We start from the raw sequence: 72,089 nt of genomic DNA on the forward strand, positions 1-72,089 counted from the left end.
CACCTTATTGGGACGCGGCTGAGGTGATCTAGATAAAAAATCTACATAAAAAGGACACGATAGAAAAATATATAAGATTACTAAAAAAGCTTTTGATCCAGAGAGGCAAATACCAACAATTTACTCACCAACAAAAAAAGGATACAACCCCCGCAACCTGCTTCATATCCATCACGAGCAAATTTCCTTTGGAAACCCCTGATACAACCATCCAGTTAAAAACATAAGTGCACCAGTCATACTCATCCACCTCGTCGTAAACCAACAACGACGGTACAAGCTTCACCCCAAGGTAGCTTGTGTTTGCCGTAGCACACAGTATGCAGTCCAGAGCTGCTATGAGAAAGGCTATCTTGAAATCAACATTCTCGTCATCCGACAACGACAACACATTACCTTCCTCATCCTATCTAATTAGTGCCTCCAAAGCAGATACTAATGAAATGTGTTCCTTTTTTCCAAACTTCTCCAAGATTCCGCGATGCTCTACCTGCTTATCCTCAGGAATCCTACACGGTAATTCCCCCGAACCCATGGGAATCCCAAGTACGTACTCAACCTGCACAGGACTCAAAGGAAGAACACACTCTTCTCCATAAGTTATGGAACCATCAGCCATCACCCTTGTCAATAACAAGTACACAAACTTCCAGGGTACATAAGTTAGGGGAATACTTAATAACCCTCCAAAACCCATTTCAAGGACCACCTTCTTCGTAGAATCATCAAACTTATTCACTGCAGTTGCAAAAGCTTTCACACCATGAAAATTTGGGGCCTACAACAATACATTCAAACAAGGCAAATGACTGATTAAATTCCTACTTAGTTACTCAAAATTCTTCAATTCCATTTTAGCTAGGCTCAATTTTTTACACTTCGAACCACATTACAACAACCAAAACGGAATTTAAAATCCCATTCAAACTACTTACGAAGTTGCGAATATCGTAGTCCAACGGAATTTAACCTTACTTACGGACTCACATTAGTCATACTTAACTTGCAACTCAACTAAAATTTACAATTAATCTTTAGTAATCAAGTTTAATTACTAAACAACCAAACAACCCCCTTCACTAACCAAATGCCCAACCACAGAACTCAGAACTCACCAGACATTTCCGTGTCATGGATTTCAACAAATACAGTTCAGAGAGTACCTTTTGCGTACTTCTTGATTGGGTTTTAACGACAACCCCTTTCTCCTTCACCACGTCTCCCTTCGTCTTCTCGACCTACACATGACATTGCACATTTCATTTCTCCATCCAAGTGTAACACAGTCAATAAGCTTTCACTAATTCCATCCAACATGACATACCTTTATCTTGCCCCTTTTTGTTGTCCGTTTCTCAAAATGACCTCGCTTGCGCTTCCCTTTGTCTACCTTTTCCTACCATAACTTGATCAGGAGATCCTGGTAGCTCACTTTGTCTTGTTCTGGTTCGGCCTCACTACCTTGACCATCGTAGTCCGCATCCTCATCTTCCTCATAATTAGCAGATGAGGAATCAACATCATCAGAAAGAGCTTTATCAGAAATTGATTCAGTGTTACCACGATCATCATAGCCCGGTTCATCAGAGTCCTGTAAATACTCTTCCTTAAAAACAGGATTTGATTTCTGTTTCTTCTTCCCTTTACTAGCTGCTTTCTTACTTGGCTCCGCTTCGTTCCCGTTAGACCGCCCCTACACAAGGAAATAAAAAAATTTGCCACCTTAATTCAACTACAACACACAACCGGTGCTACCAAAATCCAGCAAACATAGAATCGTTAATATCAACAAACAATAACTCACCATTTGTGATCCATTGGTCCTCCTTCGCGACATTATTTCCTCCTGCCAAGTTCAAATTAATGATCAGAAATGGGACTTCCCAACTACAAAAAAACCCGATCAACAAACGCTTACATACCTCGCCATTTCACATTAAAGTCATGATATCTTTAATGTAAAAGTATTACTTATTCATAACTGAATACGTCTTCCACATGGAACACACAATTAATCAGTCATTTAGGTTACTAAAAAATTAAAAACTTTCAGTCAACACTCCTACCTCTCATACATTAAAAAAAATGGAATTGGTGATTAGAATTACACTAAAAAGGGTAACATATTCAACGATCGTGTATCACATCCTCAAATTAATTCCAATTATAAAATTGATCAGCAAAGGAAATCTTGTTTCGCTAATTTCACTGGATAATCAGATTAATTAAAACATAATAAAAACAAATGCATTCCAACTAAGGTTTTTGTTAACTTTGTGTTCAGGTATAAAATTTCTTAAAATGCAACAATTGAGTCCGTAGAAAAAAATTTAGACAAAGGAATCAACGACTGTCGGAAGCAACGACTTCCGGAAAACAATTCCGGTCCATACCTTCATTTAAGACAAAGGAAGCGACGACTGCCGGAAAACAACTACCGACGAACAAAAATTCCTTTTTAGCTCCGGCAGAAATCGTTGTCTTAGTCTCTTCGGGGCACAGTAACTACGGCAGCAACCACTGTGATAGTCTCTTCTTCGAAGCACAGTGAATACGGCAACAACCACCGTCTTAGTCTCTTCTTTGGAATAGAGCACAGTAACTGCAGGGAAAGGGGAGATGAATAGGGATAAACTAATTTTGGATCTAAAATGAAACTGAAAGTAAAACCCCTTAATATAAAAAATGACAGAAACGGGCATCCGTAACAGTTCAAACAACAACAGGGTGACGTGCACCTCACCATCAGTCAAGGATTGTATATTAGGGTGTCAATGTGTTATAGTCCCGATGTATTTACAAAGCATACGGAAGGGCAAGAAGGTAAATTCGACAAGTTTATGGACAGAAACTGACTCTACGGTGGTACAATATAACATACCATTACGTACTATTATGCAATTATAATGTACAATTAACCTAGAAGTTGTCTTGAAAGTATTTTTTTGAGTAATATTTTGCCCGGTAGTGTTACTTACTTTCCAGCATCATATTAGTTGAATAATTACCCCTAACATAGTTCACCTGTCATTTACTAGTCATAATATGAATAACTAATTAGTAGTCAAGTGACTAATAACTAACAACTAGTCAAGTTACTAATAACTAATTAGTAGTGAAGTTAATAATTACTAATTACTAGTCAAGTTACTAATACCTAAGTCACAGTACACTAGAATCTTAGTGATTTGAAAATCAGAACGTTCGGATAATTACGATGACCGTATAGCGCAGTTGGAAACTATTGAATGGCAGTTTGCGGGTTTAATACCAATTTATCCCGCAACACCTACATGTATCAATATTATATTTCTCTGTATTGACTGTATATCGCATTCCCGGAATGATGTCTTTTACTCGACGTAGGTTGTTAAACCATTTTACCAATGAAACGTGTCGTGTTTCTAGTACACTAGCTCATGTGATCAAGGGTACCACTATGACAACTTTGGTAGCGGGTTCAATGCCAATTTATCCCGCAACACCTACATGTATCAATACTAGATTTTTCTGTAGTGACTATATATCGCATTCCCGGAATGATGTCTTTGACTCGACGTAGGTTGTTAAACCATTTTACCAATGAAATGTGTCGTGTTTCTAGTACACTGGCTCATGTGATCAAGGGTACCACTATGACAACTTTGGTAACACTAAAGTCAGGTACGACTAGTTATGAATAACAAATTAGTAGTCCAGTGACAAATAACTATTTATTAGTCAACTTACTTATAACTAAGTAGTAAAGTGACTAATAACTAGTTAGTAGTCAAGTGACTAATAACTAGTTAGTAGTCAAGTGGCTAATAACTAGTTACTAGTCAAGTTACTAATAACTAATTAGTAGGCAAGTGAGTAATAACTAGTTACTAGTCAAGTAACTTATAACTAATTAGTAGGCAAGTGACCAACAACTAATTAGTAGTCAAGTTACTAATACCTAATTATGACTAGTTACTAGTCAAGTTACTGATAACTAAGTGACAGTACTCTAGAATATTCGTGATTTGCAAATCAAAACGTTCGGATATATGACCATAGAGCACAGTTGGAAACTATTCAACAGGCAATGAGCGGGTGCAATAGTAGAGTTCTCTTTGGTGACTATGTATTGTAGGGTTTCGTAGTGACCCGACACTACGCGGAAGGAAACCCCCTAAGACTCGCCCCTTAATTAAAGCAATTAACAAGCATAATAAACTTAATAAAGCAAGACTAAGAACAAGAATTATACCTTTGTTGCGTGCTTCGCTCCCGAAGAGCTCTTACTTCAAAATCCCGAAACTACGAGATCTCCGACGGATCGTACCCTCGACCCAACCCGAGCATCCCAAGTCATGAAGGTTAGTCAAGACCCGAACAAAACAAAACTATGAGTTTTACGAATCAAAAGTTTACTCTAATTACAAGAGTTGCCTTTTTAATTCCACTCAAGGTTGTGTGTTTCCCAATACCATGCCTTTGGTATTTATAGGGAAATGCACCCTTGATTTCCAATCTCCCATCAATGTGGGAGAGTTGGTAAAAATCAACAATTTATTTAATTCTAAATTAAATAAATAATCAACTTAATCACATTGCGACAAGTGGCACAATCACATGCTTGAGTGATGGCCAAGGCTAGGAGGGGGGGGACCATTTGCCTTGCTCCCTAAGGCCCTTGATTTGGTCCCCACAAGTAAGCATTAAACCGGCATTAGGAGGGGCTGGCTGGATGCCAGCTAGCACCAGCCAGCAGCTTTGCATCCCCAGCCAGGCAGTGCTTGCTTGGTGCTGGGCGATGCTTGGCGCTGGTGCGTGCTGGTGCTAGGCGCTGATGCGTGCTTGTGCTAGGAACTGCTAGCACATTTTGTTGGCGCTGGCCCTAGCACTCCCACGCACTGCCTCGCACACACACACTCCCACACTACGCGCACCCACGCATCCAGTCCCCATGCACGCAAGGCCTAGCATTTCGTGCTGCTAGCGAGCCACGCATGCTAGGCTTGGTGCTGCTTGCTAGCTCTTCCTCGCATACACTCGCACAGCCACACGCACCAGCCTCGGCCATGCACCACGCACTATGCATGCACCAGCCTCGGCCATGCACCACACACTATGCATGCGCCAATGCCTAGCACTAGCTGTGCTTGGTGCGTGTGGTCCTGCCATGCGCGCCCAACATTGTGCTAGGGTTGCGACGACACCCAGCCATCCTAGGGCACGCATGGTGCGCCTAGAGATGCTGCCTGACCTGCGATGGTGCCCAACCATCCTAGGGCACACATGGTTCGCCTAGAGATGCTCTTTGGGCTGCGATGGTGCCCAGCCATGCTAGGTGCATGCTAGCTTGAACTAGCCTAGCATCCACATGGTTAGACCATTGTGGTGCTACGGCTACGCTCGTACTTGTCGCTTGTGATTTTGTGACCCTCGGCCTCGATGCCTAGGCTCGATATCCGACGTCTGTATTCGTAAAACTCTAACGACTCATTAAATCCTTTCGGATTAATTCTTCGTCTCGGATCGGTGATACGATTGGGTTCGACCCAAAGGGTTCAGTTAAGATTAAGCTATAATATCAATTGTACCTGGATATTACTGATCGGAAGCGGCCTCCACCTAGGCATTCCGATCACTTGATCTTACTGAAGAATTAACTCTGTAATAATTCTGAACCCTCTATCGGAAGAATACACTTTTTGGAAGGACACCATTCCTTTCAATCTCCCACTTGTCCTTCCAGACAAGTGTGCATATAGTGTATATCCCATTTCCTATGTCTCTTAATGTTTCTTCATGTACTATAAGGTAAGATTCATCGTCATCCTTATTACGTTCAGAAGTGTTTCTCGATCTCCGAGTTCGACTATCAATAAGTAGATGATTTCTAAAATTCATCTGAGCACGACCATGCATTTTCACAGTCTCGCTCTTCGAGCGGCCTTGTAAACAACAAAACATTTTCCTTATTGTTAATAGGAGACAATCCCAGTCTTGCATTGTAAGTTCCTCTTACTAAGAGGACTTAGTCTCCCGAGTGTTCCCGTTATGATCCCCAGTTATAGCAGATGTTAGGAAACATCAAAGAGTCTAGTACTCAAACAAGAAAACTTCACAATACTCATGGTCGGAGGAAATAGGTTCCGATAGTCATAATGAGAAATATACTTATGACAGTTTTGAAATTTCTTATAGAACTCTCATAGGTCTTGTCCAGTACAGTTCCAAACTGTACCTGTGCAAATGATTTATGTCTGTCACGTCCTCGCAGCACAAGAAACGGTGCTGTAAATCATACTACACACTAATCTATGGCGGTCATCAATCGTCCATTTGTTAGATGACCTCGATTAGGGACAATTTTCGATTTAAATATTTAATGTTCACTTAACAGGTGTTTCTTTATCCAAGACATGGTCTTGATACCCTGTTTTGTATATTTCCGTAAATCGAATGGACTCATTATTTAATTCTAAACCACAATTAAATAGTAATGGAGTGAATGATAATTTTGCACAAAATTAATTACTCCATAAATGAATGGTTTCATTACAGTGTCTTACATTAAACATCCTATTTAATTAAAACACATGTACAGGGAATTTCAAAGCCAGTCTCCAACATGCTTGATTCCCATCGCCTCAATGTGCTTGTTGTGTTTCATCTGAGGCAGCGGTTTAGTGAAAGGATCGGCTACATTATCATCTGTGCTAATCTTACAAATTCTGATTTCATCTTCGGATTTTCATTCCCTTATCATGTGCAATCGCCTTTGCACGTGTTTGACCTTATGGTGTTCTCTCGGCTCCCTAGCCTAAGCGATAGCTCCATTGTTATCACAATAGAGGTCTATCGACCCCTTGATTGAGGGTACATCACCAAGTTTGCTGATGAACATGCGAATCCAAACAGCTTCCTTGGCATCTTCTCAAGCGGCCAAGTACTCGGCTTTAGTTGTAGAGTCTGCAGTGGTGCTCTGCTTGGCACTCTTCCAGCTAAACGCTCCTCCATTTAGGCAAATTATGTACCCTAACTATGACTTGAAGTCGTCTCTGTTAGTTTGGAAGCTAGCGTCGGTGTAACCTTCAACAACCAGTTCTTTGTGGCGTCCATACACCAGGAGTTTATCCTTGTTCCTTTTCAGGTACTTTAGGATATTCTTGGCCGCAGTCCAATGCGCCTCTCCTGGGTTCGATTGGTATCGGCTCGTTGCACTCAGGGCATACGATACATCTGGCCTTGTGCATATCATGGCATACATGATCGATCCGATCAGTGAAGCATATGGGATCTGATTCATTCTTTCTCGCTCAACAGGTGTCTGTGGACACTGTTTCTTGCTGAGAGTTATGCCATGGGACATGGGTAAATGCCCTCTCTTGGCATTCTCCATGTTGAAATCGAGCGAGTACCTTATCAATGTAAGTACTCTGTCTTAATCCAATCATCCTTTTAGATCTATCTCTGTAGATCTTGATTCCCAATATATACTGTGCCTCTCCTAAGTCCTTCATTGAGAAGGACTTTCCCAACCAGCCCTTTACGGACTCCAGTAATTTTGTGCTGTTTCCAATGAGAAGTATGTCATCGACATACAGGACTACGAATGCTATATCACTCCCACTGACCTTCTTGTATACACTAGATTCATCTGGATTCTTAATAAAACCAAACTTGCTAATGGCTTCATCAAATCGCAGATTCCGACTTCTGCTGGCTTGCTTCAGTCCATAAATGGACTTCTTCAGCTTGCAGACCTTTCAAGCGTTGCCTAAATCGACAAAACCTTCTGGTTGTGTCATATACACAGTTTCTTCCAAAATTCCATTTAGGAAGGCGGTTTTGACATCCATCTGCCATATTTCATAATCGTAATATGCAACAATCGCTAGGATGATCCGGACAGATTTTAGCATTGCAACTGGTGAAAAAGTTTCATCATAGTCAATCCCGTGGATTTGTCTAACCTTTTGCCACCAGTCTAGCTTTGTATATCGATACATTTCCATCCTTGTCTGTCTTCACTTTGAAGATCCATTTGGAACCAATGGGTGTATAACCCTCGGGCAAATTCACCAAGTCCTAGACTTGGTTTTCAAACATGGAGTCCATCTAGGATTTCATGGCCTCTTGCCATTTTGCAGAGTCGGGGCTCGTCATAGCTTGCTTGTATGTCGCTGGCTCATCACCATCCATGACTAGGATGTCTTGATCATCGGTTAAGACGATACCGAGGTATCTGTCTGGTTGAGATCTTTGCTGTTGCGACCTACGAAGGGTAATCGGTTGAGCATTTTCATTGTCAGTTTGATTCTAACCAATCTTCTTAGATGCTTCCAAAGCATCTAGATTGCCAGTTTTATCAGGTTGACATTGTTGCTCGTCCTCTCGAACTTCGTCGAGTTCAATTTTTCTCCCACTTGTCATTTTGGAAAGGTGATCTTTCTCCAAAAAGACACCATCACGAGCAACAAAAACGTTTTTCTCGGATTTATTGTAGAAGTAATACCCTTTGGTTTCTTTTGGATATCCCACAAAGAAACACTTATCCGATATGGGGTGAAGTTTGTCCGAAATTAATCGCTTGACGTATGCTTCGCATCCCCAAGTCTTGAGAAAAGACAACCTAGGAGGTTTCTTAGTCCATAATTCATATGGAGTCTTTTCAACATCTTTTGACGGAGCTCTATTTAGTATTAGTGCTGCAGTTTGTAGCGCATGTCCCTGGAAAGAGATAGGGAGTTCACTAAGACCCATCATTGATCAAACCATGTCTAACACGGTTCGATTCCTCAATTCGGACATTCCGTTCCATTGAGGAGTTCCGGGAGGTGTCAACTCTGAAAGAATACCATTTTCTTTCAAGTGATCGTCGAATTCATGGCTCAAATATTCACCACCTCGATCCGATCGAAGTGCCTTAATTTTATTGCCAAGTTGATTTTTAACTTCTTTCTGAAATTCTTTGAATTTCTCAAAGGATTCAGATTTATTCGACATTAAGTAGATATAGCCATATCTGCTAAAATCGTCGGTGAAAGTGATGAAATATCGGTAACCTTGTCTTGCGGGTGTACTCATTGGTCCACATACATCCGTGTGTATTAGACCTAATAAGTCACTTGCCCTTTCTCCCAACTTGGAGAATGGCTGTTTTATCATCTTGCCTAATAAACATCCTTCGCAATTTTCAAATGACTCTAAGTCGAATGAGTCAAGAACATCGTCTTGAAGAAGTTTCTTGATGCGTTTGATGTTAATATGGCCAAGACGATAATGCCACAAGTAGGTTTGATTTGACTCGATGGTCTTAGTTCATTTGGTATCAATCCTATTGTCTTTGTGTAAAGCATGCAATTTAATTTGAACATATGTTTGCAAGACAATTTTGAAACAACTATTGTCAAAATTTTACAAGCAAAATAACTAGGTGTTCAATACCATGGATCAAAATATTGTTCAAAAGGCATGATAAAATTAGGATTAGTTTTAATTACATCTCAAAGACAAAATAGTGCATGCAAGCACGACCGAAAAAAACCATCTTCGTCGTCCACTTGTCCATGCACCAACACTTGATAAGCTTTCTCACTTGGTCCCTGAAAAGGCAACATAAAGTGAGTCATACTTGGTATCCAATACCTATGATAAGCTTAATTCACAAGTGTTTAGGAAGATACCTGAGGTATTCAGAATGTTCCTCTCTTCCTTTAACAACATGCATTCTCTCTTGTAGTGGCCTTGCATGCCACAATGGAAGCATCTCATCTTTGCCTTGACCTTCTTGAACTCCTTCTTCTTAGCTCTCAAGGGCCTTTTGGTCATTCCAGAGGCGGTGGCTTGGCTAAGAAGTTGCACCACCTCCTTGAGGGAGTGTGTCTCCTTTCCCGCAGCTATATGCACTCTAAGTGCATCATAGCCCGAGTGGAGTGAAGCAAGCAAGATATGCCCCGCCATCTCATCTTCCAATGGGATTCCGAGAAGCTGCATGTGTTTGAAGAGTCTAGTCATTCCAAGCACATGAGGTCGGAGAGGCATGCCGGGTCTCAATTTGGCATTGTAGACCTTTGTCCAAAGCCGTCGCCTTTCCTTAGCAACACATCCCACGTTTAGTGGCTTTATCCTCATGTTTGAGAGCGACCTAGTCAAGTAAAACACGAGGCCATCAAAGTTGCCATTGTCACTCTTGGTGACTCTTACATTGACAACGTCCTCAAGTGCTTTGAGGAACATGTCCGGGAGATAGGAGGTAAGACTTTCCTTCCAATCTTCCTGGATGGAATTTTCCATAAGTCGTGAGACCTTTTTGCAATTGGAAGACCATTCTTCATGAGCCTCATCAGTCATGATTCCTTTGCCAAAGAAGCTTAGAATGGGAGTATCCAGAGTATACTCCAAGGAACAATTCTGGAGAGTTCTCCTGAGTTCCTCCTCCCATTCCATGAAATTGACCAAGTTTAAGGAAAAGGCCAACTTCTCGGGGAGTTCCAGGCACATATGGTTGTTGTTTGAGTTACTTGCAGACATTGTTCTACAATTAAAAGAATTTGAAATGAAAAACCATTCGTAAATCAATAGGTTGAAATTTAAAACGTTCATGCATATTTTCAATCTTATTGAGCATTTTATCCACGCATTTATAAAATTGTCCCTTTTAGGCGTGAATAAAATGATTCCGAGATCCCAAAGATCAAGAAATGGTTAAGCATGCTTTGGCTTGTCTTAATTATTAAATATTTTAAGGTAAGCAATCCAATTGCTAATAGCTCCAAGCTACTCTCTGTTTGATAAAATGTCGCATCTAATGCATTCTTGACATTTTATCTCTTTTGCCACGACATCTAAAGACTCCTTACTGATATCGTTGAGCTTAACCAAGACAACTCGTATACCTAGTATACCTTACGTTCCTAGGGAAGTAGTGATGTCTCGCTTTGGCGTAGTCCATCACGTACGCGCATTAGTTCGGTAAGTGTTGTTCTTGAAACGGCAAATTTTAGCTCAATATTATTAAGGTACCTAAGGTTTTTGTGTTGGTTGATTTAAGTGAACTTAACTAATCGTCGCAACATATAGAAATCCTAGACATGCATCTAGCAATCATATATAATAAAAAAAAATATATATATATAAAGCATAGAATGATGCATTTGGCAACTAGCATGACCCCTTGAAATCTTCAATTTCCATGGGTCTTCATCTTGGCTCGTCTTCCTCGAAACGCCGTCTTGAGACTTCTTGGCAAAAATAAAAGAAGCTAGCTAGAACGACTAAGATTAATCTAAATAGTACAAAAATACTTAACGGTTCGCAGACCGTATTTAGATTTACAAAAATACATAACGGAACGCAGTCCGTATTTTCTATCTTAGTCGGGCCCCACTAGTTGCCATTTTCAAACAACCTGTTTTGAAAGCAATTTTTCATTCACTTGTGAACGGCCCATGCAATTTTACGAAATACATAATTAAACACGCAAAACTAGTAACTAACTTAGGTCGTTAATCCAATTAACGCGCCTAATTAAAACTAGTCAAAGTGGTTTAATCCATTATTTCTAAACGCAAAATGCTAACGCAATTAATTAAGCTCCCATTAAATCCGCATCCGTACTTAATTAATCCGATTAATTAAGTCGGCATAACCCATAATTTGTCAAAATTTTGCAAAATCGAAAATCGAGGTATTTAGCCTCGTTAAAATAATTAATTAAAAAATTATTAATACGGGAAAAATCGCAAAATCATAGCTCAACGTTAAGCAAAATCACCCAACAAAGCCCTTGGTGGGTGCGCACCATGGCTGCTAGGCAGCCCATGGCATGGCGCCATGGTGCGTGGTTGAGGCCTGCTGTGCCTAGCAGCGCCTCAAGACCAGCTGACTGCTAGCATGCTTTGCATGCCTGCTAGCACGCTGGTGCCTACGAGCATCTGGCCTGCTGCCCAGCAGCATGCTTCGCAAGCCAGCCCAGCCACCCCATGCACCCCTGCCATGCATCCTAGCCACACACATAGCGCATAGCAGCATCAAGCCTCGCCCTTGTGCGCACCATAGGCAGCCACATGTGGGCTGCTAGGCAGCCCGACTAGCCTTGGTGGCACTTGTGTGTGTTGCCTTGATTTGCGTGCTATGACTCGGGATTTTAATCCCGATTTACGTGTGACATGAAGTAATTCTAAATTATATTTTAGAATTAATTTTAGGGAAAATAAAATAAAACACCCATTAAGTCTAACTTAAACAAATTTTATTTTAATTGGTGCACAAGCCTATATTTATCCAAAATTTCAATTTTAAACAAAATTAGGTCAAACATTATGCTTAAAATAAAATGAGCTATGTCCAAAATTAATCTTGCCAATATGCAAATTAATCATGGATTTGACAAAAGGGAGTTGGAAAAATAAATTAATCATCCAATGATAAAAATTTTCCAACTTGCATACTTGTGTAAAATACCAAGATTACATCTTCCAATATGAAGATTAATCAAATTTTACTCACAAGTAATTGAACTTAATGGATCTTAATCAACCAAAACATGAAAAAATCCAAACTTTGTTCAACATGGAATTTAGGGTTAGGGTTCCAATCATTTAAACACTTATAGATTAGAACTTTAACAATACTTGGGAACTTAAAATACAAAATCACAACAAGTTTTCACACCTTATTGCAATTTATTTGCAAAATTGTGAAAAACAAGTTTATGTGATAACTTGGTATATCAACTTAAGGACTAATAAACACTCCATTATTATGCTCAAGGATATTTTAAAACCAGTAGATTAGTGATGCAAATGTGCATTTAATCTAACCTTTTAATGCTTGCATTAATCAAGGCTTAAAAAGAATTAAAACTTTCGTTGAAAAACGAAAAACCCAAGAAAAATTGGGTTTCTGGTTCGAATTTGGCTTCTGGACAATCCTAAAAGGGATGAAACAGTTCCAGAATGTCGTTTCAACCCAAAAATTACTATTTTTGCGCCAAAATCTAGGTTCGACAGCCAAATCTATAATAAAATCGAGTTTTAAAATTAATTAAAACGAGCATCTAATCTAATTAGATGAACATGAACCAGAAAAATAAATTCTTTAAAACACCTTAATTAAACAATAATTGCAAAAACTTAAAAGGAGCGTGGCTCCGATACCGCTGTAGGGTTTCGTAGTGACCCGACACTACGCGGAAGGAAACCCACCAAGACCCGCCCCTTAATTAAAGCAATTAAACAAGCATAATAAACTTAATCAAACAAGATTAAGGACAAGAATTATACCTTTGACGCGTGCTTCGCTCCCAAAGAGCTATTACTTCAAAATCCCGAAAAGACGAGATCTCCGACGGATCGTACCCTCGACCTGACCCAAGCGTCCTAAGTCTTGAAGGTTAGTCAAGACCCGGACAAAATAACTATGAGTTTTACGAATCAAAGGTTTACTCTTTTCAAGATTTGCCTTTTTAATTACACTTAAGGTTGTCTCAAATCCCAATACCAAGATTAGTATTTATAGGGAAATGATCCCTTGATTTTTCATCCTCCACCAATGTGGGAGAATGCATTTTTGCTAATTAATTTATTTCTAAAATAAATTATGAAACAAAACTAATCACAATGCAACAAGTGTCAAATAGAGAGAGAAGGTTAGGTGAGGACCATGAATGGGTTGGGGGGACCATTGTCTTGCTCCTCAAGGCCTTGCCCAAGATTGGTCCCCACCCCTTCACCTAAACCGCCATCACATGGGCATCTGGGCTGGCAGCCTGCCTTGGTTGCCAAGGCTGCCAGCTGGCGCCTAGCACCAAGGCTGGGCAGCCAGCCAGCTTGGTATGCTAGCAGGCAGTGCTAGCACGCACTGGCCTAACACGCATCAGCCCTAGCACGCTGCGAGCTGCTGGGCGCTGATGCTGCTGCCTAGCACTCTCTCGCATCCCATCGCTAGCACAACCAGTGCTAGCAGGGCATCGCTAGCGCTGGCCTCGCATGCCACGCATTGGCTGGTCGCACAAACATCACGCACCAGCCATGCGCCACGCTCCTACGCACACACATCGCTGGCCCACACGCATCACGCACACACACATTGCTAGTCAGTGCCTAGCACTGCTTGTGCTTAGTGCGAGACAAGCGCACACGCACACGCACATGCATGCGTGGCGCTGCTGCCTAGCACCTAGCCAGCCATTCCACGCACACGCACCAGCCCACACACATTAGCGCGGCTGCTGTGCGAGGCCAGTGTGTGAGGCTGCGAGGCACACACGTACACACACGCATGCCCTCTGCAGAGCGATTGTGTATGTGCGTGGTGCCAGGCCTTGCGATGGTGCCTAGCAAGGCCTGTGCGTTGTGATAGGGCACCACATGCACCCAGGCACCACGCTAGCATGCTGCTAGCTGCTATGGGCGGCCTGGTGCCTGTGTGGCCTGCGATGGCTGCCATGCGCACCTAGGCACCCATGCTAGCATGCTGCTAGCTTGCGATGGGCTGCCAAGGTGCACCTAGGCTGCGATGGTGCCTAGCACACCATGGTGCGCCTAGCACACACATGGTGCACCTAGGCATGCTACGAGCTAGCCTAGCCTAGCTACGGCTACGCTCATACTTATTGCTTGTGATTTTGCGACGCTCTGTATCGACGCCCTAGGCTCGATTTCCGACGTTTGTATTCGTAAAACTTTGTCGACTTATTAAATCCTTTCGGATTAATTCAACGTCTCGGATCGGAGATTCGATTGGGTTCGACCCGAAGGGTTCAGTTAAGATTAAGCTGTAATATCAATTGTACGTTGATATTACTGATCGGAAGCGGCCTCCACCTAGGCATTCCGATCACTTGACCTTACTGAAAAATTAACTCTGTAATAATTCTGAACCCTCTATCGGAATAATACACTTGTTGGATGGACACCATTCCTTTCACTACTTCACCGAGCCAACTTATTTGGGGCAACCAAAAGACCATCAAGAAGGAGGGATTTCAAGGTTAAGGCAAAGATGTGTTGCTTCTATTGTGGTGGGCAAGGCCACTACAAGAGAGAATGCAAGCTCTTTCGAGAACAGGAAGAGAGTAATAGAGCATCTGCCTCAGGTATCCTCCTAAACACTTGTAAATTAAGCTTATCATAGGTATTAGATACCATGTATGACCCACTTTATGTTGCCTTTTCAGGGACCAAGTGAGAAGCTTATCAAGTGTTGGTGCATGAACAAGTAGACGACGAATATGGTTTTTCGGTCATGCTTGCATGCACTATTTGGTTTGTGACATGTAATTAAACTAATCTTAGTTTTTCATCATGCTTTTGAACATAATATGATCTATGGTGTTGGACACCTAGTTATTTTGCATATAAGACTTTGACAATAGTTGTTTCAAAATTGTCTTGCAAATATATGATCAATGGAAATTGCATGTTTTATATATGATTAGACAAAAGTTGATACCGCTACTTAAACTAAGACAACTAAGAATTCAACTTCGTTAACAAACATTAGTAGATATGGCTATATCTACTTAATGTCGAATAAATCTAAATGCTTTGAGAAATTCAAAGAATTTCAGAAAGAAGTTGAAAATCATCTTAGCAAGAAAATTAAAGCACTTCGATCGGATCGAGGTGGCGAATATTTCAGCCATGAATTCGACGATCACTTGAAAGAAAATGGTATTCATTCAGAGTTGACACCTCCCGGAACTCCTCAACGGAACGGAGTATCCGAACGGAGGAATCGAACCTTGTTAGACATGGTTCGATCAATGATGGGTCTTAGTGAACTTCCTATCTCTTTCTGGGGACATGCGCTACAAACCGCGGCACTAACATTGAACCGAGCTCCGTCAAAAGCTGTTGAAAAGACTCCATATGAATTATGGACTAAGAAACCTCCTAGGTTGTCTTTTTTCAAGATTTGGGGATGCGAAGCATATGTCAAACGATTAATTTCGGACAAACTTCACCCCAAATCGGATAAGTGTTTCTTTGTGGGATATCCAAAAAAAACCAAAGGGTATTACTTCTACAATAAATCCGAAAACAAAGTGTTTGTTGCTCGTGATGGTGTCTTTTTGGAGAAGGAACACCTTTCCAAAATGACAAGTAGGAGGAAAATCGAACTCGACGAAGTTCGAGAGGATGAGTAACAATGTTAACCTGATAAAACTGACAATCTAAGTGCTTTGGAAGCAGCTGAGAAGATTGGTCAGAATCAAACAGACAATGTAAATGCTCAACCTATTAACCTTCGTAGGTTGCAACGCAAAGATCTCAACCAGACAGATACCTTGGTATTATCTTTACCGATGATCAAGACATCCTAGTTATGGATGGAGATGAGCCAGCGACATACAAGCAAGCTATGACGAGCCCCGACACTACTAAATAGCAAGAGGCTATGAAATCCGAGATGGACTCCATGTCTGAAAATCAAGTCTAAGACTTGGTGAATTTGCCCGACAGTTACACACCCATTGGTTGTAAATGGATCTTCAAATTGAAGATAGACAAGGATGGAAATGTATCTATATACAAGGCTAGACTGGTGGCAAAAGGTTATAGACAAATCCACGGGATTGACTATGACGAAACCTTTTCACCAGTTGCAATGCTAAAGTCTGTTCGGATTATTCTAGCGATTGCTGCATATTACGATTATGAAATATGGCAGATGGAAGTCAAAACCGCCTTCTTAAATGGGATTTTGGAAGAAACTGTGTACATGACACAGCCAGAAAGTTTTGTTGATCCGAGCAACGCAGGAAAGGTTTGCAAGCTTAAGAAGTCCATTTATGGACTAAAGCAAGCCAGCAGGAGTTGGAATCTGCGATTTGATGAAGCCATCAGCAAGTTTGGTTTTATCAGGAATCCAGATGAGTCTTGTGTATACAAGAAGGTCAGTGGGAGTGATATTGCATTCCTAGTCCTGTATGTCGATGACATACTGCTCATTGGAAACAACACAAAATTATTAGAGTCCGTAAAGGGCTGGTTGGGAAAGTGCTTTTCAATGAAAGACTTAGGAGAGGCACAATACATATTGGGCATCAAGATCTACAGGGATAGATCTAAGAGGATGATTGGATTGAGCTAGAGTACTTACAATGATAAAGTACTAGCACGATTCAACATGGAGAATGCCAAGAGAGGGCATCTACCCATGTCCCATGGCGTAACTCTCAGCAAGAAACAGTGTTTATTCCATATGCCTCGCTAATTTGGTCGATCATGTATGCCATGATATGTACTAGGCCAGATTTCTCGTATGCCTTGACTGCTACGAGCCGATACCAATCAAACCCAGGAGAGGTGCATTGGACTGCGGCCAAGAATATCCTGAAGTACCTGAAAAGGAACAAGGATAAATTCCTGGTTTATGGTGGCCATAAAGACTTTGTTGTTGAATGTTACACTGACGCTAGCTTCCAGACTAACAGAGACGACTTCAAGTCACAGTCAGGATACATATTTAGTCCGAATGGAGGAGCGTTTAGCTAGAAGAGTGCCAAGCAGAGCACAATTGCAGACTCTACAACTGAAGCTGAATACTTGGCTGCTTCAGAAGCTGCTAAGGAGGCTGCTTGGATTCGCAAGTTCATCTGTGAACTTGGTGTTGTACCCTCCATCAAGGGTCCGATTGATCTGTAATGTAATAACAATGGAGCTATCGCTCAGGCTAGAGAGCCAAGAGAGCACCAGAAGGTCAAACATGTCCAAAGGCGATTTCACATGACAAGGGAATGGAAATCCGAAGGTGAAATTAGAATTTGCAAGATCGACACGGATGATAATGTGGCCGATCCTTTGACTAAACCTTTTCCTCATGTGAAACACAACAAGCACATTGAGGCAATGGGAATCAAGCACATCGGAGACTGGCTTTGAAATTCCCTGTACATATGTTTTAATTAAACTGTTTGTTTTAATGTAAGACACTGTATTGAAACCATTCATTAATGGAGTAATTAATTTTGCGCAAAATTATCATTCGCACCATTACTATTTAATTGTGGTTTAGAATTAAATAATGATTCCATTTGATTTATGGAAATATTCAAAACAGGGTATCAAGACCATGTCTTGGATAAAGAAACGCCTGTTAAGTGAACATTGAATATTTAAATCGAAACTTATCCCTAATCGAGGTCATCTAACTGATGGACGATTGATGACCACCAGAGATTAGTGTGTAGTATGGTTTACAACACCGTTTCATGTGTTGCAAGGACATGATGATCATAAATCATTTGCACAGGTGCCAGTTTGGAACTGCACTGGATCGACCTATGAGAGTACTTTAAGGAATTCAAAATTGTCATAAGTAAATTTCTCATTATAGCTAACGGAACTCGTTTCCTCGACCATGAGTGTTGTGAAGTTTTCTTGTTTGAGAACTAGTCTCTTTTATGTTGCCTAACGTCTGTCGTAACTAGGATCATACCGGGAACACTCGGGAGATTAGGTCCTCTTAGTAAGAGAAACATATAGTACAAGACTGGGAATGTCCCCCTATCAACAATAGGGAATATGTCTTTGTTGTATAAAAGGCCGCTCGAAGAGCGAGACTGTGAAAATTCATGGCCGTGCTCAGATGGATTTTAGAAATCATCTGCTTATTGACAGTCGAACTCGGAGATTGAGAAACACTTCTGAACGTAATAAGGATGGCGATGAATCTTACCTTATAGTTCACGAAGAGACATTAAGCGACATAGGAAATGGGCTATACACTATATGCACACTTGTCTGGAAGGACAAGTGGGAGATTGAAAGGAATGGTGTCCATCCAACAAGTGTATTATTCTGATAGAGGGTTCAAAATTATTACAAAGCTAATTCTTCAGTAAGATCAAGTGATCGAAATGCCTAGGTGGAGGCCGCTTCCGATCAGTAATATTTAGGTATAATTAATATTACAGCTTAATCTTAACGGAACCCTTCGGGTCGAACCCAATCGAACAACCGATCTGAGACGACGAATCAATCCGAAGGATTTAATGAGTCGTCGGATTTTTACGAACAAAGACGTCGGATATCGAGCCTAGGGCGTCCAGGCCGAGCGTCGTAAAATCACAAGCAATAAGTACGAGCATTGCCGTAGCTAGGCTAGGCTAGCTCATCGCAAGCCTAGGCGCACCATGGTGTGTTAGGGGCGCCATGCGTGCTAGACGCACTAGGCTGCCCATCGCAGCACCATGTGCGTGTGTGTGCGTGCCTTCGCGTGGCACAGTAGCACCGCAGCATGCGTGAATGGGTGCCTAGGCACTATCGCAGCCCATCGCTAGAACTAGGTGCACCAGGGGCACTAGGTAGCCCATCACAGCACAGCAGCGTGCTTGCCTGGATGCCTAGGCGCCATGGCAGACCACACGCACCAAGCACAACCATTGCACTGCTGGGCACTTGCGTGTGTGCGTGTGCGTGTGTGTCTCGCACCATCGCAACAGCAGCCTCGCACAGCAGCACCATGTCAGGCATCCTTGCGTGTGTACGTGTGTGTAGGCACCATCGCAGGCCATGCACCAAGCACAGCACACCTATGTGTGTGCGTTTGCGAGTGCTAGTGCATGCTGGCCTAACTGTGCGTAACTATGTGAGAGGCGATGCCCAGCATGCGTGGCTCGCTAGCAGCACGCATGCTGGGTAGGCGTATGCGTGTGCATGCGAAGGGGAGAGCTAGGCAGCCAGCAGCCCCTAGCGCCTAGCTAGCCGCAGCATGGGCACCACCCAGCACAGCAGCATGCAGCGCGCATGGCTGGCTGGGCTGATGCTTGTTGCGTTGTGCTGGCAAGCAGGGCTAGCTGGCAGTGCTAGCTGGAAGCAGCCCAGCAGCCCCTTGATGCCGGTTTTGTGAGGGGTGAGGACCAAGGCAATGGTCCCCCCCACCTATTCATGGTCCTCACCTAACCCTCTCTCTCCCCTTGACACTTGTTGCATTGTGATTGCATTTAATTAATTATTTAATTTAGAATTAAATAAATTAATGATTTTGCACATGATCCCACATTGATCATGAAATGGGATTCAAGTTCCCATTCTCTATAAATACCCACTTGGTTGGGATTTTGAGAACAACACTTGAGTGGAAAAGTAAAGGCAACTCTGTTGTAGAGTATACCTTGAAATTCGTAAAACTCCAAGTTTATATTTTGTCCGGGCCTCGACTAACCTTCGAGGCTTAGGGCGCTCGGGTCGGGTTCGAGGGTACGATCCCGTCGGAGGCCTCGTGTTTTCGAGGTTCAAGTAAGAGCTCATATTTGAGCGAAGCACGCGTCAATGGTATAATCTTTTATCCTTTATTATGCTTTTAATTATGTTTTGCTTGTTAATTGCATTTATTATGGGCCCGGGTCTTTGCGGGTTTCATTCCGTGTAGTGTGGGTCACTACGAAACCCTACAGCGGTATCGCAGCCACGCTCCTTTTAATTTTGCAATTATTGATTAATTAAGGTGTTTTAAAGTAAGATTTAAAGGGGGATAGAGGCTAACCCCGAGAAGGTACAGGCGGTCATAGACATGCAGTCGCCCCGCACTGTCCGAGAAGTTCAAATGTTTACGGGTTGCCTGGCGGCATTGGGGAGATTCCTCAGCTGGTCGGGGGACAGGTGTCTCTACTTTTTCCATGCTATCAAGAAGAGGACCTAGTTTGAGTGGGGGCCGGATGCAGAGGCTGCCTTCCAGAGATTCAAACAACAATTGCACTCCTTGCCAAGGCTGGTCAGCCCTCTGCCCAAGGAAGTGTTGTACATGTATTTAGCGGTCTCTGACCATGCTCTTAGTGTCGTCCTTCTTGCTGAAAGGGATGGCTGCCAGCTCCCGGTCTACTTCATCAGTCACGTCCTGTAGAACGCCGAGTTATGGTAACCTATGGTTGAGAAATTTGGCCTTGCCCTCTTCATGGCAGTTAAAAAATTGAAGCCTTACTTTCTGGCACATCCGGTTGTGGTCTACACCGACCAACCAATCAAGCGGCCACTGAAAACCATGGAGTCGTCAAGCCAAATGATCAAATGGGCCATCGAGATCTCAAGTCTAGAGATCACTTTTGAGCCAAGGAAAGCAGTGAAAGAGCAAGCATTCGCTGACTTCATAGTGGAATTAACCAGGCCGACTGATCTTGAGAACTTTGAGTTGGTCTGGAAAGTCTATGTGGACGGGAGCTCCACAATGAACGGTTGTGGTGCAGGCGTCATATGTCAGTCTCCTGAAGGGGACAGGTATGAGTATGAAGCCCTATTGGCTGGCATCCGCATGTGTAAGGCGGCCGGGGTAAGGAAGATGGTAAAGCAGGAGGCCGGGACACTTGAAGAGTTTCACCTAAATCAAGTGCCCGGGTTTGAGAATAACCAGGCGGACACCCTCTCTAAACTGGCATCATCAGCCTCTTGTGACACACCTAGGATGGTTATCTGGGAAGTGATGGATAAAAGAATCATCGAGGAGGACCCTATTGGGATCCTAGACAGAAGCTCAACCTGGATGGATGACATCCGGGCATACCTAACAGATGACACCTTGCCGGATACTCACTCAGAGGCGGTCCTACTGAAAAAACGGGCGTCCAACTTTGAAATGTATAAAGGGGAACTCGTCAAGAAAGGCTATCTCCAACCTCTCTTCAAATGCGTCACACTAGAAAACGGGCGAGAGTTCTTAGAAGACTTACACTCAGGATTCTGAGCCTCTCATATAGGCGGTAGGGTTACTTCTAGCCTACCCTAGAAGCGGACGCCATGGAAATAGTGAAAAAATGTGACAAGTGTAAGAGGTTTGGCAAGCTAATCCATCATCCGGCCACTGATCTGACGGCCATACATAGCCCCCTACCATTTGCCAAGTGCGGCATGGACGTCCTGGGTCCGTATACACCTACAATAGGCGGATGGAGATATATCTTGGTAGCGGTTGACTACTTTACCAAATGGGTAGAGGCCGAAGCTGTCAAAGGTATCAACACCAAGGACGTTATCTCATTCATCTGGAGAAACGTCATTACACGATTTGGGGTGCCTATGTCTATGGTGTTTGATAATGGCCCTCAGTTCGAGACACCTGTTCTCAAGAACAGGCTGGGGGACCAAGGAATTTCGTACAACTTTGCATCAGTCGGTCGACCCCAAGCAAACGGCCAGGTAGAAGCTTTTAACAAGATTATCTCTAATGGTATCAAGAAAAAGATTGAAAAAACAGGCGGCCTATGGGCAGACGAACTACCACATGTTCTCTAGGCCATAAGGATGACAGAAAAAGGGGCGACTAGGGACCCCATTCCTCTTGACCTATGGGGCAGAAGATGTTCTACCCATTGAGCATTATGAGCCGACTCTTCGTGTCATGCTGTATGACGAGGAGGCTAATTGGGAATCCATGTGCCTAGCATTGGACTCACTCCCCGAGCGTAGGGGCAACACAGCCCTACGCCATGAGATCTACTGTTTGAGAATGACAATAACTTATAAAAAGAGAGTACACAGGCGTCCATTGAAAATGGGGGACTTTATACTACGAAAAATGGAAGCAGTCGGTAGGGCTAATGAGTTGGGAAAGCTAACTCCTAATTGGGAAGGACCCTACCGGATTCATGACAAGGTTAGAGACGGCACCTATCGCCTGGAAACACCAGACGGCCGGCCTCTACCTAGAACATGGAATGTAGATAATTTGAAGAAGTATTACTTCTGAATAATGTGATTGAACAAGAGTTATTAATAAAACTTGCAATTATTTTAATAATTTGTACTTTCATCAGAAGGGCATGTCGCCTGTACATTTGCAGTCGACTACTCTGCAATGTGTATTCTACTCTTATCATTAGAGGGGTATGCCGTCTGAACATATAGTCGGCTATTCTCCATAGAAGAGGGTCGTCTGAACCCAAAATAGTCGGCTACTCTCCTATAATTTAAGTCTAAGGTAACTTAGCACCTACGTTCACCATTAACTAAACGAGGCTTATGGTCGGATGATCAACCCAGGCACCAGGCCAACTGATCCTACCTTAAAAATAAACTAATACGACCTGTCCCAACATCGTAGCAGGCGTCCAGCGACATCCCTCCCGATGAGATTCGTCGCAGAGAGCAGCTCCCTTTTGGGTGGAATAATGCTCTATAAACCATAAACAAACGGACCCGAACGACTGTCCCCAAGGTGTTGGGTTTCGTAGTGACCCTCACTACGCGGACAAAAACCCCCTAAGACCCGCCACTTTTCCACTCAAGTGCGTTCTTTCCCAAATACCCATGCCTTGGTATTTATAGGGAAATGAACCCTTGATTTTCATTCCCCAACCAATGTGGGAGAATGAGTAATTTTTGATAATTAATTTAATTCTAAATTAAATTAATAATCAAATCAATCACAATGCAACAAGTGTCAAGGGGAGAGAGAGAGTTAAGTGAGGGCCAAGAGAAAGTGGGGGGGACCATTGCCTTGCTCCCCAAGGCTTTCCCCAAGCCTTGGTCCCCGCCGCTCACAAAACCGGTACAAGGGGCTGCTGGGCTGGCAACAAGCTAGCACAAGCCCAGCCAGCAAAAGCATGATGCGTGTGGCTGTGCTCGGCAGTGCCTACAATGCCGCTGCTTGCTAGGCGCTGGGTGCTGCTAGCAAGCAGCTGGCCCCTGCCTCCCTCGCCATCGCACACGCACACACAGGGCCCTCGCACTCCCAGCATGCGTGCTGCTAGCGAGCCACGCATGCTAGGCATCGCCTCGCCAGCCACACGCACAAGCATGCGATGCTTGGTGCTATGCTAGCGATGCTGTGATGGCTTGAACCATGCGCACACACGCTAGGAGAGCCTAGAGCTGCTGCTGCGATGCCCTACACGCACACGCACATACGCACTGGCCTAGCCATGCGATAGTGCTGTGATGCGATGGTGCGTTGGTGGGTTGTGCGTAGGCTGCGATGGTGTCTAGGCACCCATGCATGCACGCTGCGGTGCTACTGTGCCATGCGAAGGCACGCACACACACAGGCATGCTGTTGCGATGGGCTGCCTTGTGCGCCTAGCCATGCTAGGTGCATACTAGCTCGTGCTAGCCTAGCATCCACATGGCTAAACTAATGTGGTGTTACGTCTATGCTCGTACTTGTTGCTTGTGATTTTGCGATGCTCGGCCTCGACGCCCTTGGCATGACATCCGACGTCTGTGTTCGTAAAACTCCGACGACTCATTAAATCCTTCGGATTAATTCGTCGTATCGGATCGGTTGTTCGATTAGGTTCGACCCGAAAGGTTCAGTTAAGATTAAGCTGTAATATCAATTATACCTTAATATTACTGATCGGAAGCGGCCTCCACCTAGGCATTCCGATCACTTGACCTTACTGAAGAATTAGCTCTGTAATAATTATGAACCCTCTATCAGAATAATACACTTGTTGGAAGGACACCATTTTTTTCAATCTCCCACTTGTCTTTCCGGACAAGTGTGCATACAGTGTATAGCCCATTTCCTATGTCGCTTAATGTCTCTTCGTGAACTATAGGGTAAGATTCATCGCCATCCTTATTACGTTCAAAAGTGTTTCTTGATCTCCGAGTTCGACTGTCAATAAGCACATGATTTCTAAAATCCATCTGAGCACGGCCATGCATTTTCACAGTCTCGCTCTTCGAGCGGCCTTGTAAACAACAAAGACATGTTCCCTATTGTTAATAGGGGGACATTCCCAGTCTTGCATTGTAAGTTTCTCTTACTAAGAGGACCTAATCTCTTGAGTTTTCCCGTTATGATCCCCAGTTACGTCAGACATTAGGCAACATCAAAGAGACATTAGGCAAAATCAAAGAGACATTAGGCAAGTGTGGTGCTAGGGCTATGTTCGTACTTGTCGCTTTGTGATTTTGCGACGCTCGGTCTCGACGCCCTAGGCTCGATTTCTGACGTCTGTATTCATAAAACTTTGTCGACTCATTAAATCCTTTCGGATTAATTCGTCGTCTCGGATCGGTGATTCGATTGGGTTCGACCCAAAGGGTTCAGTTAAGATCAAGCTGTAATATCAATTGTACCTCGATATTACCGATCGGAAGCGGCCTCCACCTAGGCATTCCGATCACTTGACCTTACTGAAGAATTAGCTCCGTAATAATTTTGAACCCTCTATCGGAAGAATACACTTGTTGGAAGGACACCATTCCTTTCAATCTCCCACTTGTCCTTCCGGACAAGTGTGCATACAGTGTATAACTCATTTCCTATGTCACTTAATGTTTCTTCGTGAACTATAAGGTAAGATTCTTTGTTATCCTTATTACGTTCAGAAGTGTTTCTCGATCTCTGAGTTCGACTGTCAATAAGCAGATGATTTATAAAATCCATCTGAGCACGGCTATGCATTTTCACAGTCTCGCTCTTCGAGCGGCCTTGTAAACAACAAAACATTTTCCCTATTGTTAGTAAGGGGACAATCCCAGTCTTGTATTGTAAGTTCTTCTTACTAAGAGGACAAAGTCTCCTGAGTGTTCCCGTTATGATCCCCAATTACGGCAGACGTTTGGAAACATCAAAGAGCCCAGTACTCAAACAAGTTCCGATAGTCATAATGAGAAATGTACTTATGACAAAATTTAAATTTTCTTAAAGTACTCTCATAGGTCTTATCCAGTACAGTTCCAAACCGTACCTGTGCAAATGATTTATGACCGTCACGTCCTCGCAGCACAAGAAACGGTGCTGTAAATCATACTACACACTAATCTATGGCGGTCATCAATTGTCCATCTATTAGATGACCTCGATTAGGGACACTTTTCGATTTTATATTCAATGTTCACTTAACACGTGTTTCTTTATCCAAGACATGGTCTTGATACCCTGTTTTGAATATTTTCGTAAATCGAATGGACTCATTATTTAATTCTAAACCACAATTAAATAGTCATGGAGTGAATGATAATTTTGCACAAAAAATTAATTACTCCATTAATGAATGGTTTTAATACATTGTCTTACATTAAATATCCAATTTAATTAAAACACATGTACAAGGAATTTCAAAGCCAGTCTCCAACATGCTTGATTCCCATTGCCTCAATGTGCTTGTTTTGTTTCAATTGAGGCAAAGGTTTAGTCAAAGGATCGGCTACATTATCATCCGTGCCGATCTTACAAATTCTGATTTCACCTTCAGATTTCCATTCCCTTATCATGTGAAATCGCCTTTGCACGTGTTTGACCTTCTGGTGTTCTCTCGGCTCCCTAGCCTGAGCGATAGCTCCATTGTTATCACAATAGAGGTCTATCGGCCCCTTGATTGAGGGTACAACACCAAGTTTGCTAATGAACTTGCGAATCCAAAAAGCTTCCTTGGCAGCTTCTGAAGCGGCCAAGTACTCGGCTTCAGTTGTAGAGTCTGCAGTGGTGCTCTTCTTGGCACTCTTCCAGCTAAACGCTCCTCCATTCAGACAGAATATGTACCCCGACTGTGACTTGAAGTCGTCTCTGTCAGCCTGGAAGCTAGCGTCGGTGTAACCTTCAACAACCAGTTCTTTGTGGCCTCCATACACCAGGAATTTATCATTGTTCCTTTTCAGGTACTTAAGGATGTTCTTGGCCGCAGTCCAATGCGCCTCTCCTGGGTTCGATTGGTATAGACTCGTTGCACTCAGGGCATACGATACATATGGCCTTGTACATATCATGGCATACATGATCGATCCGATCAGCGAAGCCTATGGGATCTGATTCATTCTTTCTCGCTCAACAGGTGTCTGCGGACACTGTTCCTTGCTGAGAGTTACGCCATGGGACATGGGTAAATGCCAAAAGAGGGCATTTTCCATGTTGAACCAAGCCAGTACCTTATCAATGTAAGTACTCTTGCTTAATCCAATCATCCTCTTAGATCTATCCCTGTAGATCTTGATGCCCAATATGTATTGTGCCTCTCCTAAGTCCTTCATTGAAAAGCACTTTCCCAACCAGCCCTTTACGGACTCCAATAATTTTGTGTTGTTTCCAATGAGCAGTATGTCATCGACATACATGACTAGTTTACACAAGACTCATCTGGATTCTTGATAAAACCAAACTTGCTAATGGCTTCTTCAAATAGAAAGGTTGCCTGGATCGACAAAACCTTCTGGCTGTGTCATATACACAGTTTCTTGCAAAATTCCATTAAGGAAGGCGGTTTTGACATCCATTTCCCATATTTCGAATCGTAATATGCAACAATCACTAGGATGAACTGGACGAATTTTAGCATTGCAACTGGTGAAAAAGTTTCTTCATAGTCAATCCCGTGGACTTGTCTATAACCTTTTTCCACCAGTCTAGCTTTGTATATTGATACATTTCCATCCTTGTCTGTCTTCACTTTGAAGATCCATTTGCAACCAATGGGTGTATAACCCTCGAGCAAATTCACCAACTCCCAGACTTGATTTTCAGACATGGAGTCCATCTCGGATTTCATGGCCTTTTGCCATTTTGCAGAGTTGGGGCTCGTCATAGCTTGCTTGTATGTCGCCGGCTCATCACCATCCATGACTAGGATGTCCTAATCATCGGTTAAGACGATACCGAGGTATCTGTCTGGTTGAGATCTTTGTCGTTGCGACCTACATAGGGTAATCGGTTGAGCATTTACATTGTCTGTTTGATTCTGACCAATCTTCTTAGATGCTTCCAAAGTATCTAGATTGTCAGTTTTGTTAGGTTGACATTGTTGCTCGTCCTCTCGAACTTCGTCGAGTTCGATTTTCCTCCCACTTGTCATTTTAGAAAGGTGATCCTTCTCCAAAAAGATACCGTCACGAGCAACAAAAACTTTGTTCTCGGATTTATTGTAGAAGTAATACCCTTTGGTTTCTTTTAGATATCCCACAAAGAAACACTTATCCGATTTGGGGTGAAGTTTGTCCGAAATTAATCGCTTGACATATAGTTCGCATCCCCATATCTTGAGAAAAGACAACTTAGGAGGTTTCTTAGTCCATAATTCATATGGAGTCTTTTCAACAGCTTTTGACGGAGCTCTATTTAGTGTTAGTGCTGCTGTTTGTAGCGCATGTCCCCAGAAAGAGATAGGGAGTTCACTAAGACAAATCATTGATCGAACCATGTATAACAAGGTCCGATTCCTCCGTTCGGACACATCGTTCCATTGAGGAGTTCCGGGAGGTGTCAACTCTGAAAGAATGCCATTTTCTTTCAAGTGATCGTCGAATTCATGGCTCAAATATTCGCCACCTCGATCCGATCGAAGTGCTTTAATTTTCTTGCCAAGTTGATTTTCAACTTCTTTATGAAATTCTTTGAATTTCTCAAAGGATTCAGATTTATTCGACATTAAGTAGACATAGCCATATCTACTACAAACGTCGGTGAAAGTGATGAAATATCGATAACCTTGCCTTGCGGGTGTGCTCATTGGTCCACATACATCCGTGTGTATTAGACCTAATAAGTCACTTGCCCTTTCTCCTAACTTGGAGAATGGTTGTTTTATCATCTTGCCTAATAAGCATCCTTCGCAATTTTCAAACGACTCTAAGTCGAATGAGTCAAGAACACCTTCTTGAAGAGGTTTCTTGATGCGTTTGATGTTGATATGGCCAAGACGACAATGCCACAAGTAGGTTTGATTCGACTCGATGGTCTTAGCCCTTTTGGCAGTATTCTCGATGTTATAGACCTGTTTGTTTAGTGAAAGCACATAAAGACCATTTTCTGAATGTGCCTTACAATATAAAACATTATCAAAATATATAAAACAACTATTGTTTTTGATTCGAAATTCGAATCCTTTGGCGTCCAACGCCGATATTGAAATAATGTTTTTGGTCACTCTAGGAACATTATAACAGTTTTCAAGTTCTAGAACAAGCCTTGTGGGCAAAGACAAACTGAGAGTTCCAACGGAGACGGCAGACATCCTTGCTCCATTGCCGACCCGAAGCTCGACATCTCCCTTCTTTAGCCTCCTACTTATCCTTGGTCCCTGAGCATTGGAACAAAGGTGTGAGCCACATCTGGTATCTAATACCCATGATGTTTTGCTAGCGAAGTTTAAGTCTATAACGAAAATACCTGATAAAGAAGCAACGTTGCCGTTCTTCTTATCTTCCTTGAATTTGAGGCAGTCCCGTTTCCAATGTCCCTTCTTCTTGCAGTAGAAACATTCGGAATCAGATTTAGAAGAAGCTGCCTTCTTGTCCTTGCTGCCCTTGGCAGATTTTGACTTAGGCGAGAACTTCTTCTTTTTCCCTTTAAAGCTCTTCTTTTTTCCCGCACGTTTGAATGGCTTTCCCTTCCTCACCATGAGCATGTCATGCTTGCCCTCATCCTTGAGGGTTTGCTCACCTTGCTTCAACCTACCATGAAGCTCGGTGAGGGTTTTCTCCATACTATGCATATTATAGTTCAACTTGAACTGATCATAGCCTTTGTGAAGGGAGTGGAGAATGATGTCAATTGCCATTTCGGTTGAATACCCAGCATCAAGCCTTTCCATGTTTTCAAATAATCCAATCATTTTGAGAACATGCGGGCTGGCTAGCTCTCCTTTCTTGAGCTTGCTCTCAAGGATCTGCCTGTGGGTTTCGAACCTTTCAGTTCGGGCCTGCTCTTGGAACATATTCTGAAGCTCAGAAATGATCTCAAAAGCTTTCTCCTTTTCAAAGAAAGTCTTTTGAAGATCCGGAGACATTGTGGCCAACATGATGCATTTGACATCCCGATTGGCACTTTGCCATCGGTTAAGGCCAGCCTGAGTGACCTCCTCCTCATTGGGAGCGTCGGGCATTTCCTCATCAAGGACGTATTCCTTTTTCTCCTACATTAGTACAATGCGGAGATTTCTTTGCCAATCAAGAAACTTTGGCCTGCTTAACTTCTCCTTGTCGAGAATTGAGCGCAAAGAGAATTGGTTGTTGTTTGAGTTACTTGCAGACATTGTTCTATAATTGAAAGAATTTGAAGTGAAAAACCATTCATACATCAATAAGTTGAAATTTAAAACGTTCATGCATATATTCAAACTTATTGAGCATTTTATACACGCGTTTTTAAGATTGTCCCTTATGGGCGAGAATAAAATGATTCCGAGATCCCAAAGATCAAGAAATGGTTAAGCATGCTTTGGCTTGTCTTAACCATTAAATATCTTAAGATAAGCAATCCAATTGCTAATACCTCCAAGCTACTCCCAGTTTGATAAAATGTCGCATCTAATGCATTCTTGATGTTTTATCTCTTTTGCCACGACATCTAAGGACTCGTTACTGATATCGTTGAGCTTAACCAAGACAACTTGTATACTTAGTATACCTTACGTTCCTAGGGAAGTAGTGATGCCTCGCTTTGGCGTAATCCATCACGTACGTGCATTAGTTCGGTAAGTGTTGTTCTTGAACGGCAAATTTTAGCTCAATATTATTAAGGGACCTAGGGTTTCTATGTTGGTTGATTTAAGTGAACTTAACTAATCGTCGCAACATAATAGAAATCCTAGACATGCATCTAGCAATCATATATAATAACAATATATAAGGCATAAAAATAGATGCATTTGGCAACTAGCATGACCCCTTGAAATCTTCAATTTCCATGGGTATTCATCTTGACTCGTCTTCGTCGAAACGCCGTCTAGAGACATCTTGGCCCAAAATGAAATAAAAGAAGCTAGCTAGAACGACTAAGATTAATCTAGTAGTACAAAAATACTTAACGGTTCGCAGACCGTATTTAGATTTACAAAAATACATAACGGAACGCAGTCCGTATTTTCTATCCTAGTCGGGCCCCACTAGTTGCCTTTTTCAAAGAACCTGTTTTGAAAATAATCTTCCATTCACCAATTCACTTTTTGTGAATGGTCCATGCAATTTTACGAAATACATAATTAAACATGGAAAAGTAGTAACTAACTTAGGTGGTTAATCCAATTAACGCGCCTAATTAAAACCAATCAAAGTGGTTTAATCCATTATTTCTGAACGCGAAATGCTAACGCACTTAATTAAGCTCCCACTAAATTCTGCATCCGTACTTAATTAATCCAATTATTTAAGTCGGCATAGCCCATAATTTGTAAAAATTTTGCAAAATCAAAAATCGAGGTTTTTAGCCTCGTTAAAATAATTAATTAAAATTATTAAAAAGACAAAAATTTATCGCAAAATCATAGCTCAAGCTTAAGCAACAAGGCATCATCCTATGATGCATGGTGCACCATGGCTGCTAGGCAGCCCATGGCCCTGCACCATGGTGCGTGGTGCTGGCAGCTAGCAAGTGTGCCTAGCGCAGCCTGCCTTGCTAGCTAGCACCAGCAGTATGCTACGCATGCTAGCAGCTTGCTGGCGCATGCAGCAGTGGGTAGGATGGCTGGGGCTTGCTGCCTCGCTGCCCAGCAGCAGCACAAGCGCACCAGCAGCCTAAGGCCCATGCACCAGCACACGCACCACACAGCAGACCTCTCCCCGCCACACAGCCACGCACCAAAACGATGCACAGCCATATGTACACCGCAGGCAGCCTACATGTGGGCTGCTAGGCAGCCCGGCTAGCCTTGGTGACGCTTGTGGTTTTGCATCGATTTGCGTGCATTTTACTCGGAATTTTAATTCCGATTTGTGTGTGACAATAATCAATTCTAAATTACATTTTAGAATTAATTTTGAGGAAAAATAAAATAAAATTAAGTCTAACTTAAACAAATTTATTTTATTGGTGCACAAGCCTAAATTTATCCAAAATTTCAATTTTGAACAAAAATTAGGTCAAACTTTATGCTTAAAATAAAATGAGCTATGTCCAAAATTAATCTTGCCAATATGCAAATTAATAATGGATTTGACAAATGGGAGTTGGAAAAATAGATTAACCATCCAATGATAAAAAATTTTCCAACTTGCATACTTGTGTAAAATACCAAGATTACATCTTCCAATATGAAGATTAATCAAATTTTACTCACAAGTGATTGAACTTGATGGATTTTAATCAACCAAAACATGAAAAAATCCAAATTTTGTTCAACATGGAATTTAGGGTTAGGGTTCCAATCATTTAAACCTTTAAAGATTAGAACTTTAACATTATTTGGGAACTTAAAATACAAAATCACAACAAGTTTTCACACTTTATTGCAATTTATTTGCAAAATTGTGAAGAACAAGTTTATGTGAAAAATTGGTATATCAACTTAAGCACTAATAAAAACTCCATTATTATGCTCAAGGATATTTTAAAACCAGTAGATTAGTGATGCAAATGTGCATTTAATCTAACCTTGTAATGCTTGCATTAATCAAGACTTAAAAGGAATTAAAATTTTCGTTGAAAAATGAAAAACCCCAGAAAAATTGGGTTTCTAGTTCGAATTTGGCTTCTTGACAACGCGTAAAGGGTTGAAACAGTTCCAAAATGTCGATTCCACCCAAAAATCACTATTTTTGAGCCAAAATATGGGTTCAACAGCCAAATCGAAAATAAAATCGAGTTTTAAAAAATTAATTAAAACGAGCATCTAATCTAATTAGATGAACATGAACCAGAAAAATAAATTCTTTTAAAACACCTTAATTAAAATAATTGCAAAAAATTAAAAGGAGCGTGGCTCCGATACTGCTGTAGGGTTTCGTAGTGACCCGACACTACGCGGAAGGAAACCACCCAAGACCCGCCCCTTAATTAAAGCAATTAACAAGCATAATAAACTTATTCAAACAAGATTAAGAACAAGAATTATACCTTTGACGCGTGCTTCGCTCCCAAAGAGCTCTTATTTCAAAATCCCGAAAAGACGAGATCTCCGACGGATTGTACCCTCGACCCGACCCGAGCGTCCTAAGTCTCGAAGGTTAGTCAAGACCCGGACAAAATAACTATGAGTTTTATGAATCAAAGGTTTACTCTTTCATAGAGTTGTCTTTTTAATTCCACTCAAGGTTGTTCATTTCCCAATACCCAAGCTTGGTATTTATAGGGAAATGAACCCTTATATTTCATTGCCCAACCAATGTGGGAGAATGTTTAATTTGCTAATTAATTTATTTCTAAAATAAATTAATAAATAAATGCAATCACAATTCGACAAGTGTCAAAGGGAGAGAGAGCATTAGGTGAGGACCATGGAGAGGTGGGGGGAGTAATGCCTTGCTCCCCAAGGCTTTCCCAAATCCTTGGTCCTCATCCTCACAAAACCGCATCACCCAAGGTTGCAGGCCAGTTTCCAGCTAGCACGCAAGCTGGCTGTGCCAGCTAGTCCAGCATGCTAGCACAAACCCAGCAGCATCGCTGGTGCTTGCTCGTGCTATCGCTGGTGCTTGCTGGTGCGTGCTGGCACTTGTACCAGCATCTCACGCATCATCGCTGCACCATATGCTCGCATGGCCCAACATGCGTTCTGCTAGCGAGCCACGCATGCTGGCCTCTTGCTTCGCCAGCCAGACGCATCACACTCGCACACTATGCGCGCCACGCATCAGTCCCTCTCGCACGCAATGCCTAGCATGCGTGCTGCTAGCAAGCCACGCATGCTTGGCTTGATGCTGCTAGCTTGCTAGCTCACCTCGCACACACTCGCACAGCCACACGCATCAGCCTCGGCCATGCACCATGCACCATGCACCATGTACGCATATGCCTCGGCCAAGCACCACGCACCACGTATGCGCCAGTGCCTAGCACTAGCTGTGCTTGGTGCGTGTGTCCTGTCATGCGCCCAGCATTGTGCTAGGGTCGCGACGGCACCAGGCCATCCTAGGGCATGCATGGTGCACCTAGTGATGCTGCCTCGGCTGCGATGGAGCCCAGCCATCCTAGGGCACGCATAGTGCGCCTATTGATGCTCATTGTTTTGCGATGGGCTGCGATGGGCTGCGATGGTATGCTATGGTGCTCATAGCACTTTCGATTGGCTGCCTAGCACACCTAGTGTGCTTGGGCTTGCGCCTAGCCATGCTAGGTGCATGCTAGCCTGAACTAGCCTAGCATCCACATGGCTAGGCCAGTACCTTATCAATGTAAGTACTCTAGCTTAATCCAATCATCCTCTTAGATCTATCCCTGTGGATCTTGATGCCCAATATGTACTGTACCTCTCCTAAGTCCTTCATTGAAAAACACTTTCCCAACCAGCCCTTTACCAACATCAGTAATTTTGTGCTGTTTCCAATGAGCAATATGTCATCGACATACAGGACTAGGAATGCGACGTCACTCCCACTGACCTTCTTGTATACACAAGATTCATCTAGATTCTCGATGAAACCAAACTTGCTTATAGCTTCATCAAATCGCAGATTCCAACTCCTGCTGGCTTGCTTTAGTCCATAAATGGACTTCTTAAGCTTGTAAACCTTTCCAGCGTTGCTCGGATCAACAAAACCTTCTGGCTGTGTCATGTACACAGTTTCTTCCAAAATCCCATTTAGGAAGGCGGTTTTGACATCCATCTGCCATATTTCATAATCGTAATATGCAGCAATTGCTAGAATAATCCGGACAGACTTTAGCATTGCAACCGGTGAAAAGGTTTCATCATAATCAATCCCGTGGTTTTGTCTATAACCTTTTGCCACCAGTCTAGCCTTGTATATCGATACATTTCCATCCTTGTCTGTATTCAATTTGAAGATCCATTTGCAACCAATAGGTGTGTAACCCTCGGGCAAATTCACCAAGTCCCAGACTTGATTTTCAGACATGGATTCCATCTCGGATTTCATGGCCTCTTGCCATTTAGCAGATTCAGGGCTCGTCATAGCTTGCTTGTATGTCGCTGGCTCATCTCCATCCATAACTAGGATGTCTTGATCATCGGTTAGGACAATACCAAGGTATCTGTCTAGTTGAGATCTTTGCCGTTGCGACCTACGAAGGGTAATGGGTTGAGCATTTACATTGTCTGTTTGATTCTGACCAATCTTCTCAGCTGCTTCCAAAGCACTTAGATTGTTTGTTTTATCAGTTTGACATTGTTACTCGTCCTCTCGAACTTCGTCGAGTTCGATTTTCCTCCCACTTGTCATTTTGGAAAGGTGTTCTTTCTCTGAAAAGACACCATCACGAGCAACAAACACTTTGTTCTCGGATTTATTGTAGAAGTAATACCCTTTGGTTTCTTTTGGATATCCTACAAAGAAACACTTATCAGATTTGGAGTGAAGTTTATCCGAATTAATCGTTTGACATATGCTTCGCATCCCCAAATCTTGAGAAAAGACAACCTAGGAGGTTTCTTAGTCCATAATTCATATGGAGTCTTTTCAACAGCTTTTGACGGAGCTCGGTTCAGTGTTAGTGCCGCGGTTTGTAGCGCATGTCCCCAGAAAGAGATAGGAAGTTCACTAAGACCCATCATTGATCGAACCATGTCTAACAAGGTTCGATTCCTCCGTTCGGATACTCCGTTCCATTGAAGAGTTCCAGGAGCTGTCAACTCTGAAAGAATACCATTTTCTTTCAAGTGATCGTCGAATTCATGGCTCAAATATTCGCCACCTCGATCCGATCGAAGTGCTTTAATTTTCTTGCCAAGTTGATTTTCAACTTCTTTCTGAAATTCTTTCTTTGAATTTCTCAAAGGATTCAGATTTATTTGACATTAAGTAGATATAGCCATATCTACTAATGTTTGTTAACGAAGTTGAATTTTTAGTGGTCTTAGTTATCGGTATCAACTTTTGTCTATTCATATGTAAAACATGCAATTTTCATTGAACATATATTTGCAAGACAATTTTGAAACAACCATTGTCAAAGTCTTACATTCAAAATAACTGGGTGTCCAAAACCATAGATCATAGTATGTTCAAAAGCATAATGAAAACTAAGATTAGTTTAATTACATGTCATAGACAAAATAGTGCATGAAAGCACGCCCGAAAAACAATCTTCGTCGTCTACTTGTCCTTGCACCAACACTTGATAAGCTTCTCACTTGGTTCCTGAAAAGGAAAAATAAAGTGAGTCATACTTGGTATCTAATACCTATGATAAGCTTAATTCACATGTGTTTAAGGAAGATACTTGAGGCAGATGCTCCATTCCTCTCCTCCTCTTCCCTAAAGAGCTTGCATTCTCTTTTGTAGTGGCCTTGCCCACCACAATGAAGCAACGCATCTTTGCCTTAACCTTCTTGAACTCCCTTCTCCTTGCTCTTAAGGGCCTCTCGGTCATTCCACATGCGGTGGGTCGGCTGAGTAGTTGCACCACCTCCATTAAGGAGCGTGTCTCCTTTCCTGCAGCTATATGCACTCTAAGTACATCATAGCCTGAGTGGAGCGTAGCAAGTAAGATATGCCCCGCCATCTCATCCTCCAATGAGATTCCGAGAAGCTGCATGTGTTTGAAGATCCTAGTCATTCCAAGCACATGAGGTCGGAGGGGCATGCCGGGTCTCAATTTGGCTTTGTAGACCTTGGTCCAAAGCCGACGCCTTTCCTTAGCAAGACATCCCACGTTTGGTGGCTTTATCTTCATGTTTGAGAGTGACCTAGTCAAGTCAAACACGAGTCCATCAAAGTTGCCATTGTCACTCTTGGTGACTCTTACATTGACAACGTCCTCAAGTGCTTTGAGGAACATGTCCGGAAGGTAGGAAGAAAGGCTTTCCTTCCAATCTTCCGGGATGGAATTTTCCATGAGTCGTGAGACCTTTTTGCAATTGGAAGACCATTCTTCATGAGCGTCATCGGTCATGATCCCCTTGGCGAAGAAGCTTAGAATGGGAGTATCAAGAGTATACTCTAGGGAACAATTCCGGAGAATTTTCCTGAGTTCCTCCTCCCACTCCTTAAAGTTGACCAAGTTTAGGCAAAATGCCAACTTTTCGGGGAGTTCCGGGCACACATGGTTGTTTTTTGAGTTACTTGCAGATTGTTCTACAATTGAAAGAATTTGAAATGAAAAACCATTCATACACCAATAAGTTTGAAATTTAAAAGTGTCCATGCATATTTTTCAATCTTATTGAGCATTTATCCACGCATTGATAAATTTGTCCCTTTTGGGTGAGAATAAAATGATTCCGAAATCCCAAAGATCAAGAAATGGTTAAGCATGCTTTGGCTTGTCTTAACATTAAATATCTTAAGGTAAGCAATCCAATTGCTAATAGCTCCAAGCTACTCTCGGTTTGATAAAATGTCGCATCTAATGCACTCTTGACATTTTATCTCTTTTTCCACGACATCTAAGGACTCCTTGCTGATATCGTTGAGCTTAACCAAGAAAACTTTTATACCTAGTATACCTTACGTTCCTAGGGAAGTAGTGATGCCTCGCTTTGGCGTAGCCCATCACATACGCGCATTAATCCGGTAAGTGTTGTTCTTGGAACGACAAATTTCAGCTCAATATTTTAAGGGACCTAGGGTTTCTATGTTGGTTGATTTAAGTGAACTTAACTAATTGTCACAACATATGATATCCTAGACATGAATCTAACATTCATATATAACAATAATATATATAAAGCATAAATTGATGCATTTGGCAACTAGCATGACCCCTTGAAATCTTCAAGGGTCTTCATCTTGGCTCGTCTTCATCGAAACGCCGTCTTGAGACATCTTTGCCAAAATTAAATAACTAGCTACTACGACTAAGATTAATCTAAAGTACAAAAATACTTAACGGTTCGCAAACCGTATTTAGATTTACAAAAATACCTAACGGAACGCAGTCCGTATTTTCTATCCTAGTCGGGTCCTACTAGTTGCCTTTTTCAATAACCTGTTTTGCAAACAATCTTTCATTCACCCATTCACTATTTGTGAATGGCCCATGCATATTACAAAATACATAATTAAACACGCAAAACTAGTAACTAACTTAGGTGGTTAAATCTGATTAACGCGCCTAATTAAAACTAGTCAAAGTTGTTTAATCCATTACTTCTAAAAGCAAAATTTGCTCACGTAATCAACTAAGCTCCCACTAAATTACGCATCCATACTTAATCAATCCGATTAATTAAGTTGGCATAACCCATAATTTGTTAAAATAAATTTTTTTTTGCAAAAGCCAGAAAAACTGAGGTCTAACCTCATTAAAATAATTACATAAATTATTTAAACGGCAAAATTTTCACAAAATTACATAGCTCAAAAATCAAGCAACGTAGCCACAACTAAGCATGGTGCATTGCGCACCATGGATGCTAGGCAACAGTGGGCTGGCTGGCTGGGGCTTGCTGCCTCGCTGCCAAGCAGCAGCACAAGCACGCCAGCAGACTTCGCCACACACGCATCAGAGCAGCAAGGCATGTGCTGGCGCTTGGTGCTAGCATGCTGCGCCTAGCACATCACACTACGCTGGCCAGCACCAGCTGCTTGCTGCGCATGCTAGCTCGCATGCTGGCGCCTGCCAGCAAGTGGGGGGCTGGCTGGTGCTTGCTACCACGCTGCCTAGCAGCATCCCAAGCAACCAGCAGCCAATGCTACTGCCCAAGCCCTGCGCCTTAGCACCCCTCACCACACAGCCACGCACCATTGATGCTAAGCCCATGCGCGCACCATAGGCTACCCTTGGTGACGCTTGTTTTATGCATCAATTTGCGGTTGCCTGAAACAATTCAAATCGGTCTTTTTTTTTTAAATTGCAATAATGTGGCTACGGAATATATTCCCTCGGAAATACCCTCTTCCGACGGAATTTTCCGTCGAAAAATATCTTTCCGGCAGAAAATTTCGACGGAAGAGGATATTTCCTATGGAATATAAATCGTTGGACTCATTCCGACGAAATTTTTCGTCGGAAGAGTAAGTTTCTGAGGGTATTAAGTCCGTCGGAATTATTCCGGCGGATTTTTCCGTCAAAAATTATCCTTTCCGACGGATGTTTCCTACAACCTAAAATTCTGCCGGAATTTCCAGCTTTTGCGAGGGAATTGGAGTCCGTCGGAATAAGTCCTTCGGAATTTAGCCTATTTCTAGTAGTGTTTTACTCCTAAACACGTTCTAACTTGATCTTCGGAGGCGGAGCTCCCACTGACCGGAGTTTCCGTTGTTTTGCAGGTACAGGCACACGGATCTAGTCCCGGAATTGTAACTCTCCCGCAGAACATCAAAAAACCCCGAAACAACTACTGTTCCCAATATGGATGGAGATGCAAACCCTAATTAAAAGGAACAGGAAAGTACCTTAGGGGGAATTTAGGTCCTAGTTGTAGAAATGCAATCAAATACACAGGTAAATGAGGTAGGGGGAAAATCTAAGCATATTGGTTTATCTGTACAAAACCAACTTGATGGTACAAATGAATCAAGTATGTAAACAATTTCTGATAGGAATAATGAAAACACACCTAGATCTAGCACCTTTAAATACAAATCTTCTCATCCTACTGAACAGATTCTTAGTGATATCAATAGAGGAGTGTAATACCCCGTATTTTCGTACGTATTTCTTGGATTAAATAATTATTAATTAATTTATAAAAAGGATATTTTACTAATTTAATTAGTTATTTGAATTTTGGAGCCAAAAGAATATTTGAATTTTAGCACCAAATGTGTTTAAATTAATAAAAATGATTTATATTTATTTATTTATTTAAAAATCCGAAATATATATCTAATTTTAGGAATTTTCTATAATATTTTTATTAAATTTCGGATTTCCTAATTATAGAATATCAATTATTTTAATTTATTTAATTATTTTTTGATTTTCTAAAATTAAAGAAATGAATTAAAAATTAATATTTTAATTAAAATAAATATTATTTTAGTTTAAATAATATTATTTAATTAGAATAAGAAAAACCAAATTACCATAAGGTAATTTCGGATTTTTAGATAATAAAAATTTGGAAAATAATTATTTTTGTTATTTACCAAGTTTTTGGATTTTCCTAATATAATTAAATAATTATTTTTAATTCTCCTAATGTCCTATTTTCATAAAAAGGATCTTCCATAAATTTTGTCATCCAAAATATTTCCTTAAAATCTCTAAGCTTACTTTCCAGGTAAACCATCTTCTCCTAAATTTTTATTCATGATCAACTTCCTTATTCAAAGTGTCCTTAACTCAAACCTACTTGATCATCAAGTGAAGACCTTCCATAAATTTACAAATCCTTGTGCAAAAATTTCCATATTATTTCCATATTTTGTGTTCTCCATATTTTTCTAAACCCTTACATTAGTACACCTATAAATACCCCTTGGTTACACCCTAAAATCCCACATAATTCACACATCATTTCTCTCAAACTATTTTTATTTTTCTCTCTTTCTTTTCCTCTCTTTCTTTCGGTTTTCTCTCTTCCGGCCACCACTGCACCACCCAGCTCCGACAGCCACCACCACTGGCGGCCACCAGCAGCCACCCGCAGCCGCTATAAGCCACCCCTTATTTCTCCTCTTTCGGTTTTCTCTTTTCTCCAAATTATTATTATTATTATTATTATTATTATTATTATTATTATTATTATTATTATCATTATTATTATCATTATCATTATCATTAATCATCATCATCATCATCATCATCATCATCATCATCATCATCATCATTATTATTATTATTATTATGATTTCATAAAATAAAATTACTTGATGGTTTTAAATTATAAAAAAAGAAAATTTAAGTTATGATTCATGATAATTAAATAGTCCATGCACATTTAGAGAGTCTTGTTTAATTATTTGAGATTATATGATAGCCTTATATTAATTAAGGTTATATTTATGTGTTGGGTGTTGATTCGTGAATCCTCTTAGATTTCGTAATAAAGTTTGCTTTGCAAGGATTGAGGTACGTTTAGGTGGCTTGATACTTTACTTAAAGTGTTTGATTAAATCATGATTGATTGAATTTTATGATTGATTGAATTATTATATTTAAATTAAATTAATTTAAAGCATGTTATGTAATTGATTTGGAATATGTTTAATTTAAAGTATGATTTGATTTGAAAATTATGATTATTATTAAGATTGGAATTTTTGAATTATGGTTGGATGATTTTCGAAAATTATGATTATTATCAAGATTGGAATTTCGGATTTATGATTGTTGATTGTCGAAAATAATGATTATTTACAAGGTTAAAATTTTCGAATTATGTATGTTGATTTTCTAAAATTGTGTTAAAATAATTGGTAATTATAAATAGGAGTTTTATTGAACTAATTGATTAATTAAAGGATGGAAATTGTTTGGGGGTTTTTTATGTGTTCTACGGGAGAGTTACAATTTCCTAGTATGCTCCTTCCTTAGCCTGTACCTGCACAAATAACGGAATACTCCGGCTGGGGCTGGGGTGTTCCGCCTCCGAAGATTAAGTTAGTCTCTTTCTTAATGAGGAAATAAGACAATAAATGCTTCTCGATTTGAGAGCGTTTGCAAGGGGATTTGTGTTTGGTTGGTTGGTGGAAAATGATTCGATCCCCATTAATGAGGTCTGCCCTTATTATTTATAGTAGGGGAGAGCTGTACCTCAATTAGGGTACAATGACACGTGTCGCAAAGGGATTGGGCCTTTGCTGACCGTTGCAAGCTTGACACGTGGCAAGCCTTTATAGGGCCACATGTCTTAGGGTATTTTTACCTTAAACATCTGCGCCTCATAGGTGTGACGTGGCATGTCCACGTGTCACCTGTGACAAGTGTCAGATGCATGCGATGAGACGGTTCGTCTTCTTCCCTCTTTTTTTCAAATTTCAAGTTTTTAGGGCAGAAGGCATCGTTTCGCCTTCTGCTCCTTCTCTATAATTGAGAGACACTCTCTCTCTCCTCCACACTTTGCATAATTTTTCAAAAAAGTTTCTGAGAGAGAGCTCTGATACCGGCTGCATAATTTCCTAAGTTTCCATGCATCCGGCATTTTCAAATCAAGCACATTCGGCGACCGGCTGGGTGTTCTTTCTCCAATCTCTAACGTACCGGCTGTTCTTTCCTTTCTACTTTTTAGCTTTCGTTTTTGAGGACTTTGAACGTTTCACCCCATCTGGGTTGCCTGCCGCCTAGGGGTCTTTAACCCATATCCCAGTGTTGAATCTTCTCCCTCAGCCGGCATAGCCCCGTCTGAGGGGTCTTCAACTTTTTAAGAATTATGCATTCTAAACACCCCCATCCGGTTTAACACCGTCTGGGGGGTCTTTGATCCATTCCCAAGTAAACTTATCCTTTAACACCGCCTGGGGTATTTATGAGCTTTTATCAAGAAATGATTTCAAAAACCCCAACCGGTTTTAAAGCCGGTTGGGTCATCATCCTTGTCTTTTTCAGGACTTTTCAAATTTTAAGATGCGTTCAATGCATCCCCATCCGGTGACTTACCGTCTGGGTATTTGCTCTGCCAAGTGATGATTTCAAAAACCCCAATCGGTTTCAAAGCCGGCTGGGTCATCATCCTTGTCTTTCCGAGACCTTTTCAATTTTAAAGATGCGTTCAATGCACCCCCATTCGGTGACTCACCGTCTGGGTATTGTTTGAACATGCCTTTTTGAAACAGATCTTTCTGCATCCTCATCTGGTATTTTACCGTTGGAGGTATTTGTTGACCCTATATGCTGATGCAACACCTACATCCGGCATCTTTACAGGATGGGGTATCTCTGACCCAACTTTCCTGATGCCGTCTGGGGTTTCATGGAGTAAGCCTCACAATTCTTTTTACTACTTTGACAATTCCTATCACAACCCCCCAATCCGGTGTTATACCGTTTGGGGGTACTTCTAACCTTGGTCACTGAATACCGTTTGGAGTATTATTCAGTGAACTGTACAATTAATCTAGCTAAGTTTAACAATATTGCAAGTCATAACCCCCCATCCGGTCTTAAACCGTCTGGGGTACTTTTGACCTAGCTCGCTGAACACCGTCTAGGGTATCCTATAGAGCTTTACAATAATCTAGCTAGCCTTTTTCAAAAATCAAGTCATAACCCCCCATCCGGTCTTAAAACCGTCTGGAGTACTTCTGACCCAGCTCACTGAATACCGTCTGGGGTATTATAGAGAGCTTTACAATATTCTATCTAGTCATTACAAATGTTTGTAAAGAACCCCCATCCGGCTTTATGACGTCTGGGATACTCTTGACCCACCTCATTGAACACCGTCTGGAGGGTTTTTTTTGGGCGAGTTAATGAATAACTGGCTAAGTATTTACTTTATCTTTTTCAGCTTTAAACATTTTCGCTGAGTTCCCCGTCTGAGGTGACTTCAAGCCAACTTTCAACTTTCTCATTTCAAAGGTACCGCCTGCATCCCAAACTTGTCACTTTCTTTTATTTCCGGTTGCATAGTATTAGGATATGGACTACACCAATGCACACATGGCACAGCCTACGACTGTGGTCAGCTGGTCACCAGGAATGGCTAAGTCTAGGACTGGTATTGCCGTCTAGGGGTGCTTGGAACAACCTTCACCTACATCGAATCCGACCGTCTCTGTTCATGTGCAGGATAGAATGGCTCGGATCAGAGTGACGACAATCGACCCTGACTACTAGTCCGACGATCCAGCCGTTGATCCAACTGACCCTATAAATCAAGAGCATGCCGAGGAACCGGCTGAGATGGGTCCTAATGAAGAGGTTCCGCAAAATTCTCTGAGTACACCTAACACCCCGGGTGACAGTATGTTGGACAGCTCTGGTTCCAACGCTGAGGAATCCGGAGAGGGATCCGGTGAAAAATCCGGAGAGGGGTCAGCTAATAATGAGGAGTCCGACCCTGGCCCTGATGAAGAGTCTTCTGAAGAGGCGGCTCCCATCGATGAAGAGGCCTACAAATGGCCGGCTAAGGGCGACCCGACTGATATGACCATGTCCGCCAGGGATGTGGTCACTTTGAACGCCACACCCCTGCTTTTTTACAGAAGAAGCCGGTTGGAGAGGGATGGGAAGTGGTCGTCCCGCCTATAGAGGCAAGCGTCGTTTGGACCGACGACGTGGACCATGCCGACAACTTCTTCGGCTGCTACGAGGCGGCGTTTACAGACGGCCTCCGGTTCCCCCTCCATCACTGCATAAAAGCCATACTAAAGGGGTATGACTTAGGTGTATGGCAGTTGACCCCTAATTCATGGGTCAACATTCTTGGATATATAGCCGCCTGCGAGCTGCAGGGTGTCAAGCCAAGCTGGCAAGCATTTGCGCATATGCATTATTTAAGCAGAGCGCCGGGTGGGTGGAATGCGTGGTACACTCTCACCACGCTTTCGGAGTATATGATGACTTTGGACAAGCCGTCCAAAATGGAGTAATTGGAAGAGTAAATTTTATGTCGTCTCTTCCCTTTCCCCCCAACTTAACCGCCGGTTGCGTAGATATAATAAGCACCCGGCCTTCCTGGGAAGAAAATGTGCTCTCCTTAGAGTACCGGGAGAGGCATGGGACCAAATAATGCAGAAGGGTCTCTTTCTGAAGACAACCGCCCCACTAGATGACGGGGGTGAGATTATATTTCCCCAATTTTGGGTGCCCCATCCGGACTGGTTTTAGGATGAGGGTTTTTTGTCCCTTTGTAACTTAAGCACTATGTTTAACAAGGGTAGGTTCACTGATTGATCAAGTCTTTCCCGGATGGGTATACTTTGCATGATCTCTAACCATATTTTCTTTTCTTGTTTGGCAGAAGAAGCAAAAAGAATGGTGCCACTAGAGAAGACACCGACTACTTCTTCCATTCTCTTGAGGAAGAAGCAGCTGGAAGAGAAGAAGGCGGCGATGGCCGCAAAAAATGCTGGGGTAGTCTTTCCTTAACCATCTTTCTGTTTACAGTTTTTTCTTCTTTTGCCGGATGTACCTTTTACCTTGTTATAAAGGTTTTTACCAGATGCATCCTATTTTGACTTTTTTTCAAGCCGGGAGCCAAGTCATACCTCGCTCTGTAGCGAGTATGCAAAAACGACCGGCTGGGAATATTCCCAAGCCCGCCGCCAAAGTGCCTAGGGTGGCGGCTCCTGCCCCGGCTGCTGGTAAAAAACAGAAGACGCCTGACAAGGACAGGCCAACAACTGCAGGGAAGAGCCTTCAATTCACTCCCCAGTTTGAAATGGTGGTGGAGTCTGCAAGACCGGATGCTCGTACTCAAACGGGCTCCGGTTCTTAAGCGGCTGGGGGGGGCTTTAACCCCACAGTCCGAGAAAGGTAAAACTTCTGCCTTTGATCCCCCTTGGCCGCTTGGGCATATGAGAGTAAAAACCCAAGCAAGCCAATCTGGGGATTCTTCTGGACACCGCCTGGATATTGGCGAGGCATATGCCCAATACCTTACAGATGATTCTATGCTTGCGGATACAACCTCCAACCATCCAAACTAACAGCAATATGCTAAGAGGATGGTCAAGACCATCACTCAGTCTGAGAGAGAAGCTGTGCCGGCTGTGCACACAGTCAATCTTGACCGGATCACTTCTCTCCTTGCTGAGGTACATAAACCGGATGGCCTATGTTTAAGCAATAATAATTTTTTTTACCGGATGCAAGTACTTTGTTTTTGATCTTTCCTAACACTTTTCCCAGCTGATATTGCAGACGCCGCTAAGAGTTGATGGGCTTAGCGTCCCTCTTCGCAAGAAGCAGGAGGAGGTAAGAGACGCTCAGAAGCGCGCATCTGAGCTTATTGACATTTGCCAATTCAATGCCATTTCATATGACTTGGAAACTGAACAAAGGAAGTTGTAACAGGAGGAACTGCTGAAGAAGGCGGCTGAAGCTGGGGAGGTGGCCTTGAAGAGAGTTGATGAGCTTGAGCTCCAGGTCAAAAATCTTCAAACTGACCTTAAAGCCCTGGAGAATGCTAACAAGGAAAATGTCAATCTCCGGAAGGACAACAGCCGGCTGGTAACTGAACTTGCAAACAATCAGGCGGCTCATAAGAAAGAGCTGGAACAGGAACAACTCCGCCTGATTGCAGAAAATGAGGCCGACTGCGAAGAACGTATGAAGCTCGCTTGGAGCCTGATCCATCCGAATTTCGAGTACGAATACTGGAATCTTCGATACCAGTATGCCTTTGGGGTTTATGAGGAAAAAGTGCTCGTGACTGACCCTCCTCCCCCTTTTGACGAGTGGGTTGAGCGCTACAATGCGATTCAGCCGGATGGGGTTAACCAAGAAGCGCAAGTGGAGGATCAGCAAGTGATGGAGCAGTCGGCCGAAGTTCTCGTCGATGCAACTCAGCCGCCGGAGCCTCAACAACAGCAAGCTCAACAACAACAACAACCTCAACAGCAACAACCATAAACATTTTCTATCTTCTTTTCCGGCCTGCAAGCCGAGTATCTTTGACTGTAACTTTCCCAGACGGGGGTCCGGTTAACATTTCTATTTATAAATTTTTAATCTACTAACCGACGCAGTCAGTTTTGCTATTCTACTATTTGCATTTTATTTTTATTCATGCATTTTTACAAGTTTTTACTACTCATTCGGTTAACATGATCAGCCATTTTATTTTCACCGGATGAAGCGATGGTACCATGATCTGCCCCTGAAATGGCTAATTGTTTACTACAACGGTAAACAGGTAGCTGTTTCATTGGCAACCGGATGGGTGATCAATGGTTGATCTACTCCTACTCCGGATGGTGCAATAAAATGCCCTTGAAATGGCCAACTATTTACTCCAACGGTAAACAGGTAGCCGTTTCATTGGCAGCCGGATGGGTTGTAAAACCGTTTGGGTGGCTTTTAGATAATACTCGGTTGCAGTAACCCACTAGGATTTTTGATTTTGTCGGATGGACCACTTTTGGGTCCTTGCCGGATGAATCCTAGATGCAAAGGATCATTTCTAACGGCTGCAAGTTTCTTTTTAAGAAAAAGTCGTTTGAGTTATTGGATCGCTAGAACAATGTACCACCTGGAAGGGAGCTGTTCTCTTCAACGATTTCACCCGGATGGGTGTCGCCGGATGACTGCTCTTTTTGAAGCAGTGATTTTTAATAAGTGTTCTTCCGTCTGTGATTTTGCACTAGATAGGTGCTAATACAGTTGTATGAATGGAAATTATATGCTTTCACATTTCAATATTATTTACAAAAAATTACAAAATCCTTAGAAGTAGTACTTTTTCAAGTTATCTACATTCCAGGTACGAGGCCGCCGCATTCCGTCTGGGTTTCCAAGCGGTATGTGCCGTTTCTAACTTCTTCAAAAATCCAGTAGGGTCCTTCCCAGTTTGGGGTCAGTTTCCCTTGTTCGTTAGCCCTACCGGTTGCCTCAAACTTTCGTAAAACAAAATCTCCAACTTTGAGGGAGCGTTTACGCACCCTTTTGTTGTAGGCCCTCATCATTCGCAGACGGTAGATTTAATGACGCAAGGCGGCGTTACCCCTTCTTTCAGGAAGAGTATCCAAAGCCAGGCGCATGGCTTCCCAATTTGCCTCTTCATCATATAACATGATTCGAAGTGTTGGCTCATATAATTCAATAGGAAGCACCGCCTTTGTGCCATATGCCATAAGAAATGGAGTTTCACCGGTTGACCCCTTCTCAGTAGTTCTGATAGACCAAAGAACATGAGTCAATTCCTCTTCCCAAAGACCGCCTGCCTTTTCAATCTTTTTCTTTATGCCGCCTGAGATGAGCTTGTTAAAAGCTTCAACTTGACCGTTTGCTTGAGGACGGCCAACGGATGTAAAGTTATGGGAAATCCCTTGATCTTGCAACCAATTCTTTAGGACAGGCGTTTCGAACTGGGGGCCATTTTCAAAGACCATTGACATAGGTACACCGAACCGGGTGATGACATTTCTCCAGATGAAGGAGATGACATCCTTAGTTTTGATGCCCTTTACCGCCTCGACCTCAACCCACTTAGTGAAGTAATCAACAGCCACTAAAATGTATCTTTTGCCGCCTGGGGCCAAAATATCCATGCCCCATTTGGAAAAGGGAATAGGGCTGTGAATAGCTGTCAAATCAGTGGCTGGCTGTCTGATCAGCCGGCCAAACTTCTGCCACTTGTCGCATCTTTTTACCAGATCTAATGCATCTGCCTCGAGAGTGGGCCAAAAGTATCTCTGCCGCCTGGCTCTTTTGGCAAGCCGGCATGCAGATCTTCTAGTATTTCCTTTCCTCTTTCTGGGGTTACACATTTGAATAGCGGCTGTAGGTATTTCTTCTGGAAGAGTTCACCTTTGTGCATTACAAAGCATAATGCTCGTCTTTTAAGAGCAGCCGCCTCTGATGAGACACCCGGTAGAGTGATGTCTACCAAGTAATCCCGGATGGAGTCCATCCAAGTGGAGCTTCGATCTAGAACTCCAATGGGATCATGTTCAATGCTTTTCTGTTTCATGACTTCCCAGAAGACTGACCTAGGCGTATCACATGTGGCGGATGATGCCAGTTTTGATAGTGCATCCGCCTGATTATTCTCGGACCTGGGTACTTGACTTAGATTGAATTCATCAAATGCCCCAGCCTCCTCTTTGACCGCCTGAAGATACTTAATCATCACCGGATGGGTGGCCTTATAGTCACCATTGTACTGGCTAACGATGAGTTGAGAATAAGAACAGGCGTCAACTTTCCTTGCCCCGGCTGCCTTACACATGCGAATACCGGCTAGCAGGGACTCGTATTTAGCTTCATTATTTGAAGCTTGAAATTTGAATCGTAGAGCATATTCGTATTTGTCCCCCTCTGGAGAATGACAAATTACGCCTGCCCCACAACCATTCACAGTAGAGCTCCCATCTACATATACTTTCCAAACTTGATCAGTTTTATCCGGCTGCATCGGCCTTGTCATTTCAACAATGAAGTCGACAAACGCCTGACCCTTCACTGCCCGCCTAGGATCGAAAGTGATTTCTAGACTTTGGATTTCCACAGCCCATTTAATCATTCTTCCGGATGACTCTAAAGTGGTCATAAGCCTTTTGAGCGGTTGGTCAGTATAGACGGTAACCGGATGAGCTAGGAAATAAGGTTTCAACCGCTTGACTGCTTTGAACAAAGCTAGACCGAATTTTTCGATCATGGGATAGCGAAGTTCAGCATTCTGGAGGACATGGCTTATAAAGTAGACCGGGAGCTGGTTGCCGTCTCTCTCAGCAAGGAGAACGACACTTAAGGAATGATCTGAGACGGCTAAGTACATGTAGAGAGCCTCCTGGGGTAGGGGACTCACTAATCTTGGCAAAGAATGCAAGTGTTGCTTCAGCCTTTGAAACGCCGCCTCAGCCTCTTCGCCCCATTCAAACCTTGACCTCTTTTTGATTACTTGAAAGAAATACAGGCACTTGTCACCTGACCGGCTGAGGAATCTCCCCAATGCCGCCAGGACACCGGTAAGCTTTTGAGCCTCCTTGACGGTACGAGGCGACTGCATGTCAACCACCGCCTGTACTTTGTCCGGATTGGCCTCTATGCCTCTCTAATCAATCAATAATCCGAGAAACTTCCCAAACTCAACTCCAAAGACGCATTTTTTCGGGTTTAACATGACTTTATGCCGCCTGAGGGTGGTGAAGGTTTCTCGAAGGTCAGCTAGATGATCCACCTGTAGCTTTGACTTGACTATCATGTCATCGATGTACGCCTCCACATTTCTTCCAATCTGATCATAAAAGACCGAGTTCATCATTCGTTGGAAAGTGGCAGGCGCATTCTTCAACCCAAATGGCATCACCGTGTAGCAGTATAGCCCTTGATCTGTGACAAAAGCCGTCTTCTCTTGGTCTTTCTTCCACAAGGGTATCTGATGGAAGCTGGAGTAGGCATCTATAAAACTCATCAGGGCATGGCCGGCTGTAGAGTCTACCAAATGAACTATCTTTGGACAAGCTCTGTTCAAGTCCGTGTAATCTACGCACATCTGCTAGGTTCCATTAGGCTTTTTCACAAGGATAACATTGGCTACCCAATCCAGGTAGTAGCATTGCCGGATGAACCCAGCATCTAAGAGCTTCTTGACCTCGGTTGCTGCCGCCTGGGACCCTTCCTCGCCATGGTTCCTTTTCTTTTGCCTGACTGGCTTCTTCTTAGGATCCACAGCGAGTTTATGAATAGCAAGATCCGGACTTACACCCGGCATCTCTTCTACTTCAAAGGCAAACACATCTTTGAACTCCTTCAGCAAAAGGAGCAAGTCAGGTCCTAAGCTTTCAAAAGCAACCGTTCGAATCTTCACGGTTCTGTCTGGCCGGCTATCTTCAAGGAAAATGTCAATTATTTCTCTAGCCGGCTGGGGGCGAAGTCCGTCTGGCCTCTCCCCTGACAGTGAATTATATTGGTTCTCCTTTACAGGCGCCAGTTGGTCCGCCTTCCTCTTTTCACCGGCTAGCTTAGTAGCCGGTGAGCTTTGATCACATTCGTCAAGTTCAACTATTTCTTTCTCTTGACCGTCTGTGTCAAGCGTTGGTTTGATGTCCGAGAGGTAACACTCTCTCGCGATCTTTTGGTCCCCACTCAAAGAACCGACTGTGCCATCATCCCTTTCAAACTAGATCAACATTAGGGATGGGATGATCACTGCTTTTGAGATGTTAAGGGTTGGGCGGCCAATAATCAAGTTGTAGGCAGTCAGCTCTCCTACAACAAGAAACTTGACAACCATGTGCCAGCCCTTTCCCTTTTCTCCTAACCGGATGGGTAGATCAATCATGCCCACCGGATGTACTACTCCTCCTCCAAAACCAACAAGAGGGTATGAGGCCGGATGCATGCTACTGGGCTTGTACTTGAGTTTTTCCAAGTACCGGTAGCTTATGAGGTCAGATGAGCTCCCGGTATCAATCAAGATCCGGCCAACTCTTTGATTGGCGATTTTGCACTCGATGACTATGGGGTAATCATGAGGCCGCCTGACCTCTCCTCTATCTTTCTCGGAGATGTTAACTTCCGGAAATGAATATTCAGACGACTAGCCCTCATCCACTGAGTTGACTAGTTTCTGAATGTTATCCTTTGTGCCCTGGATGGTAGGCCCACATCCCGCAAATCCACCGGCTATGGTCAAGATGGTATCCTCATCCGTATCCGATTGAGTAGCCGGCGTCTTTAGGGGTGGTCCTTTTACTTGTTTGGGAGCACCCTTTGACTTGGATAGATAGGACTTGAGAGCCCCCTCGTCAGCAAGCCGATCAAAGAGCCGCCTGAGGCTAAAGCAACCCTAAGTGTCATGGCCAATTTCTTCATGAAAAATGCAATATTTGCTCTTATCCCGGGCGCTTACAGGACTCTTCATAGGAGCCGGTTTTTCAAGATTCAATCGGTCCTTTACTTCTTTGAGAATGGAGGCACAATCCTTGTTGAATTCGTACTTTGGCACATACGGATCCAACCTCTTTCTTTTCTGGAAAGGTTGTCCGGATGAGTCTGCTGCCCATACCCCCTTTCTTTTATCTTCCTTTTTGGCCGACTGGGTAGGCCGATTCTCTTTTTTGTTGGATCTTTTGTAATCCATTGGAAGTTTCAAAGCACATAATTCCATTGCCTGAATGTAAGCTTCCGCCTTCATAAGAGCCTCGTGAAGAGTAGAGACCCTCTTCCTAACCAAGTCAAACTTAAAAGTTGATCCGTCTTTTAGGCCTTTAAAGAAATCAGTGTAGGCAACGTCATCAGACAATCCATGGATTTGGATCCTCATCAGGTTAAACCGCCTGACATATGACCGGAGCCCTTCCTGATCTCCCTGCTGGATTGCCCCTAGATCAAGGCTTGTTTTCTTGGCAGGGATGTTCATAGAAAAGTTGGACGTAAACCAGTGGGCCAAGGTCCTGAAATTATCGATGCATCCGGCTGGGAGGTTACCAAACCAACGTTGAACAATCCCTTTCAACGTTTCCGGGAAGCACCTACACCATGAGGCGTCATCCAAACCCTACAAATACATTAGGTTGGTGTATGCCATGAGGTGATCTTCCGGGTTGGTGGTACTGTCATAGGCACCTACCAACACGTTTTTAATTTTTCCTGGCTGGGTCATCTCGGTGATTTCCCTAGAAAACGTTGTTGGCTGTTCCCCAAGGTTGAGCAGCCGGAGTTGCCAGTCCACAGGCTGGACAGGCGGCTGCTGCTGCCCCCTGAAAAGACCTGGTTGTGCATAAGGAGATCCAAAAGGCGTGTATAGTGTCCCATGTAATGCCAGTTGGATCATATGAGGGCCGGATCGAGCGGAAACCTCGCTCGTCCAGCTATCATTGTTTGTTCTCGAGTGCCTCCCTGATGTGGCATTGAAGCTGTCTCGAAAGGTTGACGTTGATGCCGACTCGGAGCGGTGCTAAGTCTTTTTATCCTGAATGAGCGTTCGAGCATCAGAGTACACTTTCTTTGTTCCATCCGGCTGTATGTGTCGGACGGGTTTTCTGACCCCATCCGTGGGAGTGTGTATCTTTCAGAAATAAATGGGCCTAGCCGGCACATTTGACTTTGGATGCGGGGTAGATGCTCTACCCTTTACTGTTCTGGTCGTCTTTTTTTTCCTAGACGCCTTTCTTCCGCCTGACCCTTACGGGGGCTGGCTGTATTATCCAGAAGGCCATTGATCTCCCCTTTGAAACTCATCATCATGTTCATGAGTTCATCCCTGGAGACTGGGGTGGCCCCTTCTGAAGCAGGAGTTAACCCAAGTGGTCCCCTGGTGGGATGGTTTGGGCCTGCCTACTGCTTTGCTCGTTCCCTTTTGTCTTTGGAACGAGTATGCTTGGTTCTGAAAGAACAATCGGCAGCTGTGTAAGTCTCAATCTCATGATTGTCGACGGTATCTTGGTCCGAGTGGACCTCGGCCTCACCAGCAGGTTGACTACTTTTACCCGGTAGTACCGGTTATGAAGTCATCTAGAAAGTACTCTCCCCACAGACGGCGCCAGATGTTTGGGGTTTTTTATGTGTCCTACGAGAGAGTTACAATTTCCTAGTATGCTCCTTCCTTAGCCTGTACCTGCACAAATAACGGAATACTCCGGCTGGGGCTGGGGTGTTCCGCCTCCGAAGATTAAGTTAGTCTCTTTCTTAATGAGGAAATAAGACAATAAATGGTTCTCGATTTGAGAGCGTTTGCAAGGGGATTTGTGTTTGGTTGGTTGGTGGAAAATGATTCGATCCCCATTAATGAGGTCTGCCCTTACTATTTATAGTAGGGAAGAGTTGTACCTCAATTAGGGTACAATGACACGTGTCGCAAAGGGATTGGGCCTTTGCTGACCGTTACAAGCTTGACACGTGGAAAGGCTTTATAGGGACACGTGTCTTAGGGTATTTTTACCAAAAACAGAAATTATTATTAATTATTATCCTTTAAAAGCATTGGATTATTAAAGTATTATTCCAATATGATCACATTATAATCCTTTTATGAATTTGGTTGATTAGACTATAGACTTTGTATGACCTGGTCTTTCCTCAAGTTTGACCTTTCTACATAAAGTATCATTTGGGGGGGTGTGCACACTTAGGAAGAGGATATTGGAATTGGTTATTGGAGTAAAGGAAATAATGATTATTGGAATTAATATTTATTATGGAACCATTATTATCGATTTGGTTAAGTAAAGGATTTTTAAAAGTTTATTTATGAAAATAAAGGAGTAATTATAAAGGAAAATTGTTGTCATATTATTATGACTTGAGTCTTTGAAAGCATGTTTGAATAATTTAAAGTATGTTTGAATTATCTTGCACTTATATGTACTTAGCATATTTTGCTAATTTGTATTTCCTATTTGTTTTGACCTTGCCCTGTTTACCATTTTTGTTAAGCAGTGGTAATTTCAGGTGGAGTCTACATGCATTGGGAGCATATACACTATTATTAGTTTGGTTTTAAATAAAGAAGTTAGTCTATGTTTCCCCTGTAAAGTTTGTATCGGTTGGTTTTTAAAGTAGGCTTACGTTATCACGTGGCGGTAATACACCCAAGTTTATCTCTACGGTATGATTATACGTATTATACTAGTATTTCTATAGAGGAAGAATTGGGTGTGTTACAAAATGGTATTAGTTTTCCGGGTCTTAAAAAGATTAAAATTGGGAAAATTAAAACTTGATGGGTAGACTTAAGAGGGCATATAGGATAGAGTTTCGCACTTTCTTTTGAAAATAAAAAGTATTTTATACATAAAAACTATTTTCCCCTTTGAAAAGGGGATTGAGAAAAGGGTGATTCGGGTTTCTTGAAAGGGCACGACTCTCTATATAGGCAAGGCTCATCTTGATGTTGTGGATAACTTACCTGCCAGACCCGTGTTTGAGGGTACACCCTCTGTCTAGGAAATGGTCATCCCGACGTTGTGGGTAGCTTTCCTGGGAGGCTAGGCTCGATCATCCTCTATAAAAAACCGAGTACATTATTAATTTTCTAAAATCAAATGAATTGAAAGTATTTAAAAGTTTTAATATTATACAAGTATGTGTGTGTAGGCGTCATTCGAAGCACGCCTACCTAAGCATGTTGTGAATATGTTTGGCACTTATAGGAAGTGGGAATTGACATACGATTAGGGTCACAATTAGGGACAAAGCAAAATAGGGAGCCGCTAACAAGTTTATAAGGAACTTGTAAACCGTTCACGGATCATTTAAGGCAACCACGATAAAGGGACAACGATAGGGAACAACGATTGACCCGTGAAGGCTACACCCCATTCATAATACATTATCTTTAGAATTTAATAAAATCTAAATACCAATGGTTTGGAATCACGAATGGAGGATCGGGGATGATGGTACGAAGTGAGTCATGGAGTCACATTCGCCCGTATTGGCCTCTACTCGATTCTTATAGTGAAAAGTATTTTTGCGATCTAAAAGGCACACAAACAAATATTTAATTTGCTCCAAACTAAAATTAGGCTAAATTGGTTGAATGGTAATATGCAACATTTAATTCTAAAATATTGTGATCACTTCAATTAAACAATAAGATTTAAAAGGAACCTAAGCCGGTCGTCCAAATTATCTTATTAATCATTATATTTAATTACATGTTCCCTTTAAATATGCAATACGGTGATCAATATTAAACATTAGAATTAACATTAAAATTGGAAGCAAGTTAACCATAATAACGTTAGTCAAATCAAAGCATAATAATAAACCTAATCATGATACTAGCAATAAGATCAATAATAATAGTAATTAAGTGAATTAATTACTCACGTTCCTCGCTACTTTAAATTGCTGCATCATGAATAAAACGTTAGTAACTTCAAAAAATATTAAATCAAATTGAAATTAAATTAAATTAAATTAGAGTTGATTTGGTCTAAACCCTCAATCAGTTCTACTTTTCACGCCTTAGTTTAAGTATGGAACTTCGGGTGTTGTATGAACTCCATGGAGTGCTTAGGAAAGGAATGGTGTAATTAGAAAAATAGGTTTAAGGCTTAGTATGTGAGAGAGAGAGATGAGAATGTGTGTTGGAAGAGAGAACTATTTGGTGCCCCGAAACTGGTAAAATCAGCCTCATATTTATAGAGAAAATGTGAGAGGTGAAGTCCGAAACCCTAGAATTGAAGCGCCGCAGAGAAATAAATCCTTGAAAATGTCGGGCCATGGCAATGCCTGCCGTGTCACGGTAATTTTACCGTGGCACGGTAATTTCCAGCTTTTACGCGTTTTTGAAACTTGGATAACTTTTAATCTGTATCTCGGAATACGACATATAATATATCGTTGGAAAGATCTTCAAGTCTACTTTTCACTTCAATTATAATCAGGTCAAAATATCTTTTATATTTTAGGATATGGCCGTTTTAGTGAAAGGGTGTCAGTTTTTGGTTGAGTTTTAGTGTTTTGCTCATATCTTCTTCGTTTTAAATCGGAATTGGGATTATGATATACTGTTGAAAAGCTTATTTAAAGGCCTATCCAGAAAATTAATATTTTGATCAATCTTATTGGTCCAATAAATTATTTTAGCTCGGTTTTGTGATGTGGACACGAAAAGAGGAATATAAGTTATGGTTTGGGGAATGGGCTAAGAATTAGGTTGGTTTATGAAATGTTTTGAATGGAATATGTATTTAATCCCTCCAAAATTAAAAATACAACTTGACCAATAATAGAGGTGAAAGGTTGTTCATCATCGGGTTTGGTTTAAGGGAGACATTTTTAGGTGTCTATAAAAGCCTTCACTTTGATTTAGTTTGTAGAAACGTAAGTTTTGGAAACGATAGTCAAAGTATTTGATAGGGATGGAGAATGATTTAAGACGTTTTTCAATCCTAAATCACTCTGTGTACGCCGATACCAGCAGGAAAGTGTTAGTTTCACAGATAAAAGAGTAAGGGATAGAATGCATATCTGACACTAGTGGGACAGCGGCAAATACGTTTGGTAGCTTTCTGAGCCTTGAGAAATCTACCGATTGATAGTCTTCCGCGCCTCTGGAATTCTATAGTGATCCACTACGCCTCGAGTGATCCACTAAATAAATGGTGAAAAGCTTCCGCGCCTCGGGAAACATGTCGTAGACTCTTGCGCCTCGAGCAGCCTACTGGATGATGATCTTTCGCGCCTCGGGATGATCACTGAGTATTTGAAGAATTATGATGGTTCAATTGTATGGGATGTTGATGATGATGGTTCGATTGTCCCCGAACGTGAGCAGTAAATGGTTCAATTGTCCCAGAAAGTGGGTTATTGATGGTTTGATTGTCCCCAAATGTGGGCTGTTGATGGTTCGATTGTCCCCAAATGTGGGCTATTGATGGTTGGATTGTCCCCGAACGTGGGCTGTAGATTGTTCGATTGTCCCCAAATGTGGGTTGTAGATGGTTCGATTGTCCCCGAACATGGGCTATTAATTGTTTGATTGTCCCTGAACATGGGCTGTTGATGGTTCGATTGTCTCCGAACATGGGTTGTAGATGGTTCGATTATCCCCGAACGTGGGTTGTAGATGGTTCGATTATCCTCAAACGTGGGTTGTAGATGGTTTGATCGTCCCCGAACGTGGGCTGTAGATGGTTCGATTTTCCCCGAACGTGGGCTATATATGGTTCGATTGTCCCCGAATGTGCGTTTTAGATTGTTCGATTGTCCCCGAACGTGGGTTGTACCCGAGATCTGCGAAATGGGATTTGCCAAAGGACTTGTATAGACTGTGATTGATTCAAGACTAAACTGACTCAACCAAACTTGACTTGACACGACATGACATGTGTAGGACTTTTAATTGTGATTTTATATGTATAGTTGAGTGCCTGCGTGCAGACACAAGCAACTGAAAATGCAAAAAAATTTCGTCATTTTTGTCATGAGTGGAGGTACCGATTTTCTCCCGAAAAAGAAAGACATGAAAATGAAGTAAGAGTTTTCGAACTTCCCTCGATAAAATTTTTGAAAAAGTTTCTGAACTTCCCCAAAAGAAAAAATGATGAAAGATGGGAAGAAGTTTTGAACTTCCTAGTCGATCAAAGCGAGGTGAATCCCATGGATTTTCTTCTTGTTCGTCTCGAAAATAATGTATGCATGATGAATGTTCTTAGGCCAGGAGACCAAGGACAATTACATCATGTGACACGATCAGTGAATGCACTAGGTCAAGAAGCTAAGCACATTATAATTGTAGTTTATTTAACAATATATGTTGCTTAGGCCAGGGAGCTAAGCATCATATATAGCGTACAGTCTTGGATGTTGCTTAGGTCTGGAAGTTAAGCACGTATACTGGTGATTGCTGAGTATTACTTAGGTTAGGGAGCTAATAAGCAAGTATGAATCTTGATGAATGTAGCTTAGGTCAGGGAGCTAAGCACATCTTGTATGAATCTTGATAAATGTATCTAGGCCAGGAAGCTAAGTACATTTTGTGATAATGCTATTGAATGATGATGACTTAAGTATTCTCTTAAAGGATAGATGGTGATGCATGTGTGGTGTTGAAACAAGATTTCATGATAAGCGATTCCTAAGGGAAAAAGGATATGGCCATGTATGTGTGAATGAAGTGTGTGAAAGTGATACTAAGGGTTGGTTGCAAAGGCTATGGCGAGGGAAATAGATGTGAGAAGAGTCAAAGATGATGACTCCTCAGGCTAGATAAGCTAAGTAATGTGGGTTCAATCCCCCAAGTCTAGCTCTAGATGGTAGAGCATTGGATATCCTTTGACTCGATCATGTATGAATATGAATGTGGCCGTACCTCAATGTGAGTTTGCCTACATATCCGTTAGGAATCAGGCCGAACGTACCTCTAGCCGAACTTTGCACAAATGTATGTATACCTCAAAGAGATGTTTCGAGGGTTGTAACGTGGTTAAGCTAGTGAATTGTAGAAGAAAGGGTGAAAGGCTCAAGACCTGAGAGAAGCCCCCCATGATGTGTAATTGTGTATTATATTTGAAAAAATTTGAATTTTGCAAGTTTATTTTTCACAGTTTTTTTTTTTATTTTAAATTTTTTCTTTTACATTCTTTTGAATCAATGTGGACAATCTCGGATCATGCGGTCCATCACTCACTTAGCATTCATGTTTCTCAGGCACGGTACCAAGCACTCGATGAGAGACGCAATTCGAGATGTGTTCATATAAAAGACATTGGAACACTTGCCCTTAGACATTGTTTTATTTTATTTTATTTTTTTCTCTTTTAAACTTGCTTTTGAAAATTTCACAAATTACACGCCTTCCCATCCCAAGGCTAGGTGAATGTAGGTTGAATAAATGAGGTTAAACGTTAGACCAGGCTCAATGTGGTTAATGAAAGAATGGAACATATGTTTGAATGGTAAAAAAGGGATTAATGGGTTGCAAAGGGTGCCTCAAATCATTGGTGTACCTTGTGTTTGTTTCGGCAATTTACTTTTTTTTTTTATTTTTTTTCTGGAATGAAAAGTGATATGATCTAGATGTATGAGAAAATAATGCTCATTTTTTTTAATAGAAAGAGGTGAATAAACATATAGAAACACATTGAAAATCCGAATGGGAAACCTACGCTAGACAAAAATGGGGAAAATGGAGATGAATAATAATACTAAAATGAAATCTTGCACGAAGGACTCGCCGTGCGCCCTGTCTTCATTGCTACTTGTTACTTCTTGCCGCCTGGAAGGACAGGAAATTTGTTTGCATCAACCAAATCTTGGATAGCATCTTTTAAATTCTAGCATTGCTTAGTAGAGTGGCCTCTTCCTTGATGAAACTTGCAGTGGGCATTAGGATTCCACTTGGCACTTCTTTCTTCAGGTTTCGGCTTTGGAAATGGCCCGATAGGTGTAATCAGTCATTCCTAAAGGAGTGTAAGTTCTCTTTTTCTTTGACAAAGGGGCATCAAGAGATAAAACTTCATTTAGATCAAAAGATAGGTGTAATAAGTCATCTCCCTTTCTTTAGGAGGATCCACCAAGAGTGCAGCTGTTTCCCTCCACCTGTTCAGATAAGCAGTGAAGCCTTCATTCTCTTTCTGTTTGAGAATGGAGAGTTCATGTTCAGAAGTTTTGACTTGAATGTTACACTTGTAGCGATTTATGAAACTCTCAGTGACATCTTCCTAAGTTCCAGTATGCTTGGAATCTAAACAATAAAACCACTATTGGCAAGCATGCTCTAAAGAAACAGGGAACACTATAGGGAAGAGTGCCACCTCTAGTCCTTTCAGAGCCATGGTTGCAGAGAAAGCCTTCAAATGGAATATTGGGTTGTTAGTAGGTTTGAACTTGGGGTCGTCAACAGTGGAGAACTTTTCAGGGAACTTGTCCTTCACAGCCAAAGTAGTGGAAGTTTGTTCCACATAGGTGAACTCTTCAAAAATTTTGCTCACTTGTTCTTTGATCTTGTCAACTGTAGCAACAGTAACTTTGGTTTGTTCCATGGTATTGACCTTGGTGGTAAGGGTTTGCATTATGGCAGAAAGTGCCTCAATAGACTTGTGAATGCCCTCAATATCTTCATTGGTGGCCATTGGAATGAATTGAAAGTAGTTTGAAGGTGATAGCTGATGTGGAGATGGTGAAGTTTTCTTTGAACGCCTCTTAAGTCTAAGAGGTTGTTGTGGTAGTGATTCGAATCACAACAATCTACCCCTGCTCCTTAACCAAGTACATTAAAATAAAACAAATTCACTTAATGGTTTGACTCATTGCTCAAAATAAGAAAGAAAGGAGAAATGACAGAATTTTGAAAACAGGTGAGAGAACTCCACTCATTTTTTATTATGACACGAAATGACGCATGCATGAACCTAGTATACGATCATAAACAATATAGTGCATGACTTGAAGACAAAGTGTGTCTAACGACTTAACAATTGTGATTAGGTGAGTTTATTAAGACTCATGATAGGATCGTATGGCTAGACATGAGGACATTGTAAGAAACAAAGGACCCAAAGACCAAATAACACGGAAGACTAAAAGACAAACTAACTTGATTATTTTTGTCCAATTTTAGTGTTTATGCTATATACTAGGTGAAAACGGTCCATTGGCAATCGTTAGTCTTAAATAAGATCAAACAAAACCAAATACAAAGAACACACGTAAGGTTAGAACAATAATCGATCATAAGAAACTAGGAAGAGGACTGGAATTCTAGAGAGTTAGGACTCATGGGAAAAGATTAAAAATAAAATAATATAAAATCTACAATCTGATGTTATACAAGTTGACATGGATTAGAGGAATAAGAGAAGTAGAAGATTGGCTAAGACTAGCTTGACATGAAATGATAAAAAAAAAAAAAGAAGAAGATTAGACACTAAAAAGAACTCCTAAACTTGACAGGCTGTAGTATTTTGGTTATAACTCCTAAGATTGGGACAAAATTAACGCCAAATGAAAGATAAAACTCGGGGCTACAGATCCATAGATGGCAGGACACGTAACTCTTTTTAGAACTCCGGCTATGATCAAAACAAGTTGACGCTTGTGTAGGATACGGGAATAAAAATCCAGGTTGACTCAAAATATAAAAAAAAAAAAAAAAACAGAACTATGACTCGACTTTAATAAAAAAGGAGGGTTAAATAAGAAAAATAATAATAATAATAATAAATAAATAAATCAATAAAAATATGCACATATAGCACATTGTCACACATGATGCAATAAGTTCGCAACCTAGAGTCTTGTTCTATGTTCGACTATGGTCAAGCTTATTTGGGTGTCAAAAGTGTACAATGGTTAAGAGTTTGGACGTGTTAGCAAGGTAGCCTCCCTTGAAGGTGTATGACAACGGGCGGCTCCGCAAGTTCGTGATGGAATCCAACTCGACTCCATGGTTTGGGTGGATTTAAAAACTCGGATGAACCCTTATTGCCATGAGCGTTTTCGGGTTGATAGCGCTTAAATCCTCCGGGCTAGCCACATACATAGAACACGTACTATTGTAGCAAAATAGGTAAGCTAAAATCCTTATGCATATGCGGCAATGCCAATTAAATCGTAGGAATACAATTCAAGAATCTTTCAAGTCTCATCCACTCATTTCAATTAAATACCGATCACTCAAATCGATAAATAACCAAGAATCCTCCCCAATGGAGTCACCAAATTTTAGGCGTCATTCGAAACGGGCCTACCTAGGCATGTTGTGAATATGCTTGGAACTCATAGGAAATGGGAATTGATATACGATTAGAGTCACGATTAGGGACAAAGCAAAGTAGGGAGCCGTCAACAAGTTTTTAAGGAACTTGTAAACAATTCACGGATCATTTAAGGCAACAACGATAAAGGGACAACTATAGGCAACAACGATTGACCCATGAAGGTTACACCCCATTTATAATCCATGAGGGTACTAACTCCATATGGTTCGGAACCACGAAAGGAGGATCGGGGATGATGGTACAAAGTGAGTCATGGAGTCACATTCGCCCGTATTGGCCTCTACTCGATTCTTATAGTGAAAAGTATTTCATGCGATCTCAAAGGCACATACAAACAAAGATTTAATTTGCTCCACACTAAAATTAGGCTAAATTGGTTGAATGTTAATGCAACATATAATTCTAAAATATTGTGATCACTTCAATTAAACAATAAGATTGAAAAGGAACCTAAACCGGTAATCCAAATTATCTTTTTAATCATTATATTTAATTACATATTCCTATAAAAATGCAATATCGTGATTAACAATAAACAATAGAATTAACATTAAAATTGGAAGCAATTTAACCATAATGACGTTAGTCAAATCAAAACATAATAATAAACCTAATCATGGTACTAGCTGATTTGGGTAAAAATACCCAGGCCACATGGTCGAATCAAAAGGGGACATGCGTCACCTTAGGAGAGGTCCAAGAAGGACCAATCACCAGCTAATTATAGCAATCCCAATCAGCAGGGAAAAAAACGGGCTTTAGGGCCCAATCCCCGTGAAAGCCGCAAAATAGCGCAGCTCACCAAAGCTAGGTCAAAATAGCCTAAGTAAGGTCACATTTACCAATAACCCTATACATAGGGAGATTTACCCTATTTTGGGGACACATTCAATTTTATTATACACAATCAATTATCTTACAACAGAGAAATCACTTGATCTCGGGATATGAGAAGATCTACTTTTACTTTTCGCTTTTACTCCGAACACGTACTAACTTGATCGTCAGAGGCAGAACTACAAACAACCGAAGCTTCCGTTTGTTTGCAGGTACAACAAGAAAGGAACCAGTCTTGGTGACGTAACTCTCCCGAAGGACACATAAAAAACCCCCAAAACATTTGGCGCCATCTGTGGGGAGAGTACCTCTAAGATGGTTTCTCAAGAGACTATACCGCCTCTTGAGGACAAGCGTCCAGAAATAGAGGTCCATTTGGACCATGTTAGAGATTTTGATCAAGAGGTCGATGTATAAACGGCAAAAAATGGATCCCTTAAAACCAGACGCATCTGTTCCAAGGATAATAGGCAACGGGGCGTTGATCATGTGGGTTCGAGTAAGTCAACTGGCCAGCCCTAGGCGGCACGACCGACTGCTCATATCACCTGAAATGAGTTCATGATATTCATGACGAGTTTCAAGGGAGAGATGAAGGACCTGATCTCCAAGAAAATGGCTCGATGTAACAAGGGTCAGTCGGCAAAGAGGCCCTCTCACTTTGAGAGGGCTAAGTCAGTGAAAGACAGGTAGCCCACTCCGCAACCCAATACAAAGGAGGGGGGCATGCCTTTTATTGATTGGTCTAAGTTCTGCTTCCCAGACCAGGGAAAGAGGAAGCTCATCCAGTATAATGAGCCGGATGGTAGTAAGAAGACTTACTCTAATGCTCGACTTATCATCGAGCAAAAGAGAAACAAGCAACCGTATGACTCGGCTTCAACGTTGACTATGCTAGTCAGCTTCAGAATTACCTTGATAAGGTATTCCCAATCTGTACAGGAGAACCAGTCAGGCGGCCCATCCGTCCATACAGGTCCTAAGATGATAGGCTCAGTCCCATATGTGCCCCAAAAACCATACAGATCGTTTGCCAAACCATATCAGCAACCTGCCCTCTTCGGGGGTCAGGCGCCATATTAAGTTCAGCCAGTGGATTGGTAACTCCGTCTGCTAAAACTTAGTTTGCCTCTAACTTCTCCATGAATATACCCGCCAAAGAGACAAGTCTTAACTTGGGCATGGTACAACAGGGAGATAGGGAGGAGCTTCGTTCTTATGTCAAGAGGTTTAATCTGGTGAGAATCCAGATCCAAGGACTGTCTCATGATGTTGCATATATAGACTTCATCAAGGGTCTAAAAGACGGGTTAATTTTTAAGTTTGACCTCATCTGGAAGAGAATCTCTACTCTTCAAGAGGCGCTGATGGAGGCGGAAGCTTATATATAAGCGACCAATTTTCTCTGCTCCACCAACAAGCAGTCGGACTCAAAGAATTTTGACAAACTAAAAGGGAGTCGACAAGATCAGCTGGCTCAAAAAGCTGAAGAGAGAAAGAAGAGAAAAGAAGTTAGGCCAGTTAAGGACTCTGATCAGCCGTCCAAAAAGAAGATGAAAGAGTTTAAATCGTATGTTCCAAGGTACGAGTTTAACAAAGACTGCTACTCCATCCTCATGGAAATAAAAGATCGGGTGACTATTGTGAAGCCCGCAATAATGAAGGATCATGCCAAAAACCGGAATAAAGACAATTACTAACATTTCCATGGGGATATGGGCCATGACACCAACGATTGCTATAGCCTCAAGCGGTTGTTGGACAGATTGGCTAATAAGGGGGTGTTAAAGTCTTCCATCCTCAAGGCCAAGATGACCCTAAAGACAGACCCCAGGCAACCGTCAAAGAAGCAAGCAAAACCTGCTAGCTGTTCTAAAATAGATCAGGACATGATCTGCACCACAGCAGGCGGCTTTGCGGGTGGGGGCCCAACTATCAGAGGCACCAAGAACCATGTTAGGAAATTGGATGTCAGCTCGGTCGATGAGGGCCAAGCATCTGCCGACACTTTTCCTGAGGTTGTCATCTCTGAGAGGGACCGGAGCGAAGTCCGCTGGCCGCATGATGACCCCATTGTTATTGAATGCAAGGTTGCCAACCAAAGGGTTGGTCGTATTCTCGTTCATACTGGTAGCTTGTCTAACACCATCAGCTGGAAATGTCTGTCCAAGAAGCATGCACTAAGTCACTCACCCCACGGTTGGTTTTGGGGGTGGAGTTGTGCACCTAGTCAGACGAATTGATCTACCCATCCGGTAGGGAGAGATGGGAGAGGGGCGTCACATGGTCGTCCGGTTCTTGTTTGTAGACGAGCTGACCGCCTATAATCTCATTTTGGGCTATCCGACTCTGAACGAATCTAAGGCCGTCATTATCACATCCCTCATGCTTTTGAAATTTGAAACAGATGATGGTTCTATTGGCTCCCTAAATGGAGATCAAAAGATGGCTCGAGAGTGCTATCTCTCAGACGTCAAGCCCACGATTGTTTACAGAGACGTGGAGCCAATAGACCTTAGTGATGGCAAGGAAGTAGAGCCTACCTCACCAACAGTCGGTAGGAAGAGAAAGGCTGACCTACTGGTGACTGTGAAGAAAGAGAAGCAATAGCAATCACTGACCGAGGAACGATCAGATGACCTCCGTCCCCAGCCGGATGGTGAACATACTGATATCGTTCTAGATGACACACGTTCGAAACGAACTGTAAAGGGTGGGACGGTTGCTTTTGTAAAGCTAGGGGCAGACTTGCACCATCTGCTGAATGAATTCAAGGACATTTTTTCCTTTGAAGTGGAAGAGATGCCAGGAATTAGCCCGGATCTTGCTGTCCACAAGCTCGTCGCAGATCCAAAAAAGAAGCATGTTAGGCAATAGAAACTAAATCACGGCAAGGAGACAAGTTAGGCGGCAGCCGCCGAAGTAAAAAAGTTGTTAGACGCCAGGTACATCCGGCAATGTCACTTCCCAGATTGGGTTGCAAATGTTGTTCTTGTGAAGAAGCCGAATGGTACCTGGCACATGTGTGTTAATTACACTGACTTGAACAAGGAATGTCTGAAGGACAGTTATCCGCTTCCAATGATCAACACTCTGGTCGACTCTACAGCCGGTCATGCTTTGATGAGTTTCATGGACAACTATTCAGGCTTTCATCAAATACCCTTGTGGAAGAAATATCAAGAGAAGACGACATTCGTCACTAAACAAGGGTTATTCTGTTACACTATGTTGCCGTTTGGCTTGAAAAATGCGCCTTCTACTGTCCAACGAATGATTAATACGGTCTTCATTAATCAAATCGGAAGAAATGTAGAGGCGTACATTAATGACATGATAGTCAAATCCAAGCTACGGCCGGATCATCTAGCTGACCCTTGAGAAACCTTACACCATTGACGCGGCACAAGGTCATGCTCAATCCCAAGAAGTGTATGTTTGGTGTTGAGTCTGGAAAGTTTTGCGGATTTTTGATTGATCACAGGGGGATAGAGGCCAACCCGAGAAGATACAAGCGGTCTTTGATATGAAGTCACCCCGCACTATAAGAGAAGTTCAGAAGTTAACCGGTTGTCTGGCGGCATTGGGGAGATTCCTCATCCGGTCAGGTGACAAGTGCCTCTATTTCTTTCAAGCGATCAGGAAAAAGACGATGTTTGAATGGGGTGATGATCCTGAGGCATCCCTTCAAAAATTAAAATAACATTTGCATTCTTCGCCAAGGCTTGTTAGCCCTCTGCCCAAGGAGATGCTTTACATGTACTTAGCCGTCTCAAATCATGCCCTTAGTGCCGTTCTCCTTGCTAAGAAAGATGGAATCCAACTCCCGGTCTATTTCATTAGCCATGTTCTTCAAAATGCTGAACTCTAGTACCCAACAGTTGAGAAATTTGGCCTTGCTCTATTCATGGCAGTCAAGAAGTTGAAACCATATTTCTTGGCACATCTGGTGGTAGTCTATACATACCAACCTCTCAAGCGGCTAATGACAACCTTGGAGTCATCCGGTAGGATGCTCAAATGGGCCATTGAAATGCAAAGTCTTGAAATCTCTTTTGAACCAAGGAAGGCAGTGAAGGGTCAGGCGCTCACCGACTTCATTGTTGAAATGATAAGGCCAGTTGAACCGAAAAATCTTGAACATGTTTGGAAGGTGTATGTAGGCGAGAGCTCTACCATGAACGACTGTGGTGCAGGGATAATATGTCAGTCTCTTGAGGGGGAAAAATATGAATATGCACAGCGGTTCAAGTTCTAGACCTCAAAAAATGAGGCTGAATATGAGGCCCTGCTAGCCGGCATACACATGTGTAATGTGGTAGGGGCAAGGAAGATTGACGTCTGCTTTGATTCACAACTGGTTGTTAGCCAATACCATGGTGACTATGAGGCCACCGATCCAACTACGATCAAATACTTGTAGGCTGTCAGAACAGAGGCTGGGCCAGTTAACAAATTTCACCTAAGTCAAGTGCCTAGATCAGAAAACAACCACGCGAATGCTTTGTCAAAATTGGCATCATCCGCCTCCGGTGTTTAGGGTTTCGTAGTGACACGACACTACGCGGAAGGAAACCCCCCAAGACCCGCCCCTTAATTAAAGCAATTAACAAGCATAATAAACTTAATCAAACAAGATTAAGAACAAGAATTATACCTTTGTTGCGTGCTTCGCTCCCGAAGAGATCTTACTTCAAAATCCCAAAACTACAAGATCTCCGACGGATCGTACCCTTGACCCGACCCAAGCGTCCCAAGTCTTGAAGGTTAGTCAAGACTCGGACAAAAGAAAACTATGAGTTTTACGAATCAAAGGTTTACTCTAATTACAAGAGTTGCCTTTTTAATTCCACTCAAGGTTGTGTATTTCCCAATACCATGCCTTTGGTATTTATAGGGAAATGCACCCTTGAACTTCACTCCCCAACCAATGTGGGAGAATGAATAATTTGGCAATTAATTTATTTCTAAAATAAGTTGATAATTAAATTCAATCACAATGCAACAAGTATCAAGGGGAGAGAGAAGGTTAGGTGAGGACCATGAATAGGTGGGAGGACCATTGCCTGGCTCCCCAAGGCTTTTCCCAAGCCTTGATCCCCACCCCTCACAAAATCGCCTCAACCAAAAGGCTGCTGGGCTTCGCATCCCAGCCAAGCAGTGCATGCTTGGTGCTGGGCGATGCTTGGCTCTGGTGCGTTCTAGTGCTAGGCGCTGGTGCGTGTTGGCGCTGGCCCCAGCATCCCACGCATCCTCGCTGCACCTCTCGCACATGCTCGCATAGCCAGCATGCGTGCTGCTAGTGAGCCACGCATGCTAGCCCCCTTTTGCCTCGTACCATACGCATCAGCTTTGCGAATATGCACTAGTCACGCACCACGCGCATTAGTCACGCACAGCACGCATCAGCCTCGCACTACACGCACACCCACGCATCACCTAGCAGCCTTGGTGCGTAGTGATGTTGGGCTGCTGTGTGTGGCCTAGCAATTTCCTGGCGCCTAGGCCCTCGCACACGCATGGTGCGCTGCTTGGTGCTGCCATGCGAAGGCTAGCACGCAAGCCAGCACGCATGCTGCGATGGGCTGCTTGGTGCGCCTGGTGCGCCTATTGCTTGCGATAGGCTGCCAGGTGTTCTGGTGCGCCTAGTGCTTGTGATAGGCTACCAGGTGTGCCTAGTGCTTGCGATAGGCTGCCAGGTGCGCCTGGTGCGCCTATTGCTTGCGATAGGCCAGCGATGGTGCGCCTAGGCTGCGCCTAGACAAGCTAGGTGCATGCTAGCTCGAACTAGCCTAGCATCCACATGGCTAGGCCAGTGTGGTGCTAGGGCTATGTTCACACTTGTCACTTTGTGATTTTGCGACGCTCTAGGCTCGATATCCGAGGTCTGTATTCGTAAAACTCTGTCGACTCATTAGATCCTTTTGGATTAATTCGTAGTCTCGGATCGGTGATTCGATTGGGTTCGACCCGAAGGGTTCAGTTAAGATTAAGCTGTAATATCAATTGTACCTCGATATTACTGATCGGAAGCGGCCTCCACCTAGGCATTCCGATCACTTGATCTTACTGAAGAATTAACTCTGTAATAATTCTGAACCTTCTATCGGAAGAATACACTTGTTGGAAGGACACCATTCCTTTCAATCTCCCACTTGTCCTTCCGGACAAGTGTGCATACAGTGTATATCCCATTTCCTATGTCTCTTAATGTTTGTTCGTGAACTACAAGGTAAGATTCATCGTCATCCTTATTACGTTCAGAAGTGTTTCTCGATCTCCGAGTTCGACTGTCAATAAGTAGATGATTTCTAAAATCCATCTGAGCACGGCCATGCATTTCCATCTGAGCGGCCTTGTAAACAACAAAACATTATCCCTATTGTTAATAGGGGGACAATCCCAGTCTTGCATTGTAAGTTCCTTTTACTAGGAGGACTTATCCTCCCGAGTGTTCCCGTTATGATCCCCAGTTACAGCAAACGTTAGGAAACATCAAAGAGTCTAGTACTCAAACAAGAAAACTTCACAATACTCATGGTCGGAGGAAACAGGTTCCGATAGTCATAATGAGAAATGTACTTATGACAATTTGAAATTTCTTAAAGTACTCTCATAGGTCTTATCCATTACGGTTCCAAACTGTACCTGTGCAAATGATTTATGACTGTCACGTCCTCGTAGCACAAGAAACGGTGTTGTAAATCATACTACACACTAATCTTTGGCGGTCATCAATCGTCCATCTGTTAGATGACCTCGATTTGGGATAATTTTCGATTTAAATATTCAATGTTCACTTAACAGGTGTTTCTTTATCCAAGACATGGTCTTGATACCCTGTTTTGAATATTTCCGTAAATCATTTGGACTTATTATTTAATTCTAAACCACAATTAAATAGTAATGGAGTTAATGATAATTTTGAACAAAAATTAATTACGCCATTAATGAATGGTTTCAATACAACGTCTTACATTAAAACTACAAGTTTAATTAAAACACAGGTACAGGGAATTTCAAAGCCAGTCTCCAACATGCTTGATTCCCATCGCAAATTATCATCTGTGCCAATCTTATATATTTTGATTTCACCTTCGGATTTCCATTCCCTTATCATGTGAAATCGCCTTTGCACGTGTTTGACCTTCTGGTGTTCTCTCGTCTCCCTAGCCTGAGCGATAGCTCCATTGTTGTCACATTAGAGGTCTATCGGCCCCTTGATTGAGGGTACAACACCATGTTCGCTGATTAACTTGCGAATCCAAACAACTTCCTTGGCAGCTTCTGAAGCGGGCAAGTACTCGACTTCAGTTATAGAGTCTGCAATGGTGCTCTGCTTGGCACTCTTCCAGCTAAACGCTCCTCCATTCAGACATAATATGTACCCCGACTATGACTTGAAGTCGTCTCTGTCAGTCCGAAAGCTAGCGTTGGTGTAACCTTCAACAACTAGTTGTTTGTGGCCTCCATACACTAGGAACTTGTCCTTGTTCCTTTTCAAGTACTTTAGGATATTCTTGGTCGCAGTCCAATACGCCTCCCCTGGGTTCGATTGGTATCGGCTCGTTGCACTCAGGGCATACGATACATCTGGCCTTGTACATATCATGGAATACATGATCGATCCGATTAACGAAGCATATGGGATCTGATTTATTCTTTCTCGCTCAACAAGTGTCTGTGGACATAGTGTCTTGCTGAGAGTTATGCCATGGGACATGAGTAAATGCCCTCTCTTGGCATTCTCCATGTTGAATCGAGCCAGTACCTTATCAATGTAAGTACTCTAGCTTAATTCAATCATCCTTTTAGATTTATCTCTGTAAATCTTGATCCCCAATATGTACTGTGCCTCACCTAAGTCCTTCATTGAAAAGCACTTTCCCAACCAGCCTTTTACGGACTCTAGTAATTTTGTGTTGTTTCCAATGAGAAGTATGTCATCGACATACAGGAATAGGAATGCAATATCACTCCCACTGACCTTCTTGTATACACAAGATTCATCTGGATTTTTGATAAAACCAAACTTGCTAATGGCTTCATCAAATCGCAGATTCCAACTTCTGCTGGCTTGCTTTAGTCCATAAATGGACTTCTTCAGCTTGCAAACCTTTCCAGCGTTGCCTGGATCGAAAAAACCATCTGGCTGTGTCATATACACAGTTTCTTCCGAAATTCCATTAAGGAAGGCGGTTTTGACATCCATTTGCCATATTTCATAATCGTAATATGCAGCAATCGCTAGGATGATCCGGACGGATTTTTGCATTGCAACTGGTGAAAAAGTTTCATCATAGTCAATCCCGTGGACTTGTCTATCACCTTTTTCCACCATTCTAGCTTTTTTTATCGATACATTTCCATCCTTGTCTAACCCTCGGGCAAATTCACTAAGTCCCAGACTTGATTTTCAGACATAGAGTCCATCTCGGATCTCATGGCCTCTTTCCATTTTGCAGAGTCGGGGCTCGTCATAGCTTGCTTGTATGTCGCTGGCTCATCACCATCCATGACTAGGATGTCCTGATCATCGGTTAAGACGATACCGAGGTATTTGTCTGGTTGAGATCTTTGCCGTTGCGACCTACGAAGGGTAATCGGTTGAGCATTTTCATTGTCAGTTTGATTCTAACCAATCTTCTTAGATGCTTCCAAAGCATCTAGATTGTCAGTTTTTTCAGGTTGACATTGTTGCTCTTCCTCTCGAATTTCGTCGAGTTCGATTTTCCTCCCACTTGTCATTTTGGAAAGGTGATCCTTCTCAAAATAGACACCATCACGAGCAACAAATACTTTGTTCTCGGATTTATTGTAGAAGTAATACCCTTTGGTTTCTTTTAGATATCCTACAAAGAAACACTTATCCGATTTGGGGTGAAGTTTGTCCGAAATTAATCGCTTGACATATGCTTCGCATCCCCAAATCTTGAGAAAAGACAACCTAGGAGGTTTCTTTGTCCATAATTCATATGGAGTCTTTTCAACAGCTTTTGTCGGAGCTCTGTTTAGTGTTAGTGCTGCAGTTTGTAGCGCATGTCCCGAGAAAGAGATAGGGAGTTCACTAAGACCCATCATTGATCGAACCATGTCTAACAAGGTTCGATTCCTCCGTTCGGACACTCCGTTCCATTGAGGAGTTCTGGGAAGTGTCAACTCTGAAAGAATGCCATTTTCTTTCAAGTGATCGTCGAATTCATGGCTCAAATATTCGCCAACTCGATCCGATCGAAGTGCTTTAATTTTATTGCCAAGTTGATTTTCAACTTTTTTCTGAAATTCTTTGAATTTCTCAAAGGATTCATACTTATTCGACATTAAGTAGATATAGCCATATCTACTATACTCGTCGGTGAAAGTGATGCAATATCGGTAACCTTGTCTTGCGGGTGTACTCATTGGTCCACATACATCCGTGTGTATTAGACCTAATAAGTCACTTGCCCTTTCTCCCAACTTGGTGAATGGCTGTTTTATCATCTTGCCGAATAAGCATCCTTCGCAATTTTCTAACAACTCTAAGTCGAATGAGTCAAGACCAGCTTTTTGAAGAAGTTTCTTGATGCGTTTGATGTTAATATGGCCAAGACGACAATGCCACAGGTATGTTTAATTCGACTCGATGGTCTTAGCCCATTTGGTATCAGTCCTATTGTCTTTGTTTAAAGCATGCAATTTAATTTGAACATATGTTTGCAAGATAATTTTGAAATAACTATTGTCAAAATTTTACAAGCAAAATAACTAGGTGTCCAACACCATGGATCAAAATATTGTTCAAAAGGCATGATAAAACTAGGATTAGTTTTAATTACGCCTCAAAGACATAAT

Source organism: Chenopodium quinoa, unplaced genomic scaffold, assembly GCF_001683475.1.
Source record: "Chenopodium quinoa cultivar QQ74 unplaced genomic scaffold, ASM168347v1, whole genome shotgun sequence".
In the NCBI taxonomy this organism is placed as follows: Eukaryota; Viridiplantae; Streptophyta; class Magnoliopsida; order Caryophyllales; family Amaranthaceae; genus Chenopodium; species Chenopodium quinoa.